This window comes from Cricetulus griseus, chromosome 7 (assembly GCF_003668045.3).
Source record: "Cricetulus griseus strain 17A/GY chromosome 7, alternate assembly CriGri-PICRH-1.0, whole genome shotgun sequence".
Taxonomy (NCBI): Eukaryota; Metazoa; Chordata; class Mammalia; order Rodentia; family Cricetidae; genus Cricetulus; species Cricetulus griseus.
The window spans coordinates 40,891,199-40,963,287 of record NC_048600.1 but is presented as its reverse complement, the minus strand read 5'-3'; positions in this window follow the sequence as shown (position 1 = coordinate 40,963,287).

Genomic DNA, 72,089 nt, shown 5'->3' with positions numbered 1-72,089 from the left:
GTGAGGGAGGCTCATTCACTGGCTCCTGACTGGTGACAGCCATGCTCAGGGTAGTGACTGTTTCCCTCAACAGCACCTGTACCAGTCCTGCAGGCGGTAAGGAAGCCAGCCAGCCATGCTTCTCATCACCCAGTTAATTTCTTCCCCAGCTCCCCTTGTGTGCTGCTGGTCAGTTTTCAGAAGCTTCTGAAAATGAGGTGTTTTGTTGTTGTTGTTTTCTTTTTATGGGGTGAGATATGAAATCTTTCCCCGAAAAGTGTCCAGCAGTGTCCTGAATCACTGTGGCATGACTCCATCACAGCCCCAGCTGACGCAGCAGCCCTGTCTGTCTACCTCGCTCTCTTGCCTCACAAGGGTTTAAATGGATCAGACAGTTAAACAAGCCAGTCTGGATCCAGCCCAGGCCTTGACAGCAATTTCTTAATCAAGGTAGCCTTGATCTCCAGCTCAGATGATGTTGTTCTCTTCCTGACTGACACCTTTCCCAAACACTGGTCCAAATGCTAAAGGTGGGGCCTCAGCATTTGTGAGATCACCTTCCCCTCGGGGGCTAACAAGGACCCTGGCTGGTATTACCTTCAAGAGTTTGCCTTCTTCCTCTCTTGCTCCTGATACATGCCTCCCACAGATGCTCCTATTTGGAGCATCCCTGTTGGAGCATTTCATCCCAACTCCTCTCCCTGAGGACCAAACTCATCCCTCAGAGTGGACAGTGGCTCCTTGTTGCAGCCTGTGTCCCTTTTTTCTTCCTCTGACTGAGAGATAGATTGGAAGGTACCCTGGATACCAGAGCCCAGGACACAGCCAACATGGGTACCTTCCGCCACACTCAGAGTGAGGGGATTATCAATTAGTACCCTGCACCTTGCTGCCAGACAGGGCCCTCTACTCTGGCAGCCAGACCTCTCTATGTTCAATGTACACTGGTGATAGTGGTGGAGTGAGGGGAGACAGTATAATCAGATGGTAAGAATGTGTTTTCTGGAGTATTCCCAAGGTGGAGAGTCCCCTCCCCTTGTTATATGGGAGACCTCAAGCAAATCACTTACCCTTCTGAACCCAGATTTTTCACCTTTAAATTGAGGCCCTGACACTTTGTTTTTAATATTAAATTGTGATGCTTTAGCAGGAAACATCGGATCCCCCAGAGCAATGCAGAGTGACACTCAGAGTAAACAGAGAAAAGAATAGTGTCTACCAATGGTCAGTTCTGTTCCCATTTGGAACAGGAGGTAGATGGACATTGGAGAACTCTCATCATGTCTGAAGTTGCTTTCCTGGGATCTGAGACACCCTCATATGACTAATGTCCATATCTTGATGTACTGAGGGCTAAGCATCCCCTGTGTGACTGTCATGTCACTGCTGTCCTAACAAGAGACACCACTACCTATCATTTCTCCCTAGCTACTGTCTTCTTTTGAGTGTAGTTTTAATTGCCAGAACAAATTGCCTAGGACCTGGTGATTTACAAAGAAATTGTAAACATATTTATTTCCCTGCCTTTCTGAAGGTTAGAAAGTTGATGATCAAGGCAGCAATAGATTTGGTAGCACACACCTGTAATCCTAGCACCTTCTCAGGAGGTGGAAGCTGGAGGATCAAAAATTCAAAGTTATCTGCCTGCACTGCTAGTTTGGAGCCAGCCTGGGCTACAATGAGACCCTATCTCAAACAGAATGACTAAGACAGATTTCTTGGTGTCATGGAGACAGGAGGAGGAGCTTCAGGAGTCTGCCTTAGATTTGCCTGACCACCATATCCTTATGGGATGTGGGGCCCTTGGAGGAATCCTCTGTGATGCTTATGAGGATGGGGAGAGCCTGCTTCCCTAGGCCTCCCTGAGTGTGCTGTTCCCATAGGCATGGAGATAATCTGTTTCCTGTCTTGACATGGGGACAAGTGGCAGACAGTATCTCAGAGTCTAGGTCAAAAGCCATGTGGTGTGTCCATTTGTCATGGTACATTCCCACATTCAATCATACCCCCTCAGTGCAAGGGGCTGCAGGGTGACCTCAGGCTGGCCAGCAGATTGCCGGGGTGATTGACATATGCAATTTCTCTCCTCCAGTCTGGCTGAGGTGTAGAGGGAAAATTGGATGTTGTTGAATAATTGAAAATGAAAATCCCTCCGAATTGATTCCTATGAAAACAAAATTGAGTTCCACAATTAGGCACCAGCCTTCCCAGGGCATCTGAGGCTTCTCTGTCTTGCCAGGCTCTGGGCTCAGACATTGTTTTCTGCTTGAGACTATTACACTTTGAATCTGGTGGCTTTGGAGGTCTTAGAAAGACTGTATAGTGGGTAGCATACAGACCTGATGATGTTCAGAAGGACCTTTGGTTCCTCAGGGGCTCTGAGGGTGGATCATTTCAGGTGCTTCTCCAGGGGAGGCTAGTGATGGAGGTCTCTCTGTTTCCTTACTGAAGGTTAAACCCCTGCACTAACAAAAAGGTAAGAGATCCCAGTTATAGGATGGTGTCTCCCTCAGCTTCCTATCATGGCTATAAAGTCTATTCGAGAAGGAGTGAGAGACTTTCTGTTGTGGTAGAGTGTGGGCTCAGTTTCCCAAATTCAAGTCCAGCCTTCCACACAGGCTGTGAGATACTTCCAGTACCCCTGGAGCTAATGGGCACCCTCATACAATATGAAGATGAAAGCCATCAGTGGGCAGGAATGAGTGAAACCAAGGTTCCCACTTTTTGTGTACCAGAGGTGCTGCAGGGCACCTCCCTTCCACGCTACCCTGCTTCACATGTTTCCTGGGTAGTCATAACATGTTTCAGAGCAGGGTTTGAAGTCAGCGTCATGGGCTTGAAAGAAACATCTAGACTATTCTAGATCACCTGGTGGGGTCTTTACTCGAGTACATGTACAAAGACTGGGGGTCCATGAACATGGTTGGTAAAACATACATCACCATCTCTGGTCGGAGAATGCAATTTTTTTCATGGTTTAGAAAAATAACTTGTTAGAACTGAAGAGATGCTCAGCAGATAAGAGCACTGGCTACTCTTTTAGAGGACCAGATTTGATTCCCTGTGCCCACATAGACACTAACAACCATCTAGAACTCCAATTCCAGGGGAATGTGATGCCATCTTCTGGCCTCCATGGGCATTGCATGCAAGTAGTGCACAGACACATATGTAGATACATCATACATCAATAAAATAAAATTTCAAACAAAGCCAAAAAGCAAACATCAAAATGTGAGATTCACTAGATGAACTGATTTCATGGTCAATGTGGTCAGTTAGGCACTGAGCACCTCCACAGAATTGCATAACCATTGTCACTCTAGTTCTGGAACTTTTCATCATCCCAAATGGAAACTCTGCCCTGTGTACTACCACTCCTCATTATCCCCCTTCTCTCTGAAATTTGACTCAACTGATATTTGAAATTTTCTGTATCCCTGGGGTATGAACTAAGACACAGAGCACAACAGGATTAGTAAAACCTGTGGCTTTGTCACTGTTAGATATCTGGGTGCCTCAGACTGCACCGAGGGATAACAGATGGTTTGAAGTGGTCTTTTTTATTGTATGTGTGTGATCCTGTGTATGTACATGTTTGTGTGAGAAGGATGTATGTGCATGTGTATGCATGTTATGTGGAATCCAGAGGCCAACATCAGTTATCATTCCTTAAGTACCAACCACCTTGGTTTTTGATATGAGGTCTCATGTGAGGTAAGGATTCTCTGAGAGACCCTGCCACTATGGCTATGTAAAGTTCTCGGGGGCAGGTGTCTAGGTCCATTGCCCATTCAAGGGCAGGAAACTCTTCAATGGTGAGCACACCATGAAGTGGGGACCGTTCTAAGGGGGCTGCCTGCCACACAACACATTTAGGGGCACACTGAAGAACACAAGACAAGGACATCCCCTGTACAGAATATAGGCCACAACTGGTCCAGCACCCAGAATGACCCCAAAAGCTGTTAAAATGTGCCACAGAAGGAGCCATGGGACCAGCTATGTGTTTTGAAAAGATCATCTTGATTGGACATGAGAAGAAGGGACTGAAAGGAACAATGAGAAGTGAAACTTCAGAGGCAGCTGAAGCATCTGGGGAAGGGGTAAGGATACTTGGATGGAGCAGCAAGTGGAACTGGGGAGAGGAGTGGGGTCTTATTTTGGGAGAAGTGCTTGAAGCATGTGCCAGTGGAGTGCATATAAGGACCTGGGTATCTGTCTGCTCCCATCCATCACTCTACCTCTTCCTCCCTTCAACAGCCTTCCTCTGCCCCATCTCCACAGGCTCCTGGGGGATGTTCAGATCCACCGTCCACAAGCCAGGCATCAATGCCAGAGAACAAAGGCATCGCTAATGCTGTAAATCCTGGATCCAATTTATTTGTGATTTCCACGCATTTGAAATGCACCTGTTACCCCTAAGGCCTCTGAACACCATCGACAGCAGCTCTGAATCAAAGGGAAATTGGAACCTTTTGGAAAACCTCTCAGTTGTTCAAGGTGGGGTGTGGGGAGCAGAATAAAAGACTTTTGCCCCTTAGATGACTTGTTGGCCTAGATTGCAAGGCTCTTGCAAGACTCCAGAGCAGAACTTGTTTACAGATTCCCCATCATCCTCCTCCTCTTCCTCCACCCCACTTCCTCTTCCTAGTTGTCTATCCTCATTGCCCCCCTCCTCCTCTGTCTCTTCCTCCTTCTGTTCTTTATCTTCCTTTCCTGCCTGTTCTTCCCCTCCTGCCTCCTCCTCTTCCTCTCCCCCTTTTCTTTTGTTCTTCTTTTATTTTGGTTTTTGTTTGTTTTGTTGCTGTTGTTTGGTTTTGAGACAGGTTTTCATTCTGTAAGCCAGACTGGCCTGGGACTCATGGCAATCCTCCTGTTTGGCTTCTCCAGCACTGGGATGGAGGTTGACACTATTATACTGGGTTCACTTCCTTTGTTGGCTCAACATATTCAAATAATCCTCCCTTCACTGTGACTTTGCAAGTATCAAGGTGGCCTTTACCTTGGGCTGGGACTGTCTAGCCCCTCTGTCATCAGTCAGGTTGTTTCAGGACTTGCCCCTAGCATGGTTGAGTCTGCCATCATTGGTTCCATGGAGCACTGGGCTAATTTACTCGGCACCTTATGGGGTCCATGAAGCCCTCACTGTCTGCACTGTGGAGCCATGCTGTGTACTGTGACAATGTTGGAGGCATTATGCTCCTGGAGCCCCCAAGGACGTGTAACAGGCTCCTGAAGACACTGAAAATGCACTGAATTGCTAACCATCAGCTCATTGAGGCTTTCTATTTCTCTTTAAATCTAAAAATGAATATGACTTAATGTAAGCTCTGTGCCCATGAGACCAGCAGCTGAAGAAAAGTGTTTAGGGTCCTTCACTGTGGGATCTAGGGGTGACATTGGGAGGATGGAGACTTGTCCCAGCCATCGTGATAATGTGCAGTGCTCTTGGCTTGGCGTCAGGAGCTGTCCATCTGCTCTGGGAGGTGAGATGGGGTGAGATTCCTGCAGAGATGAGGCCGCTGGGATGGATGGTCATGAGCCTGGTCAGAGTCAGTGATGCTCTTCTGCACACCTGCACTGCAGTGTGAAAGATGTCCTCATCCACTCTGTGACCATATGCTCACTCTGCCTCTCTTCTCCTATAGTTCATGCTGGTTCAAGTCCCTTGCAATCTCCCAGCCCACTCCAACAGCACTGGCCTCCCTGCCTCCCTCCCTCCCTCCCTTTCTCCTTCCTTCATTAAGTTGTTTCTTGTCGGGTATTTTGTCACAGCAATGGGGAATGTAAATAATAAAGAACACCCATGGCTTCCTTGCTGTGGTATCATGGAATTAGTAGTGAGAACAAAGCTGGCATTGATGATATATAACTAGAGAGAGGAAGAATGAGAGACGATCCCAGTCTTCCCACATCTTTAGCTCTCTGGGAGGCTGGTCCACAGCAAGAAAGGATGTGCCACTGTGGGATAAGTGAAGCCAGGTCACATTGGCCAGCCCTCTGCGGCAAAAACTCCTGCCTAGGGTGTTCTCCAGCAGTAAGTCAGTCCCTTCTGGGACTCAATTAAGTGAAAGATGGTGGAAACACCCCCATAGGTACTCAGGCTACATTCTTACATTCGGTCTTGGTACGTTCATGCACCTCTAGGTGTTAAGTAGAGGACACTGGGGCCCTTGTGAGAAACCCAGTCTAGGTTTTTTTTTTTTTTTTTTTCAGGGCTTAATATGACATCTGGTAACTGAATAGCTCAAGGATAGGATCTCTGTTACTAAAGAATTTGGACAAGGTTGTCAGTGAAGAAGTCAGTGAGCTTGCATGGTTGCCCAAGTTGATTCAATGCTGTCTGCTAAGCCATTCTCGGGGGACTCCATTTACTGGAAGGCAAGGATGGTTGGTGACTGGTTAAGCCCAGTGTAGGTGTCAGTTCCCGGCATGTCTCACCCTGGAGTATCTGCTTGAAGGGAATTGATCTGACTCCTTGTGTTGCTCAGCTGTCAGCCCTTTCTTTCACCCATGCTCCATCCAGATCATTACCATTTTGGAAAGATGAGGGGGTGTCTCTTAGATGTTCCGTATTATGAAGAGAATTCTTAAAGACGTGTGTGGTGGGACATGACATGTAATCCCAGCACTGGACAGGCAGAGGCAGGAGGATCTCTATATGTTCAAGAACATGATGTATACAGTGTGCTCTAAGATAGGCAGCTATATAGCAACATGCTGTCTGAGCTAAAGATGGGATTGGGGGATTTTCAAGGATCCAAGAGACTGAGAGTTTTTTTCTAAGGGATAGGAGTAGAGTCCATCCTGTCTCTGATGGCCTTTCTCTGTTTTGGGGCTGCACCAAGCAACTGATTCTCTCTCTCTCCCTCTCTCTCTCTCTCTCTCTCTCTCTCTCTGTGTGTATGTGTGTGTGTGTGTGTGTGTGTGTGTGTGTGTGTGTGTGTGTGTTGGGGGATGGCAAGGATTGGATGAATGGCCTTGCACATGCCCAGGAAACACTGTCTCTGAGCTGCATCTGCACCCACAGCTGCGCATTTGGAGATGTATTTGCTACCTAGGGCCTTCTGGGATGTTGAAGAAGGGCTTTCTATGGGATGTACTTGTGTCCTTAGATGTGACAATGGGCAGGATTGTGGGCTGTAGGAACACAGAGGTCTCTGGTTCAGACTTGGGTTGGGAGTGGTAGTCAAGGCATTTTAGGAGTGAGGATGTAGAACTGAACACAAAGGAGTGAGTGCCTGACAGCAATAACAGCGAGTAAGGATGCTCGGATAGCAGTCAGGGTAGCAAGTGCCCAGTGTGGAGGTAAGAGTCAGTTTGAGCAACACATAGCTCAAACTTTGGAACCTATGTGTATATAGTCTGCTTTTTTGTAGACAGTGTATGTGTGTGTATCTTCATGTGCATGTGTGTGATTGAGGAGGTGCATGTGTGCACATTTCTATGGGGGCTAGAGATCATTGTTGAGTATTTTTCTCTAATTTCCTTTCTGTTGCTATGGTAAAACACTCTGGCCAACATCAGCTTAGGAGAAGGAGGAATTTATTTTTCTCATACTTTCAAGTCACAATCCATCACTGAGGGAAGTCAGGGCAGAAACTCAATCAACAACTTGAGGCAGAAACCATGAAGGAATTCTGCTTGTTGGCTTCTCATGGAGGGACTCATAATTAACAAACTTTCTTATTCAGCTTGGGACCAACCTAGGTGTGGTGCTATCCAAAATGGGCTGGGCCCTCCTACATCAATTAATCATTGAGACAGTCCCTCACAGATATGCTCACAGGGCCAGTGCTGCATTGAGAAAGCCCTCAGTTGAGAATTCATTTCTCAGGTGACTCTAGTCTAGGTCAGGTTGGCAGCAAAGGTAACTAGGATAGTCACTGTCCACTGTAGTTTTTGAGACAGGGTCTCTCACTGACCCTACAGCTCACTGATTCAGCTAGGCTGGCTAGCCAGAGAGCTCCAGGGATCTTCCCATTCTTGTCTCCCCAACACTGGGATTGGGGAGACAAGACAACCTAGCTTTTTTTTCTGGGGTTCTAGGGATATCATACTCAAGTCCTCAGACTTGTATGGCAGGTACTTTACCCACTAAGCCATGTCCTAACCCCCGTGTTCCAGGCTTTTGTATGCTGAAGTGGGAAGCAGATTTGAGTGTTACGCCTGCTGTTAGCAGATTATGGGCATCACACACCTGGCCAACTGGATTTAAAAGGTCCTGATGCAGGATCTGCAGACAGACATGTCACATTCAGAGGGAATGTTCAAGAATCTGCAGCTCCAACAAACAACCCAGCATTCCTGCAGGATTCTGAGACCTGTGGACCCTGCTTTGAGAAATACCAGGCCCCTCTTTTTTGAGGTTGTTTGAGGAAAGTGGCCGCCTCTCCCACCCTCGTGGAAACTTGTTTCCTGTCTCACCCGTTTTAGCTCTTGATTAAACCCAATTTGGCATGCCTTGCCATCTGATTACTTATTCATATCCTCCCCTAGTCTTTTTGTGGGGACAATTGATTACAAGTTCATCCAGGAACTTACCAAGAGGCTTCTTGTTCTGGCAAGGCAGAGTCCTCATCACCGTCCCTGATCCAGCCTCTCTCCTTGTCCCAGGAGTGTTGTGGGGACAGTGACTTCTGTGGAAGACTAAAGGACATCAGGAAGCTGCGGCTGTTTTGGGGAAGGTCTGGCCCTCAAGTTGAGAAATCAGTTCGATTCCTGCCAGAAGTCAGAGTGTGAGGCAATTTAGTGAATTGTGGCTTGCAGCAGATGTTTAATTAGCACAGAGGCTGAGCAGCTCCCGGTTGCAGAGGGAGGGGAGGGCAGCTTCTCTGTCCCTGCCACCATCACCAAGGGAACTCTGACTCCAGGGAAGCTTGTCTGGTCCACAGGGAATCTAAGGACTGGGGCTTCTGGGCACAGAAAGCCCAGGAGGACCACTGGGCCCACAGAGATTCTGTGCACAGGACCAGGAAACTGCTGACAGCTGGGAGTGAGGTCTGGGAGCCTGGCTTTCAACAAGTCCCACTCGAGATTGCTTGTCCCCACCTCTGCACTGTGGAACCCTGTCCAGTAGGCATGAAGAGAATGCTGCCATCCTGAAGCCATGAAAGCTATAATTACACAGGACACCCTCTCAAGACTGGCTCTCTGAGGAGATGGGAAGGTTCAGGAGGCTGAGCAAGAGAGGCCCTCCCATCCCTGAGACTTTGTAAGCTCTTAACAATTGCTGGGGTGTGAGCGCTTTCCTTTAATGGTATAGTTATTTGTAAGTGATATCCCTGTGATAGCCCCTCACCCATACTCTTGTAGGCAGCCCCTTGTCCATAATTCCATGAGTAGCTCCTGCCCATATTCCATAGGCAGCCTCTTGCTCATGATTCTATGGACCCCCTCACCAGCACTCCCATAGGTGGCCCCTCACCCATCAAGACCCTCCCCCTCCCTCACTGGGACAGAGTCATGATGGAGGGAGTCATGGGAGTAGCCACAACCAAATTCTCTGGTTCATCAAGCTGCACTGGGGTGGAATATTTTCTTTGGTCATCAGTTTAATAACTGGGGTTAAAAGATGTTTGCTTGCATTTCCTGGGAAAAAGTCTCACAACACATTGTCTGTCTGTCTGGGTATCCAGAGCTGTGACATCCCTGTCTTCCTTAGGAGATACCCAGGTTCTTCTTATTCTTCCTCCTTTTGTGTCCAGTTTATCACCTAGACCTGCTGACTCCATAAAGATGCTTCTCAAACCATCACCTCCCCTTCCACATCCTGACTCAGGATTCCCTTGTTCTTCAGTATGTACATCTGGGGGCTACGCCATGCAGTGTTGTCAGGGAACCACCAGGCCTTATAGGCTATCAGCAAAACCTTGGTCTCAGCCCAGTTTGTGCCAGTAACATCTTCACTCTCAAGTGGTAACAACTGCAAGTATCTCCTGACGGCTGTGCACAGTGTCCCTGAAGGTGAAACAGCCAGGCTGTAAATTTAGCTCCACACCAGCCAGTCACCTTCTCCCAGCAGGGAGAGCTTCCCCCTCATCACTGATCGTGGGTCAAACAGATGGGTGAGAAAGTCACTCAAGGGACTGAGGGCATGAGTTCCATGGGAAGAGGAAGGAAGGTAAGAAGAAGTGATGAGGAAAGTGACCTTCCAGGGGTGTCTTCTTTTCTCTACACATGGTTTCTCTGTCACCTCCTCCATCCTAGCCAGAGCCATGCTCGCAGAGGAAACATGTGTTGCTTTTCACCAGAGGTCTCCATCTGGCCCTGGTTCCTGCAGAAGGGTCCCCATTCTTCCTTTGTAAGAACTGTGCTCTTTCCTCTGGCCTTCTCTGCCACCCCTGGCTCTGTCTCCAGCTCTGAGCCAAGCCTGAGTCAAAGTATTCATCCTCTCTACTTCCGGACTCCCCCTTCCCTTGTGGGCAAACTCTATGTGTTCCAGAACACAGAGACTTCCCTAAGTCCCTTGGCTGCACCTGCTGTTCCTTTTGCCTGGACCACACTCACTGGGGGGTAGCCCAGAAGGTCACAGATGATATAGAGAAAGTATCGCCCAGCTGGAAGAATCTTAAGGGCCCCATTATTTCATCTGATGCCTCAGCCCGTGACTCAGAGAGGGACTTACTCAGAGCTGGCACAAGCTCCATGTCCTAGTGACTCCAGGCCACCTCCACTTCCTGTTTCCAAGCTCTCCAGTTGCCACCCACTCTTGTGATGAAGGAAGAGGGAGACACCTCTTCAGGGTGATGCCAGCCATTGGCTTTACCCTGAGAGGCTTTTGGTTTCTTTGTGTGGGTGAAGGTTTGCTGAGTTGGAGTTTCCTGACTCAACTTCCAGTCCTGCCTCTGATTCCAGACATTGCCCTGATGGAAGGACTAGAGCAACACTTGAAGCAAGAAGCTCTTCCTAACAAGACCTCATTTAAAAATAAATAAAAACTAAACAACAACAACCAAATCAACAACAAAACAAGTACATTGTTAAAGTTGGATTGATGTATACCTACCCATGATCCTAGCAATTTTAAGGCTGAGGTTGGGGAATCAAGGTCATGTCCAGCCTGGTCTACACAGTGAGACTTTGTCTCAAATACAAACATGTATGTAGCCAAATACATTAACTGTCTCAATTAAAGGTTTCACCAGGGGTGGTAGTACATGTTTGGAACTCCAGTACTCAGGAGTTTTAGGCTGGAGGACCAGAAGGTCAAGGCCTGTAGCACGATAAATAAAAGACACAGAGACTGATATTGGGGTTCAAGCCTCAAGCTGAAGATCAGAGAACAAAGCAGCCAAGCCTGTAGATCTTACCTCTACCCAGCTCAAATGGCAATCCTGTCTCCATGACTCCTCAGAGGCTAAAGCTCTCAGTCTCTGTCTCCTCCTGCCTTTTATTCCTTTCTCCACCCAGCCATATCACTCCTGTCTCCACCTCCCTAATGCTGGGATTAAAGGTGTGTGATCCCAGGTGCTGACATCACCTTTATGTGAGCTGCTTTTTTTTTAAGGACTGGATCAATTTCGTGTAGTCAGTGTGTCCTTGAACTAACAGAGATCTGTCTACCTCTTAATCCTGGGATTAAAGGTGTGTGCCACTGCCTCCTAGCTCTATGGCTGCTGGGATTAAAGGTGTGTATCACCACTGCCTGACCTCTATATCATGTGGCTGACTTTCTGAATCCTCAGGCAAGCCTTAATAAATCATAAATAATATATCACCACAAACCCTGTCTTATGTAAACAAGACATGACAGCAAAAGCAGTGACCATGGTGATCGGCCATAGTGATTGCCCATGATGATCAGCCATGATGATTGGCCATGGTGATCTTGTTTCCCAAACTCTTTAACTCTTTATGTGCTATGTCTCTATAAGCTCTAATATTGGTCTTGAGAACTAATATTCTCTCTCTGTGTCTCTGTCTCTGTCTCTCTCTCTCTCTCTCTCTCTCTCTCTCTCTCATACCTAGGAGAGTCTCACATGTGCTAGGCAGGTGTTCTGCTACTGAACCATTTCCTGTCCTATAAGGTGCTCTGTTTGATGTGAGGTGATGAGCTGGGTGGCAGAGTGGTGTCTCTCTCCCTCCCCCTCTCTCTCTCTCTCTCTCTCTCTCTCTCTCTGTGTGTGTGTGTGTGTGTGTGTGTGTGTGTGTGTTGTACTGTCCTACTCAGAGTCACCCCCAGTGGTATATTTCAGCACCCAGGGGACACAAATCCATCTCTGGAGGCAGTGTTGGTTTCACAGCTTGGAGGGTATATTTGTGGCATGTCCAGGGGAGAAGCCAGGGATCTCAGTAAACATCGTGTAGTGAGGAGGGCTCTGAAAGCCAGGATTTACCCTTGAATTCTGCCTCCACATGCAGGATACTGGGATCAGGAAGCTTTGACTCGGTGCTACAAGTGTATTAAACTTGGCCAACAGCAGCTAGTTCTCAGATAACGATGCACATCCCACCCTCAGCTCAGTTCTGACTTGGGAGGAAAAGTCACTGAATGGGCTGAGGAGATGTTCAGTGGGTATAATAATGTATTATATATATAGGATGTATTATTTGTTGTGCCAGCATAAGGATTTGAGGTTGAATGCCCAGTACCCAATAAAAAGCTGGGTGTGCCATCACACATCTTTACCCCAGGACTTATAGGCTGAGACAGGAGGATTTGGGGGCCTTGCCAGTTAGCCAGTCTTGCTGAGATGGGGGTCTTCAAGTCCACTGAGAGACCTTGTTTCAAAAAATAAGGCAGAGAGCAATTGAGGAAGATGTACAATGCCAACTTCTGGTTTCTGTGCCCGTGTGTGTGCATGCATGTGCACACACACTCCCTTTATCCCCCCCCCCCACACACACATACTAAGCTTGTGTTCTCTTGGTCTCTAGCTGGGGAGGAATTAAAAGTTTCAGTGGGGACCAGTTCCTGCTCAAGCCATTTTCTCAGCATGAGACCCTGACTTATTCAGCCCTTTTCCCAGCTATTAACTATCCTGTTGACATTATGCATAGCCTATGTTTACAAGATCTGCTCTTTCAGTCCAACTAAGGAACTCTTTATCCAGGTTTGCTTCATCTTGAAGCACTTCACATTACAAATAAACCCAGTCCACAGAGGCCTACCAGGAAGACACTGAGTATCTCAGCCAATGATAAGGCTAGTGGTAGCTGATCCAAGCTATGTGTAGTGACATCGAAGATCCATTCTACCCCAAACAAGTTTTCTTCACCACTCTTTTTAAAATATTTTTATTATTTTTTTACATTCCAATACCAGGTCCCCTTCCCTCCTCTCTTCCCACTCCTGCCACCTCCCCCCACCTCCCATCTGTTCCTCAGAGAAAGTTAGGTGTCCCCTAGGAAGTCTACTAAGTCTGTCCTATCATCTCGCTGAGACGGGACCAAGGCTTCTCTCCACTCCCCACACCCTTGTGTCTAGGCTGAGCAAGGTACCTCTCCATGTAGAATGGGCTCCACTAAGTCAGTTTGTGCATTAGTGAGTTAGATCTTGGACCCACTTCCAGTGGCCTCATATATTGTCCCAATTACACCATTGTCACCTATATTAAGGGAGTCTTAATGGGGGGAAGTGCTTCTGTGCATGTGTTTGTCTTACTGGATGATAAATAAAGTACTTTTTGGCCAATGAGGCAGCAAGTTAGGCGGGACTAAGAGTCAAGGAAGATTTTGGGAAATGTAGTAAAGAAGTGGTGATCTGCGCAGGAAGTGACATAGCAGGGAGACTCATAAACAAGGGCAAGAAGGAAGTGGGCCCCTCCTCTCTTCTTCCAGAGTCACCATGTGATCCCGGGATGAGGACACCAATGGAAGGCATCCTAAATAAGATCAGTCTTATAAAATATATAGATTTATGATAATTAAGACTGAGCTAACAGATGAGAAGTCCTAGTCTTTGGCCAAGCAGCATTTGTACCTAATATAAGTCTCTGTGTATTATTTGGGGCCCTAACTCGGCGGGCTTGGGTGGCTTTTGGAGGAAAGATTTATTGTAATAGAGTCTAGTTTGGTATTATGCAGGTTCCCCACTTGTCAGACCTGAGTCAGTGATCTCTCACTAGCTGATTCTGTGGGTTTCCCAATCATGGTCTTGACTCCTTTGTTCATATTATCACTCCTCCTTCACTTCACTTTTACTCCAGGAGCTTGGCCCAATGGTTGGTTATTGATTTCTGCATCTGCTTCCTTCTGTTTCTGGAGGAGGATTCTAACTGGGGTTGTTGATTGTAGGCCATGTATGTTTTGCTTTATGTCTAGTATCTACTTATGAATGAGTACATACTATATTTGTCTTTCTGGTTTATGGTTACCCCACTCAGGATGGTTTTTTCTAGTTCTGTCCATTTGCCTTCAAATTTTAGGATGTCATTGATTCTTACTGCTAAGTAGTACTCCATTGTGTAAACATACCACATTTTCTTTATCCATTCTTCAGTTGAGGGGCATCTAGCTATTATGAATAATTTTGCTATGAACATAGTTGTGCAAATGTCCTTATGGTGTGAATGTGCCCAACAGTGGTATTGCAGGGTCTTGAGATAAGTTGATCCCTAACTTTCTGAGAAATCTCCATACTGATTTCCACAGCAGCTGTACAAGTTTGCACTCCTACCAGCAATGGGGGAGTGTTCCCCTTCCTCCCATCATTTCCAGCATAAGTGGTCATTGGTGTTTTGGGTTTTAGCCATTCTGATCAGTGTAAGATGGAATCTCAGAGTGGTTTTGACTTGTATTTCCCTGATGACTAAGGATGTTGAATATTTTCTTAAGTGTCTTTCTGCCATTTGATATTGTTCTGTTGAGAATTCTCTGTTTAGATCTTTACTCCATTTATTAATTGGATTATTTGGTAGTTTGATGTCTAGTTTCTTGAGTTCTTTGTATATTTTGGAGATCAACCCTCTGTCAGATATGGGCCTGGTAAAAATCTTTTCCCATTTTGTAGGGAGCCATTTTGTCTTGTTGACTGTGCTCTTTTCTTTACAGAAGCTTCTCAGTTTCAGGAGGTCCCATTTATTAATTGTTGCTCTCAGTGTCTGTGCTACTGGTATTTTATTTAGGAAGTGGTCTCCTGTACCTGTGCATTTAAATATATTTCCCACTTTCTCTTCTATGAGGTGCAGTATGGATGGATTTATATTGAGGTCTTTGATCCATTTGGACTTGAATTTTGTACATGGCGATGAATATGGATCTATTTGCATTCTTCCACATGTTGACAGCCAGTTATACCAGCACTATTTGTTGAATATGTTTTCTTTTTTTTTCATTTTATAGTTTTAGCTTCTTCGTAAAAAAGATGAGATGAGATGAGATGTTCACAGGAGTGCAATTTGATATCGGGGTCTTCGATTAGATTTCATTGGTCCTCTTGCCTGTTTTTATGCAATACCAAGCTGTTTTCATTACTATAGCTCTATAGTAGAGATTGAAGTTGGGGATGGTGATGCCCCCAGATGATCCTTTATTGTACAGGATTGTTTTTGCTATCCTGGATATTTTGGTTTTCCATATGAAGTTGAGTATTGTTCTTTCAAGGTCTGTGAATAATTGTGCTGGGATTTTGATGGAGATTGCACTGAATCTGTAGATTACTTTTGGTAGGATTGCCATTTTTACTGTGTTGATCCTACTCAACCAAGAGCATGGGAGATCTTTCTATTTTCTGATATCTTCTTTAATTTCTTTCATTAAAGAGTTGAATTTCTTCTCATACTGGTCTTTCACTTGTTTGGTTGGAGTTTTCCCAAGATACTTTATGTTGTTTGTGGCTATTGTAAAGGGTGATGTTTCTCTGATTTCCTTGTCAGCCTGTTTGTTATCTGTAAATAGGAGGACTGCTGTAAGATCATCTATTTCCTGTGTTCTTGTGGGCATAGGTAATTTCCTTGGGTTGGCATTTTCCTTCTAGTACTTTCTGTAGGGCTGGGTTTATGGATAGGTATTGCTTAAATTTGGTTTTTATCATGGAATATCTTGTTTGCTCCATCTATGGTTATTGAAAGCTTTGGTGAGTAAAGTAGTCTGGTCCATCTGTGGTCTCTTAGTGTCTGCATAACATCTGACCAGGACCTTCTGGCTTTCATTATTTCCGTTGAGATGTCAGGTGTAATTCTGATAGGTCTGACTTTATATGTTACCTGGCCTTTCTCATTTTTAGCTCTTAATATTCTTTCTTTATACTGTATGTTTATTGTTTTGATTATTTTATCCCGATGGAGGGGGGCTTTTATTGGTCCAGTCTGTTTGGTGTTCTGTAAGCCTCTTGTATTTTCATAGGCATGTCCTTCTTTAGGTTGGGAATGTTTTCTTCTATGATTTTGTTGAATATATTTTCTCTGCATTTGAGTTGGACTTCTTCTTCTCCTGTCCCTATTAATCTTAGCTTCAGTCTTTTCATGATGTCCCAGATTTCCTGAACATTTTGTGTTAAGGATTTGTTGGATTTAAAATTTTCTTTTACTGATGAATCTATTTCCTCTTCAGTGCCTGAAATTCTCTCTTCCCTCTCTTGTATTCTGTATGCTTGCCTTTGTGGTTCCTGATCATTTACTCAGATTTTCAATTTCCAGAATTCCTTAGTTTTCTGTTTTCTTTATTGCCTCTATTTCAGATTTCATGTCTTGAATCATTTCTTTCACTTGTTTGATTGCATTTTCTTGGTTTTCTTTAAGAGATTTGTTGATATCTTCTAATTTTTTGTTTGTCTTTTCCTCCATTTCTTTAAAGGAATTTTTCATTTTCTCTTTGAAGGCCTCAATCATCCACATAAAGTTATTTTTTTAGGTCGCTTTCTTCTACTTCCTCTGTGTTGGGATGTTCAGGTCTTGCTGTTGTAGCACCACTTTTTTTTAGTGGTGCCATATTACTCTTTATATTGTTGAGTGTGTTCTTACCTTGTTGTCTACACATCTCTTCCTGTAATCAGTATAGGTGAAGCTTGTGCTTCAGGGGGTCTTTCTTTCTTCAATTGGCATAGTTGGGGACTGTGGCTCCTTTGACTTCTCCTTCAGGCACAAGTAGAACAGAGCTTCTGTTGAACGATCTTCCTGGTGGAAGTGGGCTCAATGCTCAGTTGGTCACTCCTGGAGGTGCAGGTGGGGGGCTACAGCTCTAGTGGACGTTCCTCCCATTGGAGGTGTAGGTGGGGCTGAGGGTTCAGTGGTCAATGTAGTAGGGGGATATCTCCAACTGAGAAATGGCAGTAGATGCTGACTGGGACACAGGTGCTTTTTCCCAGAGGAACTTTTTGTGATAGTTTTTAGAAGCTACTTCTAGAAACCACTGCTGTTGTTTTATCTGGTAATCACTCTTTGCTCCTGGGCCTGAGGCTAGGACCTCCCTCTGACACTGCTTCCAGGTCTGGGGCTCATGGTTCCCTTGATGCTGCTCCAGGCCTGAAGGTTAGGCCTCCCTCTGACTCTGCTTCTGAGATGGGATTCACTTCACCACTGTTGATGGCATCATTTTCACCCGTTTATTTGCGGTCTTGTGATGGCAAGATGGCTGCCACAGCTCTAGGCATTGCAACCACCTATTGGATCTCAAAGCAAGAATTGGGTGCATTGAACATTTTTCTTCATGGAGTTTTTATAACTGGATAATTGCTTTCTGGGAAGGTGCCTTTATGAATTGTACCCTTCTTGTGGTTCATTGACTAGGGTTTGTTTCATTGACTAGGATAGTGAAGATAGAGATCATAAAGCAGAGAATGGTTGGGAGTGGGTATCAGATAAACATCTGATAATGTTGACAAGTTCCTTCTGTGTGCAGGAGACAGTGCTCAACCCTGGGAACAGGGACAGAGATAACAACCCTGTTACGATAAATCTTTTGCCCAAAGCCGCCTGAGCCCCACCGCCACACATGAGCTTTATGCCAGCCGCCCGCCTGAGTTCCAAATGAATACACAGAAACTTGTATTAGGTTCAAAGCTGCTTGGCCAATGACTAGGACTTCTCATCTGCTAGCTCAGTCTTAATTATCATAAATCTATATATGTTATAAGACTTATCTTATTGGATGCCTTATTGGCATCCCTCCTTGCCGGTGGCTCACATCCTGCTGCTGGAGGAGGTAAATGGGAAAAGGGCCACTTCCTGTTTCCTCACTTAGATATGAGTCTCCTTGCTATGCCACTTCCTGCCTGGAACACCACTTCTCTACTACATTTCCCAGAATCCTCTTTGACTCCTAGTCCTGTCTAACTTGCTGTCTCATTGGCAAAACAGTATTTTATTCAACAATCAATAAGATAAACATACACAGAATTACTTCCCCCATCACAACCCAGGCCATTTAATACTTAACATCATTCTTCTTGCAGTGTGTCTCCACATTAGCACTTAGTAAGAGTTGCTACCTGTCTGCTGTGTTCAAAAACCTGATCTTGGGGCTGGGAAATTGATTCAGTTGGTAGAGTGCTTGCTTCTTCTGCATAAAGCCTTGGGTTCCATCTCCAGTGTGGAAAACACTAAGAGTTGTGGTTCATTCTTGTGACCAAAGAAATTGGGAGACAGTGGCAGGAGGATCAGAAGTCCAAAGTCATCCTCACTATAGTGTCTGAGGCTAGCCAGCCTGCACTATGAAAGACCCAGTCTCCCCAAAAGAAAACAACAAACAAATAACTTCTCTGGACGGCTCTACAGGCCAGGAAACAGATGTAGGACACTTCTGAGGTATTGCAAGGCCCAGCCTAGCCTGCTCCCCCATGTCTACCCCAGGATTCTGTCCTTGCCTGAACCAGCCCATCTGCACAGCAGTGAGTCAGGCAGGCTTTGGAGTCTGGAGAACAAAGCCAATCCCCAAGCTGATCCCCAGCTCAGATGCTAACGCTTTGTGGAGGCTACAGCCCTGAGAGCACTGTGCTCTGCTGGGGAGAAACCTAGCTTGTGGGTCTCATATTCAAGGGACCTGAGGGTGACCCACCCCATGGTCTGTGCCTTCATGATGCCCAAAGTGCAGCTCCTTTGGTGTCATTAGGATGAACACACATATATTGAATTCTGGAAGGCTTGGTTAGAAGGAGGAGCTGCGGGGCATTAGTGGCTATGGAATGGTGGCCACAGGCCAGGACTCTGTGTGGCTTTGGTCAATACCCCCCAAGGAGAAGGTGGGCTCTCTTCTTCAAGGACAGACTGATGCACCTAGAAGGGGCTTTGGGACTGCTGAGGGTGCATTGACTCACAGGAGATTTTGAGCCCTCTGAGGCCTCCTGTGGATAAGGTGGATGCTTGCTTGTCCTGGCCTCTCCTAGGCCCTCAGTTACTATGGGACAGCCACTTCTGCCATGAGGTGGGCTCTGCATGCAGGACACCTGTTCTGCAGGCTCACACTGAGAGTACTTACTAGCTGGTGGGTATCTGTCTGAACAAGGTAGACTATGCAGCTTAAACCACCATCCTGCTGTTGTAATGGTCTGAGAGGCTAGGAGGCCAAGGTCAATACCTGGTGTGTGGTGAGCAAAGCTTCTAAGCTGATATATAGTTCTGCCTCACTGTCTTCATGCAGGAGAAGGCTGAGCACCCCCAACTTATCCCTAGTGGGCTGAGCATCCCACACATTCCCAGTGGAATGAGTCTTCCCACATATTACCAGTGGGCTGAGCACAACCCCTCCACATATCCCCAGCCTCCCTTTTATAAGGATCCCACATTAGTCATTTTTGTTGTTGCTTCGATAAAATGACTGACAAAAACAATGTGAGGAAAGAAGGGTTTATTGTGGCCTACATTTTGGGAGGACAGGCCATCATGATGAGGGAGCATGAGAGACAGTCACACTGAATCTACAGCCAGGAACCATGGAGAGATGGATGCTGGTGCTCAGCCCGCTTTCTCCTTTTCAGTCAGTCTGGGATGGTGCTCCCGACTCCTAGTCGGGATGCAGAAGCTAGATGTGGGAGCAGAAGCTAGAGTGGTGTGCTATGAAGAGGGAGGCAGGAGTCCTGACTCAAGGAGGGAAGACTCTGGAAAGGAAGTGAAAGACTTTTCCAAGACTCAAAGCTCCTTGACAGTAGCCTCTGACAAATGGGTCTCTGACCTGTGATGTGATACACTGGGAAGCTGGAAGCCAATGGGTTTGTGGTGATCCCTTTCAGCAGTAACAGGAGTGAAGCCTGTGAAAGGGGAGTGACTATGTTAATGTGTTAATGTGTTAGTAGGGCAAATGCTTAAGTGTTTTTGAGCCTTTGAGTTCTGCCAACTATCCCACTCTGCCATGGGCTGGGCAGTGTGTGTGTGTGTGTGTGTGTGTGTGTGTGTGTGTGCTGGGGCTGGCACACCTATGACAGCTATGACTGAGTCCTAGCTTAGAGCTCGGGCGTCTTCCTTCCCCTTGCTGCTTGCAGAATCTCAGGCCAATCCCAGAGAAGACCTGGAATGAGTCACAGAGGGGTATCATCTGTTGTGTGGGTTCCCAGCACTGCGTCCAGCACTTCACAAGGCTCTACTCATCAATGTCAAATACTCCCTGGGGTAGGTACTTCTGTCTCCACCTGCCAGCCTAGTCACGAAGACATGAAGACACAACAAGCTGTGTCAAAGCTCAAAGTTGAGAAGCAGTAGAGCTGGGATTTGAACTCACAATGGTCGATCTGGGGTAGTCCTAACTGCATAGGTATGCTCTGCTCCAGGGACCTCAGAAGCAATGGTGAGGGGACAGTACTTGACAAAGTGCTGCCATGCAACCTTAAGGATCTGAGTTCTGTCCACAGAGCCCACATAAAAAGCCAGGCATAGTGCTGCATGTTTGTAATCACAACCTTGGGTCACTGGGGACAGAAGGAGTCTTAGGACATTTTGGATAGACAACCTAGCCCACTTGTCAAGCACAGGCCAATGAGAGATGCTACCTCAAAACAAACAAAACAAAACCAAACCAAAACAAAACACACCACTGTTGATGGCATCATTTTCACCTGTTTATTTGCGGTCTTGTGATGGCAAGATGGCCACACACACACACACACACACACACACACACACACACACACACACACACACACACGCACACACACACGCAACACACTGTACAATTGTACAGTTCATACAACATTCACATGTTAGTGAATGCCATGAGAATTATCTACCTCCCACAGCTGGAGTCCAGTGACCTGCCTCCCAGCCCACCAAGTGGACAGGTGCAACCAAGCCCAGTTATCACAATGGCTGCTGGAAGTCATTTTTATCCAGTCTGCTTCAAAGCACACACCTGCTTTGTCCTGGATGCCTCAGTCGAAAGACAAGAACCATGAGTCTGATTTGGAATCAGACACTAACAGGATTTTTTTCTTAGTGTGGACTTGGAGAGCCCTCTGCACCCACAGTCACCAGGAAACTGCAGATATGCCACTTGCCTCTTGCTTAGGTTCATGGAGCCACCACTCCAGAGTGACCAGGCATCGGAGCCTCCAGAGTCAAGTTCAGTCTTGTTAGAGGAAATCCTATCTGAGGCACTGGGAACATGTCTGGTGCAGCTGTTCTCAGAAGTGAGAGAATGGTGATGATTTTCCTGGTGAGACTCAGGGCTTCATCATAGGAGCAGCAGTTAAGAGCTAATTTAATGTGGTGGTTGTAGCAGGAGCCGATGTGAGCTGCTTCTGCCAGAAGGGATGAGCATGGTTTGTTCTCTCTGTGGGAAGTCACAGTCTTGACATTTGTTTTCCATTCAAGTCCCTGGATGGTTGTGGTAGGGATTCATCCTTTCACTAACTCATTCATTCATTCATTCATTCATTCATTCATTCATAAGCAAACTGTGTGTGTGTGTCTGTGTCTGTGTGTGTCTCACAGGCCTGGGATTTGATGAGTAGGCTATGCTGGCTAACAGGTGTACACCTGTCCACACACAGGAATCCCAAATTGATATTATAAGCACACAGCATCACACTTGTATTTTCTTCTGTAGGCTGATCCAACTCAGGTCCTCATGCATACATGGTAAGCACCTCATCGACTAAGCCATCTATCTCCCCAGCCTGATAAACATTTATCAATTATGTGGTATATGCCTAGCATGTCCATTTAATTTTAGACACTAAGTTCTTGTATTTTCTATCTCTCTGTCCATCTATCCATCCTCTGGTCATTTCCTGATTCCATAAATGCTTGTGATTCTCTGCTTATTAAGGGATTATTCAAATTTAAGAGGCCAGGTTTTCCCCACAAAGAATGAATTTCCAGTCAGGGAAATAGGCTCCTGGGAAAACCACTGAAACATAGTGTGGTAGTCCTATGACACAGACCATATTGGAATCATTTATTGAATTCCTACTGCATGCCAGTCTGCTTCCTATATTATTGCTATTTGAACCTGTAGCTCTCATGCCATTGCTTCAAGCATGGGCACTGTGGAAATCCTTGCTTTGTAGAGGACAAGACAGAAGTTCTGAGAGATAACTTGGCAAAAGTCTGTCCTCCCCTGGCCCACACCTATCCTCCCCTCAAGCTTGCACACTGCCCATTATTCCTCCTGAGGGTCTAGGATCTATAAGATGAGATGCATAGCAGAAAAAAGAATTAGCATCAGGATTGAGAAGGGTATCAGCCTTGACCTCTGCAGGCTGATAAGAGTTCTGCTGTCACAGAGGTGAGTGAAGCTATTATCAAGATGAGAGGTAGTGCCTTGAAAGAAGGAGATATTTGGACTCCGTGGGGCAGGGAGGCATGCCTGAAGCTCTGAAGAAGGAACACATGTCATCCCAACTCTGGAGCTGCCAGAATGGTCTGCTGAAGTGAGGGGAGGGAACTGAGTGGCTCTTTTCATACTGAGGGTCATAGTTTTCAATGCCATAGGCCTTGGGACAACAAACCTTACAAGTTTAGAAAGGACAGCTGTTTGTCCCCAGTGTGATTTTTTTTCTCATCCTATCTGACTTACAATCTCAATTTGGCAATCCAGTCCGTGTATCAGAGCAGAGTTCCCAGGCCTGCATTTCAGGATCTGACTGGCACGGTGGATTACAGAGACTGCCCAGAAAAGCTGCAGAGTCAAGTTCCCCATCCTGCCCTGCAGTGCTGAAAGACTGCCCTCCAAGTAATTGGCATTCCACTGTTGATAAAGGTGCTGGATACACAAAGTGGTATCCATCTTTGCCTGCCTGCCTTCCAGTAACAGCAGGTGTGCCTGCCTGCCTTCACCTTGGGCAGGCTTGCAACTCAGTGGCCAAACGCCCTCCCTAACCAGAGTCTTCAAATTGTGTAGCATCTGAGGGACAAAGGAAGAGGGTAATGGGCTGTGTGTAGGCTTCTGAATGTTTGTCTTGAATTAGGGGATAGAGGTTGTCTTTTCTCAGCCATCTTAGAAACCTGATTAGTCATTGTTAAACATTTTGAAGTGGAATGAAAAGAAAAAGGCAGATGACTCCAAAGGCGCAAAGCGACTTTGATCTTGACAGAGCCGCCATTGTCAGGAGCCTGCACACAGGCAGTTTGCTGTCTGTGCCTAGATCCTGGTAATTAGGGCCTTCTAATGACCCGTTCCAGAAAGAAAGTTATTTGCTGTTAAGAACACTAAGCGTTTATTTGCTGGGAATTGGGCTTAATTCAATTAGCAGGAATTGGGAGGCACTCACAACACAAGGTATATTAGCCCAGAACTTGTTTTGTAATGAGACCCAGAAAGTATTTAGAGGGAAAAAGCTAATTACCCAAAATTCTTTTTTTCTTTTTTCAATAACACAGAGGGTTTAGCACACATTTCTGAAGCCTGTATCCCAAATCCCTTAAGCTTTAATTAATGATTACCAGAGCAGCGGAAGATGGAGAAAGAGCCTTGGCCAAGGGCGGTTCTTAATAAGTCCCGCCCTCCAACTGCACTTCACAGTTTGCAAAGCATTTTGAATATTCATGGCCTCCTCTTTCTGGACTTGTCCCTAGCCTTAGTGTGATGATTTCTCCCCAGCTTGCCTAACTGTCCCATGACACAGGCTGGCTGAATTGAAGGAAGAAACAAAGCAGGTGTGTCAACTGTCACAGACACCTATGGTCCAAATTCATGACCATGGCATGAGGCTAAAGTCTTATTTGCTATCCTGTTTTGATGTTGTCCAATCTTCTCACATGTAGTTACTCAGTATAAATGAATTAAAATTAAATAATATTTAAGATTAATTCTTCACTTATGCTGACACAGTCCAGAGGGACACAGTGACCCTAGAGGATGGTACAGATATAGCTTGTTTCTATTGTTCTGGGAAGTTTCAAAGAACAGTGCCCGCTTGGCTTGTCCATCTTTTGAAGATAATATGGTAAGAACTGATGATGGAGAGAGAGCAAGGCTCCAGTGAAGTTCAGTAATAGTATCATCTGTCATGGGGGTGGGCAGGGGAACCCATCCTCAGCTCCTCAATTAACCCACTCTTGACATACTGGGGAGGAATGATGGAGGAAAGGGCAATAGCAAGAATGAGACCCAGCAGAGTGTGTTTTCTGGGCTCTGTTATACAATTAAGCAGCTAGAGAGACTCTGCTCATTGTCTCAGTAATCCTCATACCCAACCAGTTGGGCAGATGTCCCTTCCTTGTGGTAGTTGGAATGATGGGGGGTTAGGCAGATGAAGTTACAAATAGCTTGCAGGGCATGGAGCCAGGACAGTTGCTTGTCCCATGGACATCAGGCCCAGTAGTTTGTTCTCATTAGTTCAATGTCTGGGTGCTACAGTTTCATGAAGAGAAGATCACACTTGGTAGCTCTTGTAGTTGCAAGGGTCCCCAGAAGGCTCCCAAAGCCCCTCTACTGCTGGCTAGATTGAGGCTGAAGATTTCCTGATAGAAAATCAAGGCAAAGAATAACCATAGCAATGTGCCAGCCAGGCACAAACACAGTACCATGAGCTGATATAACAGGAAAGGCCATGGATCTGAGGTTCATTGGGTTATGTTCAAGCCCTCAGTGAGATCCTAGGAAGATGAGAAAAACAGCATCCTTCAAGAGAACACTAGCCTCTGGATGCTTCTTTAAAGAAGGAGACAGGAGAGCCCACATGGCCCCGAGGACCAGGATGTTCTCTAAAGGTCGTCTGGGGACTGATATTGAGTATGATGATGACTTGGGGACCACACTTCTCCGAGAAGCATGTAGCTCTTGAGTAGAGAGCACATAGCATCTTTCTGAGGCCAACACTGCCAGCGGGAGTCACAGGAGGGAACTTGGGCAACTCTTCTTACTTTTTGTCTGAAGAGGGAAGACTTCTTTACCTCATCTGAAAGCAGAGTCTGTTTGCCTCATATGGTGGCTCTAATGCAGGACCAGATGTCCTAGGGCAGACAGCTGCCTTGAGATTATGGGAACACCAATGCTGTTGGTATAAAGAAAACTGAGGTGGAGGTAGTGCGGCTGGGGATGTGACTCAGTGGGTAGACTGCTTGCCTAGCATGTCAACCCAGAGCATGTTTATTTTTGTGCTCAAAGCTCACCTGGGAAAGCTTTGGTGCCACACTAGGATCTGGAACACCCAGTGTAGTCTCCGGTGGCTAATAAGGATTTTCTATTGGCTTATATTTGTGTCTGAGCAGTCTTCTATGGCAGATACCCCACAGCATTTCCTCCAGTTTATTCTGTGGACATGACAGCCTCTTCTGGCTGTCCCAGAGGTTAATGACTCAGTGCATAGCACAAACTACCTAAGTCATTGTTATCATCAATACATTATGCAGCAGGGGATGGAAGATGAAGTAAATAGGATGCTGGCTTGCCCTGGAAGGCCACAGTCCAGAGCAATAGTTTGACATTTTCTGGGATCAGAAAACATTCCTAGACATCCTGGGGAGGTAGCTCGGCCCCTAAAGTGCTGCTGTGCAAACATGATCACATGAATTCAGCTCTCTGGTCCCTATATAAGGAAAAGCTGGGTGTCATAATGCATACCTATAATATCAGTGCTGGGAGATGGAGACAGATGAGTGAGTTGGCGTGGGCTTATTGGCCAGCTAGTCTAGCTGTATTGGTGAACTCAAGATTTAGTGATAGGCCCTGTCTCAAAAAATAGAATGAAGAGTGACAGTGGAAGACTCCCATTGTCCACCTCTGGCCTCCATATGCATATTCACAGCCAGTGGGAGAATCTCTAGTGTTAACAGGCAAACACTGATTGTGTGTGGGCTGTGAAGAGGTAGGGCAGGCTCTTTAGAGTAAATGTAAGGTGGGAATGGGGAGAAAACTCCAGGGTGAAGGTAGGATGGGAGCTTCAGACAGCTCACACGTTGTAATACTGAAAGGATTTGTGTGTGTGTGTGTGTGTGTGTGTGTGTGTGTGTATGTGTGTGTGAGAGAGAGAGAGAGAGAGAGAGAGAGAGAGAGAGAGAGAGAGAGAGAGAGAGAGAGAACAAGAAAGAGAGTGAGAGAGAACATATGAGTGTGTTTTTCTGTGGATGCATGTGAGTCTGTGTGTGAGTGTGTGCACGTGGAAGCCAGAGGACAATCTCAGATGCCATTCCTTAGGTACCATCCACTGTTTTTTGTTTGCTTGTTTTGGAACAGGCTCTCTTATTGGTCTACATTCACATAATAGGCTAGGTTGATTTATCAGCAAGTTCTAGTGAGTCACCTATCTTTGAATCCCCAGTTCTGGGATGTCAGATGCATTCTACAATGTGTGGCTGTTTGCATTGGTTCCAAGGATTGAACTCATGCCTTCATGCTTGCATGGCAAACACTTGCCAACTATGCTATCCTCACCATCTTCCCAGACCACATCCCTCCCTTTGTCCTTATAACACCTACTTCAATTCTGGGTCTCCAACTTGACAGTCAATTGCTATCACTTCCCCAAACCTACCTCAACGTCATATCAGATTAACTTTTCACCTACCCCACTCACAGGGAGATTTCTTTTTTATTGCTTTTTATGTTTATATTCATTATCTGTCTACCTTCTACCTATCTATCATCTATTATGTGTTTCATGGCATGTGGGCAGAGGTCAGAGGAGAAACTGACAGAATCAGTTCTCTTCTTCCACTGTGTGGGGTGGAGTTCATGTCTTTTGCCTTGATGACAAGCACATGCACCTTCTGATCCATCCCATTCCATCTTCAGGGGTTTCATTTCAACTTGTGTCTCCTTGGTTAACACTCTGCTCTCTGTCCAAGCTTTACCTTTAAGGCAATGAGAAATGCAACAAGGAAGACTTAAGTCATTGGCTGACTGTCAAATAGAGGGGACAGGGTCCATTGGGATCTCCTTGGGGTCAGAGATAAAATTACATTTAACAAATTTCTGATTTCCGTTCACTGTGTGGAAGAGGTCCTTGACTTTAGGAACAATTCATTGTCCTGATTTCAGAGCTTATGTCATTGAGAAATGATGGTAGCAAAGGCCACCCAGCCGTTAATCTAATAAGAGATTTGAGGCCACCAGTCAGTGAGGATTAAATTCATGGAGGGGTAAATGTGGGTGCAAGGTTCTTTACCAAGTCCCTGACCTCTTTTCACTTTCAATCCTAAATGCCTCTCTCTGCCACCTTAGATTCAATCCCTGGAAGTGTATCCCAAGACAAGGATTTGGAATCCAGTGGCTTACAGGAGCAGGAGGTCCCTGAAAGTATGGGATGAAGAGGGAGGAGTTAAGGGTGGCATGTTAAAAAACATATCTGTAAGCTGTATGTGATTATTCATACTTGCAATCCTAGCACTCTAGATGCTGAGACAGGAGGATTATAAATTTTAGACTAGCCTGGGCTACCTAGCAAGATCCTGTCTCAGAAAAAGAAACCAGACATATTTATAGACTTGTAGGTATCACACCCCAGAGCTGTCCCACTCAGGGAAGAACATGCCTTTACCAGAGGAGGGGTGATTCCTAGGCTCACTAGCTAGGTTGTGTTGGTTGGCTAGTGAGCCCCAGGAATTCTCCTATCTTTGTCTCCCAGTACTGGGATTATAAGCACATGCCACTATGCCTGGTTTTAGGTCACAACAGGTACTTTACCAACTGAGCTTCCTTCCACTGCAGGTAGTATAGTCAAAGAACACCCCTGGGGAACTCATAAGGAAGTGTTGAGAGGACCGGGGTAGGAACAGAGAGGGTATTTCGTGGGCAGATACACTTACTGCAGGAATTTAAAAATTTCTAATTTCCATGTTCAACATCTACTAGTGTTTGAAGACTACAATTTCAGGCCCCATATCCCCTTCCCTGACTTCCATCTAATGCAGTGTCATGGCCTGGCTGTCTGGGTTAAGAGTCTGCAGTCACTGTCACCGGCTTTCCTGGCCAAAGCAATTTCCTCCTGCCTCTGGCCCCTTTATTTTGAAGCATCCTTCCTGCTTTTTTTTTTCCTGGTAATTATTTATTAGTGTCTCCTGGATTCAAAGCCTCCCTATAGTGTGTATAAGATTTCAGAGGGAGCCCTGTCTCTGCTGTCTTTGGAACTCTGTGTCGAGTTGTCATTTGTCCCTGAGAAGTAAACACAGGCTTTCTGTTCCCCTCAGCAGCTTTGGAGCGCCTGCTGGTGCAGCTCAGCAGGCTCCCATTCCTGACTCCAGTGGAATGTGATGTTGGGTTGTTTTCCTTTGTGGACCCTCTGCTCGCAGATGTTTGTCCTTTGCCTTGTTTCTTTTTCTAATTAATTTTTGATTAAGTTTTGAAACACCTTCTGTCTCCACTGCTGCCAGCCACCCCAGGCAATCCTATTTACTGAGGGCCAGGACTGGAAGTCCCTGGCTGGTGATGGCTCTGCAAGCCCAGTGCTGAGACAGGGCTTTTAAATAGTTAAATGGTCTTATCCTACTGGGTCAGACAACACAAAAATTATTCTTCAATGAGCACAGGAAATGGAGAGAAATGAGTGAATTGGAGCTGTCTCTTGGAATTGACTCATGGAGTGTGGGAAAGGGGAGACACAAAGGTGGGACATCACATCAGAAAGAAAATGGAGGAAGTACAGTGGAGCTTGCTAAGATGTGTATGAGCCCAGCATGGTAGTTCACCCTGTATCCCCGCACTGAAACAGGAAGATTGCAAGTTTGTTGCCTGTCTGGGATGCATAGTAAGATTCTATCTCAGAAGAGAAAGAAGGAAGAAAGGAAGGAAGGAAGGAAGGAAGGAAGGAAGGAAGGAAGGAAGGAAGGACAAGAGAGCAGAGAGATTGGCCATGTTTTCTTTTCTTTCTTAATTTGGTGTGTGTGTGTGTGTGTGTGTGTGTGTGTGTGTGTGTGTGTGTGTGTGTGTGCACGCGCGCGCGTGCGAGGGCGTGCATGTGTCCATGCACGAATGTGCATATGCATCTGTGTATGTGTGTTTGAGGTTACATATGCCCTTGTCTGAGCACAGAGGCTAGAATGGGACATCTGATGATGTGATCTTCCTGTCTCTGTCCCCAGCAGTGCTGGGATTATTAGTAAGCACTTGGTAATGCCTGGATTTTTACATGGGTTCTGAGGATCTGAACTCAGGGCCTCATACTTATTCTGCAAATGTTTTTACTCAATGAGCTGTCTTCCAGACCTCCCAATTTGTTTTCTCTATGTTAGAGCTATCCTGCCTATGGTGAGATCTACTTTCAAAGTAAAATTTGTATTTCCTTTATGGCTAGTGATGTCAAACACTTTCAGAAATATTTATTGGATATTTGTGTTACTTCTAAGATCTGTCTGTCTGGTTCATTATCTTGTGTTTTGACTGGGAGATTTGTTCTTATTTTTTCTTTTTGGAGAGAGTTAAAAGAGTTCTTGATGGGTTAAGGAGAAAATGGAACACGTGTGCTATAAGCAGAAGGGGCCACAGGATGGAGAAAGCGGCCAGAAGGGAGGGAGGAAAGAGCAGCAACAATAAAACTGTCTGAAAATGCCCCGGAGAAGCCCACAGTTCTGTATGCTAATTAGAAAACAAGTATGGAGGGCCAGCAGGATTGCTCGGTAAAGTGTTTGCCACATGGGTCTGGAGACCCGAGTTCAATCCCAGAACCCAGGTAAAGAGGGACCCAGTTCCACAGAGTTGTCCTCTGATCTCTATACCCATGCCATGGCATGCATGCCCACACACATATGAGGCGCACACACACAATAATAATACATTTAAATAAACAGATGAAGAACAAATAAAACAAAGAGGTCAGAGGAGAGGGTTGTGCTTCAGTTAGGAAAGTGCTTGCCCTGTCAGTGTACAGACCTGAGCTTGATTCACAGAACACAGTAAATGAAGCTGAGCCCATACTTGTGATCCCAGTGCTGGGGAGGTGGTGATAGGGATCCCTGAGACTTGCTGCCTAACCAGCCTCACTTACTTGGCAGGCTCCAAGCAGGTGAGAAACCCTGCCTTAAAAAGCCAGGTGAACAGCTCCCAAGGAGCAACAGCCAAGATTAACCTCTGGCCTCCATACACATGTGCATATCTACACACATGGATATACACACACATGTGAAATGGGAGTTCTTTATTGGTCTAAGAAACAAGAACCCAGAGTCAGATATAGAGGAAAATGCTGAGAGATTAGAGAGAAGGAGGAAACAAGCCACAGCCAAACTTTCCCTTCTCAGCATCTCAGCAGACCAGAGAGCAAGTTCCTCTTTCTGCCCGCTTATATCCTCTCTCTGCCCAGCTGTCTTACTTCCTGTTTCCACCTAGCCATCTCACTTCCTGTCTGTCAGTATATACCGCCAGATCTCCATGGTTAGCTAGTGGCAAGCTCCATTCTCTGACCCTCATACAGGCTTTATTTGTGCCAGCAAGATAGCAACACACACACACACACACACACACACACAAATGAAAAGAGAAAAAACCGCATATATGTGTGCATACACATCATTTGAATCCATCATTCTAGTAGGAATTATGGAAAGAAGAAATGAAGTAACTATCAACTGCTGATATCTTTTTTTGTTCCTTTTCATGTACAGGTGCATTTGGGTCTGTGAATTTACGTGTGTATGGGTACATGTGTGTATATGGCAGTTCAAGATAGAGGTCTTGCTCTTCCTTCATCTCAGTCATAGTGGCAGGGTCTCTCAAGCAAACCCAGTTCTTGCCAATATGGCGGGCCTCGCTGGCTAGCTTGCTTTGAGGATTCTGTCTCTGCCTTCCCAGGCTAGAATCATCAGCAGGCCACCATGTCCACCAAGCATTTACCTAAGTTCTGGAGATCCAAATGCTGTTTCTCTTGCTTGCACAGCCAGCACTTTAACTGCTGAGCCTCTGACCCCAGCTCCAGCAGCTGACATCCTGCCTCCAGTGCATTGTTATACTCTTTACCAAGCCAGTGGCAGCAACAGTATTAATGAAAGTTGCAGTACAAAGAGTGTAAATGCAGGATTTGAATGTCTATTCAAGTTCTTATATGAGTTATCGTGTTTACCAACCAAACAACCTTACACAACTTCCACCTAACAGATGAGGGGCACAGGCACTGAGAGGTTAAGTGACTCACCTTACATGGCATGAATGGTAATTGGCAGAGAGGAGATTAAATTCCAGGCCAACTCCCAAGCCTGCTCTGTCACCTCCTTGACCTGTACCTCAGTAGGGCCTCAGAGCAGGTGAGAGAAGCTCAATCTTAACTACAGGGCAGGGAGGCAATGAAAGGACCTTTTCAAAGGCTGGGATGGCAGGTGTATGACTAGGCTGGAGAGGACACTGGGTGACTAAGTTTTGTCACCAGAGGCACTGTGTCCTCTGACCTGAGCTGTGGTCACCTGGAACACACTCATGTAGACATGACTTTCTGTGAGGTGACCCACATACCTTTGCTCTTCTCCCAGGTGAGATTCTTCCTCCTTTATGTGGTGTGTGTGTGTGTGTGTGTGTGTGTATGCATGTTCAGGTGTATTGACGTGTGTGTGTGTGTGTGTGTGTGTGTGTGTGTGTGTGTGTGTATACATGTTCAGGTGTATTGACGTATGTGTGTGTGTGTGTATACATGTTTCAGGTGTATTGACGTGTGTGTGTGTGTGTGTGTGTGTGTGTGTGTGTGTGTGTGTGTGTGTGACTGTGTGTGTATGTGTCAGTCATAGGTCGATTTTCAGTATCTTCCTTGGTCACTCTCCATCTTATTTTTGGATTCGGCATTACAACTTGGATCTCATGGTTTTGTCAACACTGGCTGGCCAGTAAGCCCCCAGGATTCCTCTTGTCAGGCTTGTAGTACCAGTGCTGGGCTTGCAGGACAGCTCTGCCACACCTAGCTTTATGTGGGTGCTGAGGATTGCACACAGTATTCACATTTGCACAGCAGGAGCTTTACCACCAAGTCATCTCCCCAGGCCCTCTTCCTTTTGCATTGCTCATGCTTCCACTTAGCTTGTGGGCTCATTTCTCCCAGAATCAGTGCGACAGCCCAGGACTGTTACGCTCATTGTCGTATGACAACAACTGTCCTGCTGGTTGTCTTGATTGTAAATTGTTCCACTTAAGTCAAAGGAGGCATGTCTCCACTCAGATGGTGCTATGGTTCACTGGAAGAAATTGCTACATCATAGGGGCATGCTAACTGGATGCAAGCCGGTGCCCCTAATTCCCAGTGGGTGCTTTCTGTCCACATTTCAAAACCACCAGGGGATGATTGACACATTTTCCTAAAATGGCCTTTCTTTGGACCCCCTGCTTCTCCTCTGTGCCTCCTGAAGCATTCTCCACACCAACACAGATATCCTAAGATTTGCTATGCCTGCCAAAGAAGATGAAATACTCAGAGGTCACTAGGTAGGACGAGGTAATAAGAAAAGCAAACGGTCAACAGTAGGCCTGGCCCAGCTAAAGCAATTACCAAGTTCCTGCTCAATTCCCAGGCTGTCTTTGGAAGAGCAGAGATGTGGAGAGGAACATAAATTATGCCATCCCTGTGCTGTCCAAGGTCCCCAGCATCCCTTCCTGCTGTCCTTTTCATTGCAGCTTCGTAAATACTGTGTCATTTTAAAAAAGAGTCATTGTTCATGTCTGTTCAGAGGTGACAGGGAAGTCACAAGTCACTAGTGGTCTGAGAAGGTGTTTCAAAGGATCTGCCCTTGGCTGGGGAAGTCATTGACTAATGACAGGAAAATGCCTTGCCCAGGCACACAGGACTCTGCCTAGGACATTGTGACTGGAGATCAGACGACACTGGTGGGATCAGACACACATGAGTTCAAGTCACCTCTCTAACGAATGGCTTTTTAAAATTGGAGGTAGTAAGTAAATGGACAGCCTGAGGTGGTGGTGAGGATTAAACAAATGGTATATAAAAACTAGCGAGAATTGGAGCTGGGGAGACAGCTCAGCTTTTGGGGTGTCTCAGTTTATTTTCCTGTTGCTGTGATAAAATACCTAGACAAAAGCAACTTATGGGAGAAGGGGTTTATTTTAGCTCACAGTTCCAGGTACATCCTGATAGAGGCCAAGGCTGCAAGAGCCTGAGAAAGTTGGTCATATAGTCACACAGTCAAAAGCCGAGTGCAATGAGTGCTGTAGCTACTTATCCCCCTCTCCACATACCCAGTCCTTATCTGAGTCTTGGCATTACTCAGCATGCAGACTTTTTCACTTCAGTTAGGATAACTAGAATATGCCCTCAGAGAAGTGGTTCTCAACCTGTGGGTTCCGATCTCCCCATAGGGGTCCTATATCAAATATTTGACATATCAAATATTTACATTACAATTCATAACAGTAGCAAACTTACAGTTAAATAAAGTAGCAATGAAAATAATTTTATGATTGGAGTTACCACAACATGAGAGCATTAAGAGGGTTGAAAACCACTGACTTAGGGGCATACACAGAGGCAGATGAAACTGGATGGAATGGAGTTATTCCAGGTGAGTGGCACTGATCTAGATATTGTTTTCCCCATTTTGGTTACTGTTACTGTTTTTTTTTTTTTTTTTTTTTTAGACAACCTGGAACTAAGAGGTGTGTGATGTACCCAGCTGTGTTCTGTCCACTAGTGCATTAGCATTTAGAATCTTGTAGTTCTTTATTAATCTTTTGATGACTCTCTGTCTCTGGGACTTTGGTGGGGATTATATTGTGTCTGTAGGTCACCCTGGATAGCATGAACATTTTTACCACCCTTGCTCTTCCAGTCGGTGAACACAAATGCTTTTCTTACTAATTTATGAATAATAAAATTATTCCAAATTTCTTTTATCAAAACCCACTAAGTTCAGTATATAAGTCTTATCTACTTTGTATTAAATTTAGTCCTAAGAAGTTTACCTCTTAGTTGTTGGCATATAGATGACTGATATTATTTTTGCTTTGTATTTTAAAATTTGTGTGTACATATATTTAGTAGAATGTCTCTTATTTATTCTTTGGCAGCTTCATAGTTGTAGACAATGTATATTGGGCTATCCAACTCCCCATTCTCCCTAGGTACCCTCAACACACACACATACACACACACACATACACACACACACACACACACACTTTCATATATGCATATGTACATATATGGCTTATTTTTAAATTGTTTTATTTATGTGCATGTGTCTGTGTCTGTGTCCGTGTGTGTGTGTCTGTGTCTGTGTCTGTGTCCGTGTGTGTGTGTGTGTGTGTGTGTGTGTGTGTGTGTGTGTGTGTGTGTGTGTGTGTGTGTGTGTGTGTGTGTGTGTGTGTGTGTGTGTGTGTGTGTGTGTGTGTGTGTGTCTGTGTGTCTGTGTGTGTGTATGTGTGTGTGATATGCATGAGGTTGCCTTCAGAATCCAGAAGAAGATATCAGATTCCCTGAGCAGGAGTTACAGGTGGTTGTAGGCTACTCAATGTGGGTTCAGGGTATTGTAATTTTAAAAAGTGGCTTGAAAGAAAGACTTGGGTAGAGGGTTTTTTATTGGGGGGAAGGGAATAGGAAAGGAGGGAAGGGGAGAAGGGAGACCAGCCTCTGAAGACCGGAGTGGCAGAAGAGAACAGAGAGGCAGAGAGGCGGCGGGGGGTGGGGTGGACAGGGCCCGTTTAAAAGGGAAGGTATTGAATGTGCATAGATGGTGCTCTTAGTGGCTTCAGCTGAGGGCATATCCTGTCAGAACTCCAAAGGCAGGCCAGTGCAGATGCCTGAATACTAACGCAGGGAAACGAACTTAGGTCCCAGGGAAAAACAGCTTGCCACCCTCCAGCCCCTTCCCTTTTTTGTGTTTTTGAATGAATTCCCATAAGAGCTCTTCATGCATCCTTAGTTTTGGCTAACCCACTCCCAACCCTTCTCTGCCATGTTCCCATAACCCCATATCTGCTTACCCTTTAACTCATTTTCCTATATTTATCCTCTTACCTCTTAGTACCTCTTCCCTTCCAACGTTCACAGGCCCTTTCCAGCTTCCTGACCTCTACAGACAAAATGGCCTTACTAAAATGAACGTTTTAATTTACTTTTAATTTATAGAATTTTAAACTTGTTGGTTCTTGATATATATATATATATATATATATATATATTACTATTACATTCTGGTTACAACATCCCTTCCTTCCAAATCATCCTCCTACTTTTGTGTCCATTTGTTGTTGCTTTGTGACTTAATGTGTTTTAAACCATGCCATTTATGTGTGAATGGGTGTGGGGCTCTTCACCAGAGCACGTGTTCTTGATTCCTTTGTGGCTGTTTTATTGCATGGAGAAATGCAATTGACTCTGGATGTTGCTTCTGCATTTTGAAATTTTACTTATTGTGTTTATTTGTTCTAATAATTGTTTGTGCTACCTCTGAGTTTTTCTATGTATGTGATCATGTCATCTGGAAGAAGGTGTCATTTTACTTCTTCTTTTCTAGTTTCTTTTTATTTATTTTCCTTGTTTATTTGCTTTGGCTAGTATTTCTAAAGCTGCATAGAACAAAGGGTTTCAGTCTCTTGCTATCCTGTTAGTTATGAAGTTATTCTCTTACTTTTGACTATTACTATAATATTGTTTTGTTGATGTTAATTGTGGCTTTTATTGGGTTGGGGTAGTTCTTTGTATAACTCTAAAAGTTTGGTATTTTGACTATGGTAGATGTTTAGCTTTGTTGAGTCCTTTTGTATCTATTGAGATTATCATGTGGGATTTTTTCCATCTTGTTTTATGGGATTGGTAGATTTACATCTGTTGAACTATGCTTGAATCCTCGGAGTAAACTCCATGAGGACATGTGGTATAATTTCTGTAGTATGCTGTTGGATGCAGTTCACGAATATGTTGGGAAGGATGTTTATGCATATGGTCAGTGAGTCTGTAGAGTTTTTTGTGGTATCCCATTTATGATTTGGGGTATCAGGGTGATGGTAAAATCATAAAATACACTGAAGTATCTCCTCTTTTACTGTTGTCATTTTTTAAACATAGTAAAGTTTAATTGTTTTTTTCTCTATCAGATGTCCACTGTGGCTGACTGCTTCTTGTGATCCACAAAGAGATTCAGATATCAGGTTTCCTCTATTTTGCAACCTTCTCCTCCCCCCATTCTCAAACCTAAGTGGGAATCTCACAGCCTCTTAAGGTGTTTTGCCTGAAAGGGACTCATCTCATGATTGGCCACATAACATAGGAACTGGTGTCATGACACCATCTAGACCCAGGGACATCAAGAAAATATGGTTCCTGTCTGGGTAGCTACCAAATCTGTATGGTGGAGAGAAGTACAATTCTATAGTGGAAGTTAGTCCCTTCTGCCAGCCATTAGCTGGAGGCTCCAGAATTTCCTTTTTGGATCGGTGTATGTGTGTGTGTGTGTGTGTGTGTGTGTGTGTGTGTGTAGTCATGTGTGTGCAGGTGCATGTGTGAATGCAGTATGTATATATGTATGTTTTAAAAGTATGTGGAGGTCAGAGGATACCCTTGGATGTTAGGGTCAGTCCACTTTTGTTTTCCAGCTGGATTTCTCACTGGGACCTGATGTCTGCTAGTTCGGCTAGACTGGCTACCTAGCAAGTCCCAAATGGCCTCTCATCTCTGCTTCCTTTCTGTAGGGATTTCAAATGCATGCAATTTTAAAGGGTGCTAAAGGTTTAACTTAGGTTCTCTTGCTTTCAAGGCAATCACTTCACCCCTGAGCCCTCCCCAGCCATGCTCTTATCATTTCTGGACACTCCCCTGCCTCTCCATGCGTGGCCTTCTCATGCAGCCTTTGAGTCACTGTTTCTACTGTCTATGTTTTGCAGTTCCTCTGTTCAGTAAAAGGGAATCAGACAGGTTGCATCTCTGGCACCTGAAGGATCATAGGAGAATCAGTCAGGAAATGGCAAAGACAGGGCTGCAATTCTGGGGAGCAGATACAATCTTAGCAAAGCTGGTCTAGATGCAAACACATTACAATGGGATAAATAACCCCCAGCCATGTACAGCTCCCCCGCACCAGATCACCAATTCAAGACCATCTGTCTGCAGGTCTGTTTGCTTCCCAGCCTTACCTGCTGACTTTCAGGCCGTTCTTACATGCAGTTCCCGGCCTACACTGATGCCGTTAGAATGCTCAGTATGTACCCGGTAGCAGCCAGCTGCAGCTCCCTGTGTGGTTCTGAAGTGCAGTGGGCATTCATATGAGTCTGAGGGCTGAAGAGATGCTTAGAGCATAAGAGTGATTGCTGCTCCTGCAGAGGACCTGAGTTTGGTTCCCAGAACTCACAATAGGCAACCCACATAACTTCAGACCCAGGGGATGGGGATCAGAACCCTTCTTCCGGCCTCTGTGGACAACTGCAACCACATGCACGTGCTGCCCCTCCATAATTAAATATTAAAAGTAAACCTTGAAAAAATTGGTGGGTTTACTCCTTTTATGACCCAAAGGTGTGGCAAGCCATTTCACACACCTCCTCACTGAGATCCTATAACACATGGGAGGGGTGGCTTCTTAGAAAGGAGATGGAGATGCCTTTAGGAGAGAGGATGTGACACTGGGTCACTAGAAAGGAAAATGTTGCCTCTGCTCAGTTAGAGCCTTGGGTTGTAACTGGTGCTCAGCATCTTTCACCTTGACATCACACTTCTCAGGCCAGGTGTTCACTCCAACCCCACTCACTCCTGCCCACATGTGAAACCCTACACCTCTCCCAGATTAACATCACTTCTGGGGTGGACAAGGCATTTCTACTGGAGAGAAAACCTCCCAGATTATGGGATCCTAGACACAGTAACCAGAAGGAAGACTGTGGGGACTGCAGCAGGGATTCCAGAGCAATTCAGATCATGCCAGGAGAACTGGGCAGGGAGGAGATGGGTATGGAGAAGGCAGCATCTCCCACTTTTGTCCATCCCTGACTGATGGCAAAGAAGAAAAGATCAAGGTTAGGGTGCAGAACATTATGTACTGTGCTCTCTGGGAAAGTTCCCTAGCCTGAATTTCTATGGCAGTGAGGACATTGTGAGGAAAAGTCCCACATGGTGGGCTCTAAGGACTTGGTAAATAAAGCCCTCAGCACAGTGGCTGACACATGGAATGTGGAAGACCACATTACCCTTTTCATCCCTTGCTTTGTGTTGGTTGGAGTCACACAGCCTGGTTTTGCTGTGAGGTCACCAGTTACTGAGGCAGAGGACATTAGGACAGTGGGTAGATGATCTGAAAGGAGCAGCAGGAGCTAGACACTGTCTAGACAATTGCATCCTGTAAGTGCTTACTATAGAAAATCTCTCTCTCTCTCTCTCTCTCTCTCTCTCTCTCTCTGTGTGTGTGTGTGTGTGTGTGTGTGTGTGTGTGTGTGTGTGCTTGTGCATACATGTACGTGTGTCCATGTATGCCTGTGTGTGCACATAGGGAATCCAGAGGTTAACCTTGGGTATCTTTTGCTATTGCTCTCCACCTTATGTTTTGACACAGTTTCTCATTGAAGCTGTTTTGATAGGATTTCTCACTGAACCTGGACCTCACCATTTCTTCCAGAGAGGCAGCCAGAAGACCTCTAGGATCTGCCTGTTTCTGCCTCCATAGAGCTGGGCATACAGATGCACCCCACTGTACCTGGATTTTATGTTGGTGTTTGGGATCAAATTCAGGTGCTCATGCTTGAACAGGAAGCTCTCTCCCCACCAACCCAGCTCCCCAGCACCTCTGATCCTCCTATTTTAACATAGTGAGATTGTTTATATTCAGCTGTTCTCTGAGTAGCAGCCTTGTTCAGGTTGCTGCAGACTCTGCCTGGTGATCACTTTAGATGTTCATGAGACAGGAATGGACCAGGATACTGAGCCAATCCCCTATTAGTGGACACCTTGCTTACTTCTTATTTACTTTTTCCATCACATATGCACATATTTACATGTGTGTATACATGCTAAAAGATACTGTTTTTGTCCCATAAGGCTTTAGCTGCAATTGATATATATATATATATATATATATATATATATATATATATATGATATATATGGCTTATTATGATATATATGTATATATATCATAATAAGGAGGATTCAAAAGCAAGTTTATTTCTATTTCTAAATTGCCAGATGTTATAGTTTGATATGAAGTGTCACCCATAAAAGGCTCATGTGCTAAGGGCTTGATCTTTAGCTTGACCAAGAGAATGGATGATTGAGAGATAACTGTATTATGAGGATGCAAACTTCACCAATGGATTAATTCACTAAAAATTCCATAGGTGAATAGCCTGTTAGGATGTGGCGCCAAGTGGAGAGATCAGGGTGGATGCTAGCTTCATTCTTTAGTTAACCCATAGATGAGTTGATTGGCAAATGACTTATTAAGAGATGGAATGATCTACAGTGGAGATAGGACATGGGGGGGGGGCATCCCTTTGAAAGGTATATTGTTCCCAGACCTTTTCTCTATTTTTGTCTATTTCCTAGTTGACATGATGTGAGCAACTTTTTAATTATGCTCTTTTCCCATAATGCTCTGTCTCACCACAGGTGGTGCTAGAGGCAATGGACCCCATTGGCCATAGGCTGGATCTCTATCAGTCCAAATACATCTCATCCCTTCTTTCCTCAAGTGTTTTGTCAGAGTGACAAAATGTACCTCATACACTAAGCTAAATTGTCAAACAGAACCTTCTTAGGAGCCTTTTAAAACCTTGCATCCTGGTGGTGAGATGGCTCAGCAGGGAAAACACTTCCATGTAAACCTGCTGGCCTTGGTTCAATTCCAGAACCCACGAAAAGATGGAAGGAGAGAACTAAGTCCACAGAGTTGTCTTTTGACCTCCACACACACCTCCTCCACCACACACATAAACAGCACACTCAACATCAAATAATAAAGAAATAAATACCCTTGCATCCTACTCTCAACAAAGGGGTCCTTAGGACAAAAAAATCAACCCTGTTTGCTACTTTCTTCAGTGATGGTGGGGCACCACTGGAAGGGACTTTGGGAGCATTTGCATCCTCTTCTCTTACAAGCCCAGCCCCCTGTCTTACATGTAATTAAACATCAGGTAATGTTTCCAGACCCCCCCCAGTCTCTTCCTGAATGTGTCTGAGTGACTGATGGGCACATGGCAGCTCAGCCACAGATACCCATCAGCCCAGTGCTGTGACTACTCTAACCTCCCAATAAACCAGTTCCAAGGGCAAGCCAAGGGCAGGGATTTGCAAGGCTTTCCCAATCAGTAAAAGTGTCTTGCTTTTACTCTCTCAGCCTATGACATCCTGAACTCTCACAATCATCTATGAGCTAGATTCAAAGCATGCTTCAGCATCATAAGCTAACTGTTCTTAGGTTGCAGGCTGCCAAGATTCTGAAGTAACTGCAAGTAAATATTTCACTCCTGACAAGTGAGGGTTATCAAGAAAGATGCTGTGCATTTTTCAAGGGGGAATTTTAAGAGATACGTATTCATTGGACTTGCCTGGTGACTACAGACTTTGGCTAGGGGTGGGGTTGGAGGTGAGGAGATAAATCTCATCCATGAACAGGTTCTTTTTGTTTTTTAACACTTTTAAAATCTGGTATGAGTTTTAGTAACACAGTAGTTAGAACCAACCCTGGGTAAAAATGGAAGAAAGAGGATCTGGGGACATGACTTGGTGGATATAAAGCACTTGCCCTACAATCTTCAAGATAGGAATTTGAATTCTCAGGACCCACTTGAATATTGGGTGGGGGAGGCATGGCCAGAGAATCCCTGGAGAAAACTGGCTAGCTGGATTAATGAGCTCTGAGTTCAACTGAAAGCCTGCTTCAAAGAATAAGGTAAAGAGCGTTCAAATAATCTCTCCAGGGAAACTTCTGGCCTCCACATACATGTGTTGGCCTCCATACACATGTTCATGCATACCTACACAGGCACTCACACATATGTAAACATGTATGCAGGCACACAATTTGTGCATACACGTAATGAAAATATAGAGGAGTGGGGTTCGAGGCTTTAAAAAAGTATCCTTTGCATGATCTGAAATGCAGTGGGATTGGTACTCTGGGTGCCCAGGTGGGGAGCTCATAAAAATGACTGCACAAATCTATCCAAGTCAGATCTGGGCACTCTATCTTCATTCTAGGCCTCCTGTTCTCCTCACACCTATTCAGAAAAGCAAGATGGGATTTGGTGTCCATTTCCAAATGAGGGGAAACAGAGAGAGGGGCAACACCTCTCCTGCAGGGCGCTCAGCACTCTGGCTGTGGCTTTTTATAAAGATGAGTATTTTTAACTGCAGAGCAGTCCATAGCACTCTACCAGTTGGACACCGGATCCAGTGCTCCAAAGACCACGAGTAACAGAGTGACACTAAACAAAAGTGATTGGGATTGCATGTGGTCATACCCAGAGGGCACAGGAACTCTCTGGCTCACAGAACCTGCTGCTCACCATGGACCAGGGACTGTACCAAGCACTTTGGATGTATTATTTTGCTTAATCCTCACAACAATCTTGTGAAATGTTATAATTTCCATTTTCCAAGTCTAAAATTATAGGCTTAGCAACACTAAGTACCTTTTGTATGTTTGTCTATTGTTGTATAATAAAGTGCTTCCAAACCCACTAACTATCGATTACATTCAAGATTTTGTAGGCCATGAGACTGGGTTAGGCTTGCTGGGCTCAAGTTCTTATGGAGTATCTTGGTAGCATTCACTTGAAAGATGTGTGTTCCAGGGCATCTGATCTACCTGAGACATCAGAAGGAAAGTTCAGACTTAGTTGAGAATGGTTTCAAATTTCCTAGATATGGCTTCTCCAGGATGGTTGTGTTGTGACCATTAATTAGCCTTACATTCAGAGAGTGCTCCAGGTGACACCTGGAAGACATGGCCAGTCTTCAAGCTAGCAGTATCTCTTCCACTAGAATCTGTTGGTTATGTTCATCTTAGAGTCTGACTGGATACAAGAGTCAGGGACATGGATCTCAGAACTCAGTGCACCATAGAATGAGAGGCTGCTTCAAGTCCCTGCACTGGCCAAGGTAATAGCACAACCAAATTGACACAATTAAGCTGTGAATTTGGCCTTGGCTTCGGAGCCATCCTCAGAGTTCTAGGTGTCCAGGTGGATTCGTCACTTTTCTTGTTGCTGTGACAAAATCTCCTCCAAAGGCAATTTTAGGGAGGAAAACTGTTTGTTTTTTTCTTTTCTTTTTTTTTTCTGCTCACAGTTTGAGGGTACAGTTCCCCAGAAAACAAAAATAGTAGTGGGAGGGGATTAAGATGACTGGTCACACTGTATCACAGTTGGGAAGCAGAGAGAGATGGACACTGCCGCTAAGCTTTTGTTTCCTTTTCATTCGGTTCGGGATTGTGGATGGTGCTGCCTGTGTTTAGTGAACGTTTGCTTTCTTCAGTTTATCCTTTTTAAACGCACCTTCACAGACCTGTTCTAAGGTTCTCTAGAAAATTCTAAATATGTCAGGTTGACAAGTAATGTGCCCACTGCAGGTGGGAGCTGAACCACAGATAAAGTTGTGCCATAAATGGATGCTGGACAAGGTGCCTGCTATGGAAGCTGGATAGGGGCTGCTGCTTAGCTTATTAACAATACTCCCATGGAAAGGCTTCCCAAGGCAAGGCTCACAGAGGACTCTTCAAAGTCACCCAGCTTCTGACTGGCAGGAACTCTGCTTGTCTTTTTACTCAAACTAAGTCTATTTTAAGCTTCACCACTTTTTGATGACAGAGCACCAAGAAGTGATGTTTAAACCAATGACAAACACCCAGAGATTCAACCAGTTCAAGCACAGTTGAGTCAAGTTCATGAAGAAAGCCCATTCTGGTGCCTGGTTCCTTTATTCACAGTGACTTTGCTCTGAGACAGGAAGCCAAACATTTCCTATTATCTCGAAATGAATCAAGAGGATGTCCTACTCTCCTGGTGACAAGGGCTGGTGATGTAACTCAGGGACTCTTGACACCAAGGTCACATTAGCTCAAAGCTGGTCTCCTTAAGTACACTAGGTGCATAGCTCAAACCCAACTCCTCTATGGCTTCTTTTGAACCTTCTAGAAACTTACAGGTCCTTACTGGGAATGAAGGAAAAGAGAATAATATCTCCCAGTTAATCCCACTGGTGAAGCTTGGCCCAGCATGGTGGGGTGGAAAAGACAAGCTTTGCAGTGTTTATGAGGTTTGAGTTCTACCCTGAGCTAGATGGGAGAGGGCTGGAGACTTGGGTCTGAGAGTGACTACAGGCTTCTGAGTCCACCAGAGATATCCTTTCAGAACAAAAAGGCAAAGAAGCCAGGCAAGCAGGAAACCCCCATGCTTGTAGGATCAGGCATATGCTAGTGTTAGACATCTCATAAGCTGCAGATGGCCTGGCAGCCTAGCAGAGATTACCAGCAGACCCCAGGACGTGGTAACTTAACATTTTCATTTGGATGATTATCAACAGAAGAGATCACTTCCATGCTGTCCCAGCAATCATGTCCTCCTGGGCCCTTACCTGGAAGGTCTGCTAAAGTGACATGCTGACTTCACAGGCAAAGGGTTACCTGTTCAGCACAGTGGTGACATTTACTGATGGAGAGAGAGATCTGAAGCCCCAGCAGGTCAGGGCTTAAGAAGGGATGTGATAATTCTGTCTTCGTGTCTGGCAGGCCACATGCAGTAGCATTTGCCGGGTCATAAGGACCCAGAAGTAAATGCTGGAGCATGGGAGGGGGAGACATAACAGAGCCTCCATATCCATCAACAAGATGGGGATGGGATAATGTCCTATTGAGGAAGGGGAGATGGATGCATGGGTCTGGATTCTGGTTTGGAGAATTGCCAAGCTGTGCAGAGAGCAGCATCTCCCATTGTGGAGAGCTGGGGCTCAGCTCACAGTTCCTCCACTTGCCAGAGAAGTAATTAAGCCTCTTTGATCTTATCTGGACTATTTACAGTGAGCTCCATCCAGTGTGTGAACACATTCTTCCCTGCACTTAAATCCTTTCAAGTTTCTGTCCTATGGGACTAAGAGACCTGTGTACCACAAGTGCACAGGCTACAGACAGGTGCCATAGGCTATCAACATAGAGGGTCCAGGTGACAGAGAGACTAGATAGGGCCCCAGGCAGTGTTTAGAAACATGTGGAGTAAGACAGGGTGACTGGCTGAACCTTGGCTTCCTCAATAGCAGTGGATTCAACCCTGGTGTCTATGGATCTTTGGAGCCAAAATGTCTGTCTGTCCTGAAGTCTCTTTTAAAGCCAGAGCCAGGTTCCATTCCAGCCTCTGACACTTCTGGTATCATGTGAGGTAAAGGCTTCAGGTCCCCAGTCTTGGTTTCCCTGTCTGTGGATGGGACATGGCAGTGCGTTTTGGAGGTGAGAGTTGAAATGGAATCATGAACAACAAGTTCTTAGCACAAAGGAAGAGAGGTGCCTTCATGTTGGGATTTCAAAGGAGAGTCGGAAACTGGAGGGGAGCAAGGGAAATGATTAAAGGGATAAAGAAACGTGGGAACAAAGCATTCCCTCATACCCTGCTGGGAGTTTCCCATGTCCCTTTTGTGCCCTGTGCTGGTCTGCAGAATGGCCCGCCAGCAGCAGGCCTCTAATCAGATCAGCCCCCCACTGCACATTCTCTGATGGCTGCTGCCTTGGACAAGATCAAAGTCAAGTGCTGCAGCCTTCCATCCTTTAAAGAGCTCTCATCCTTCGGGTCTCTGTGGGCCATTCTAGTGTGTCCAGTATGCACTCAGCCATCACAGGGTACAGACAGGCCATAGGTCCATGGGTGTGCTTTTCTGAGTAAGCCCTGAGCTATGATCATTGAAAATGAATACCCAGGTCTATCACATTTTGCCATTTGTTTCTCAATATGTTTATCCAAAGTGTAATCATAAGTCATAAATAAAGTCTGGCTTCTTTCCATTTGGCCACAAGCCCCACTGCTCTGTATTGCTTTACTGTTGTGTTATTATGTGCGCAGGTGCCCATGCATGTGGAGGCCAGAGGACAATCTCAGCTCATGTTCTTCTGATGTCGTTCACCTTGCTTGTTAAGATAGAGTCTTTAATTTCTCTAGAATTCTCCAAGTAGGCTGGACAAGATGGTCAGGAAGTCCCAGGAAGCCATCTGTCTCCACTTCTCCTGTCTGGAGATTGTTAGTATGTGACAGCACACCTAACATTTTTATGTGGGTTCCAGGGCCTCATAGCTGCAAGCAATCCTTCCATTGGCTGAGCCGTCTCCCTAACTTTGTGCCTTACAGTGTGCGGCTATATAGGATCAGGTGAGAGAGTCATCTTCATTCATCTCCTCCGAGATTAAAAAAAGAAACCCAAAGAAACCTCATGGTTTCTAAAAGGCCTTTTGCTAATAGCATTAGGCTGTATTTTCTTTTTTGCTTTTAATTTGTGTTTCACTTTATAAACAAAGACATTCTCTGTTGGAAAGTTTCAAACAACTGGGAGAAAGGAAAATTCCCAGTCACTTTACAGAAAGCACCGATTCCCAGTAATGTCCTTCAGAGATGAACCTTTTGTCAGCTTGGTGTGTATCCTACAGACTCCTTTCAGACAGCAATCTGTGCTTGTATGGGGAAGTATAAATAATGTATATAGACATTAGCTATATTAATATTTGTTCCTGTCTTATTCTTGCATTGTGTAGTGCACCTTTCTTTCCGTGTGTGTGTGTGTGTGTGTGTGTGTGTGTGTGTGTGTGTGTGTGTATGTTGCACAAGTGTGTCCATGTAGGTGTGTGCAGGTGCACTTGTGGAGACATTGCCTCATATTTTAACATACAGATGTATCACTGTTTATTGGGCTTGCAAGCATGTCTACCCTTTTGCAATTTGACTTTATCCTCTAACAAAGTTTACACTTGAGAACCAGGCAATAGCCTTGTGAAAAGAATAGACTTTAGACCAAGATAAGACTTTAGAATGTTGAAGTTTACAGTGTGTCAAGTCATATTCACAGCTGTCCTGGGCCACATGCTCCCCATGGTGGCAGGTTGGAAGCACACTGGATCATAAACTTGATGTTCAACAGCCACTTCTAGGGTACTTAGGCTTTATTTGTCTGGAGCCACATGCTGCCCGTTAAAAGCTGCTGTAAAAGGCTTTAGTTGGGGTAAGAAATCTCTAGTTCCACATAAGCTTGGCTGCTTTGATCATCTTGTCCCCTTACAGGTATCTGAGTGTGTAACCTATATCTTAGCCTCTATAGTGTTTTGATCATGCTAGTTATCATGCTAGCCTTTGTTACAGGAGCTGTGTGCATGCTTCTTCATATTAGTGTATGTTTTCTGTAATTGTGAAGAGTGGGGTTGCCTATTTGAGGGGTGTGATCCAAGGACTTTGCAACAGGAAATGCACATAGGAAACACACTCAGATAATGAAGTACAGAAAACTAGAGGGGTCGGCTGAGGACTGCACTGCCCATGCTTGTGAGGGGTCGGCTGAGGACTGTGCTGCCCTTATTTGTGTGTGGAAAGAGGATCTGAGGCTGCCTGAAATCTGCAGCTGTTGAATGTCAGATTTATCTCTCATTACTCCTCTTGGGGGACCACAGAGAAAAATGTACACACACACACACACACACACACACACACACACACACACACACACACACACACACGACTATGCAGCTGAGGGATCTCTTTGTCCTTAAGGGATGTGGCCATGGTTACAGCATCCCACACTCTTCCAGAGCTGTGTAGAGATGGAGGTATGACATAACTCTGGCCTGTGATCACCATTACTCTTTATGGTGCTTTCCCCAGATCACAGCCTATCCAGTGTTTGGCTATGGCTCACAGACTCTGTTGGGTGAGATCAGCCTAGAGGCTAGACTCTGGTTTGGGAAGCTAATGAGACAGGGGCTGTGTCTTCTTCCCTCCCCAGCTGAGGTAGATGGCTCTGGGGAGGGCTGATGCCTTCTTGGTGAGTGTGGGTGAGACAGTGCTACAGCAGGCTGAGATAGAGTAAGCTGCAGTGGGGACTGGTCCACTAAGTCAGAGACCATATCTTCCTAAGTCCTTTTGCTGGATTCACAGCTGTGAGCTGGTTCCAGTCAATGTCCAAGGCAACTGCTATGGAAACACACACACAAGTAGCTTTCACAGCAGCAGGGGAGGCTTGTGGGTCTGTAGGCTGCAAGTTCAAGGTTAGTGATCTTACAAGAGCTGTTGGGGTTACCGGTGACTGACTGCCTTTTCACTGTGTCCCTGTATGACTTTTCTCTGTCTGTTTCTCTGTCTCTCTGTCTCTGTCTCTGTCTCTGTCTCTCTGTCTCTGTCTCTGTCTCTGTCTCTCTCTCTCTCTCTCTCTCTCTCTCTCTCTCTCTCTCTCTCTCTCTCTGTGTGTGTGTGTGTAGACAGAAAGCAAAGACTCTGGTGTGTTATTATATGGGCACCAATGCCACCAGAGACTTTACCCTTACAATATCATCTCAGTGGACAATGTGGTAATTTCCTAAGGTCTCATTTCCATTCATGTTCACACAAGGTTTAGGACATCAATGTGTGATTTTGGAGAATTTAATGCAGTTATAATTCCTTGTATACTCAACTCCTTAGCACTTTTCATTTTAGGCATTGTGTTGAAGATTAAATTCGGGCCTCACCTGTACCAATCGTGTGCTCTACCATTGAGATATATCCCACTCTTTATATTTTATTCTGAGGGTTGGTCTTACAAAGTTGCCAGACTTCCCTTGAACTCCCTTTGTAGCCCATGAAGGCCATACCCTTCTGATTCTCCCACCTCAGATTTCTGATAAGTTGGGATAATAGACACACAGCACTGGAGCAGCTGGTAGTCTGATTTCCTGATAGAAAAATGACATTGAAGTTGTCCAAATCAGTCTCAAATCTCCAGGAAAATTGCAGGCAGAAAGTTTGTACAAGTGATTTGGAAAAGTCAAATCCCTGGGGATGGCAAAGTGGTTCTGTCAGTAAACTGCTTGCTCTGAGAGCATGAAGACCTGCATTTGATGTCTAAAACTCATCTTTAAAAAGCTGTGTATGGTGGCATGTGCTTATAAATCAAGCTCTGAGGAGGGAGCGACACATGGATCCCTGGGCCTTTTTGTCTATCTGATCCAGTTTGGTTGACAAGTCTCAGGTCCCAGTGAGAGACCCTGTCTCCAAAACTGAGATGAGTGGTGTCTGAGGAACAACATCCAAGAAAGTGTGGTTTTTACTTACATACACATATATTCACATATGTGCTCACACATGCATGACACACACATACATACTCATACAAACCCAACAACATAAATATTGACCTGGAGAAGTGGCTCAGTGGTTAGGAGCACTTGCTGCTCTTCCAGAAGACCCAGGTTCAATTCCCAGCACCCACATGGCAGCTCACACCTGCCTGTAACTCCAGCTCCAGGGGATCCAATGTCCGATTCTGACATCCACAGGCACCTGCACATATGCACACATACACACACATGTGCACACACATGCACACACACATGCACGCACATGCCCACACATGCATGCACACACACACACACACACACACACACACACACACACACACACACACTCACAATGAATCATAAGAAATCCTACTAGGCCCTGGAAAGACAATACTTTCACTAAGGCTAATGTGAGCTCAGTGGCCAGTGTCTCTATCTGAACTTCCTGTGTATTGTTGGCTTCTGGGTATGTGCTTGAGATGCCTTTATCTTGGGGAAAGTTAAGTTACCTAAGTTCTCTAAGCCCTGGTTTTCTCATCTATGAAGAGGGGATAATAAAAGTTGTTCTGGGGGTTTAATGAGAAAAATATGAAGAATTTGGCACACAGCCTGCCAGGACTCTTTATTTCACAATACTTGAAACATTTTACTAAAATGGAGGCTGCAGTTGTTGCTGGTACTGTAACTCTCATAGGGCTGGCTCAGAACTTAAGAAACAAAATGCCCTCAAAAATGTCATTAATGAAAAAGAAATCCCATCAGTGCCTTTGGCTCCTTGGTGTTCATTTAATCCTCACCGTGTGGCTTTGCAGATGGCCTTCCCCCTTTTGCTTCCTGGCAAGCTTGGTATAATGTGTTGAAAATACTAATTGTCCTCATCACCTTTCCACAGGACTTCAAAAATGAATCTGTTGTTCTGTGCTTGGTGGAAGTGTGTGTGTGTGTGTGTGTGTGTGTGTGTGTGTGTGTGTGTGTGTGTGTGTATCTGTATGTGTGTTTGTGTGTGCCTGTGTAAATGTCTGTGTCTCTGTGAGTATATTTATATGCCTTTGTGTCTCTCTAAGTAAGTGTGTATATGTGTGTGCAACTCTAGGTCTGGGTATGTGTTTGTGCCAATGTGCATGTGTGTGTGTGAGTGTGTGTCTGCATATACTTTTGTGGGTTGTTCCCTAGTCCCCTCTGGCTATAACAAATTATTGATGCCAGTTCCTTTAGAAAGACAATTAATGCAATTACCTTCTTGTTGAATCGATACTAATGTCTTTTTTCTTTCATGTGCAGGTTTTGGCGAGTCCTGTTGCTGGCCAAGCTGAGGTAGGAAACATGGCTTTGCTGTCTTTGGGGGACATTTTTAAGTGGGTTCCTTCTTTGCAGTGAACTGACCTTCTTGACTATGCTTCTTGCCCCTGATACTTAGTGTTTAGGTTTGCTGTCTGTGGCATGTTTTCTATGGTGCTGGGTTGGGCTAACACTCTGCTTATACAGCATGTTCTGAGCAGCTTAGAATGGTGGTGGTGATATCAAAACTGGTCTTCTGCTTGTCTTGGAAAGTCCTTCCTTTTCTTCCCCATTCAGCCTCCAGGGCCTGATGGAATTTTGGCAGATGCTGAGAGCTTAGGAGAAGAATATGCTAGCAGACGTTGGTCATGGGTCTCCAGAAAAGTGTCCACTGGCTGGAAATTTCCCATAGTGTCATGGTTATCCCAAGAGGGCATCCATAGAGCCTCTATTCTTTTATTCTCAAGTCACAGCCTGAAGAGGGTGAAATCTGGTGACCTGGATCTTGGGGGCCCATCTGTTCATCATTTTTACCACCCCAAGGAAAAGTGTGTCTCCTCTGCTTTGCCCCATAGTTGTTATGGAAGGAAGCTCATAGAGACGGATCTGGCAGAGGGGCCACTTAGGAGTGGATCTGCCAATGTCTCCACTGATGTGTAGGACGGTTCTCTGTTGTTTCACAGGGTGTGTGGTACATGAGTCATGAAGGTTGGGACTGAACATGAGTAAGGCACAGAGATCAACAGGAAAGGTCAGGAGCTGCAGAGACGGTATGGAGGCCAGAAGCCCCAGTCTTACCTGGTTCCTAAGAACTCACACCTATTTCCCAATAACCCTGCAACAATCACTTGAACAAGTTATGTTTATAAACATTACTTCCTCATTTTCAGAATAAAATATACAATGCACACCTCACAGAAACTCAAACAATATGTGTTGTAGAGGTCAGAGGAGATTCTGTGGGAGTCACTTCTCTCCTCCCACCATGTATGTAGGCCTAGGGATAGAATGCAGATTGTTAAGCAAGTGCCTTTACCATCCAAGCCATCTTGCTCACACCTCCACCCATGAGGGTTCTGAGAACACGAAGAGGATAGTGGCGGAGGATGGTGGTGGTCACTACCCAGGTAGTTTATAGGGAGCACAACACAGAGTTCATTGTTAAGCATCTGCCATATCTTCAGCTTTACAGGAATGCTTTCATTGTTGTGCCATAAAATACTTAGAAAAATCCTGGGCTATAGCCACTGTCCCAGTGTCCATTTTACAGACAGGTAACCTGAAGCTAAGGACACTCAGACTTTCCAAGACTCATTCAATGAATAAACAAAACCGAGTCATGTTTGTCAGGGTGCAGTGTTGAACTCTGATTGCCACCATGTGTCAACCACTCAGATCTTGCTACTCATTAAGGGTCAGTTCTAAATACCAGACCACAAGATTGCTTCCTGTGATCAGAACCATGGACAGCTGCCTGCTTCTTAGGCTTTTTTTTTATTTTTTATTTTTTATTTTTTTTTATTTTTTTTTAAAGCTCATTCCCCTCCCCAAGGCATTCTCTCAGGATTTTGCCACACCGGACAACTTAAAATATCCAGCCAATAGAAAACAAACAAACAAACAATATTAAAACTTGTGTGTTTCCTGTTCCTCCCTTTCTATTTTCTAGCAGCCTTCTGTGTCAAGACATTTATCACATTTATCACGATAGCCTTGATTAAAAAGTATTGGTTGGGAAGGCAGAAGTACTTTGTGTTCTGATTGAAATGATGTTTGAGGGCTCATTCGACAATCCTCCTTCTTCAGGCAGAGCTACGGGAAATGCATGCTGCTGTCCACCAGCAGACACAGGCAGGAACGTTTTTGGAGGTTTTATTCTCATAGCTCCATACTGGAATGACTCATGCCCATTAGCCAGTTCACAAGCAAATCAAGGTGCAGGATGCAATGGGATGTGAGGCCACAATCCAGATCCAGACATGGATATGGCCTTAGGAACCACAGAGATGGACTTCGGAGTGAGGAACCTCCTGGGTTGATTGGAGGAATGTGCCCTGTAATCTTTTATTTGCATACAGGAGAAAACAGGCGTCTCAAGTGATAAACTGAGGGGGTCTCTGGGAGGGGTCTTTCTGGGTGGCAGCAATGCTTTACAGCTTCTTTGGGGTTTGGTCACATGGCTCAATTCCATGGGCAAAATGGGTGAGTTTTGTGTTTAAGGTGGGTGTGCTTTGGGTATGTAATTTGCAAAACTGGAGGAAATGAGTCTATTGGGGAAAATAGAAAGAAGGTCAGGAGGACTGGGAAGAGGAGGAGAAAGCAGAAGGAAGGCAGAATGGAGGGGGTAGGAAGGAGAGTGAGGAAAAAGAGGAGGGAGGGGAGGAGAGAAAAGGGGTGTGAAGGAAGGTTGTAATAGTCTTTCATGGCTGTAGACAAAATACTAGAAATGAGGGAAGAGAGATTTGCTTTGGCTTACAGTTTCAGAGCATTCATTCTGAGGCCATTTGTTCTCGTGTTTTGGGCAGGACACCATATGCAGGAAGGTGTGGTAGTAAAACAGCTGCTCATGCTGTGGCCTACAGGAAGTAGAGGCTGGCATCAGAAAAGAGGAGAGGGATGGAGAGAATTAAGGGTGTGAGTACCCTGAACACAGGTGAAGCCTCAGAGCAAACACAGTTCATTCACTCATCTGCTGATTCGTTCATTTATCTGCTGAATTTCCCTCCCCCAGGTAGAGCACATATTTTAAACAGTCTCCTGTTTTCCTAACTGTTGTCTTGAAGTCTAAGTTGTCATTGTTGCAGCCAAAACCTATTTATTTTTCATGACTGTAGGGAGGTAACCTTTTATTAATTGAATTTCTAATGGCAATTCATCAAAGCAGGTGGTCACTATTATTTAATGTGAGATCTAAATTCATGAACAAACAGCATGTTCTTGTGTTCTTGTAGACGAGTAACAATGGGTTAGGTAATGGTATTGGCAAGGCCCTTTTCTGTTTCCAATCACCTTTTTGCTTTTATTTATTTTTTTATTTTTTGCCTAAATACAGACAAACAGTTGTAATTTAAGTAGAACAGACTCTACCTGTGGCAGAGACGTGGGTTAAAGGGAAACAAAAAGAATTACAAGCCTGCAGAATGAGTGTGTGAATGGCTTCGCCAGCTCTCTTTTCTCTTTGCAGATTGACAGCGAATATGTGAATAACGTTTGCTAAATCCGGACTCAGGAAACATGACAGCAAGCTGTCTGTGCCAATAACTCCTCACGGCATATGCCACCCCTCCCTCACCACACACAGTTTTAATAAGACACCACACAGGCTATGGAGAGACATTAAAACCCTGCCGATGGAAAAGCTTTAACTTCCAACCAAATTCTGTGCCTTGCAACGTTGACGACAGCTGAAGAATTTATCTTAAATTCCCTCTGCTAGCTGCAGAGCACATGGCCTCTTTGTCCCCAAGCAGCCTGTAAGAACCAAACTAAGATGTCACATACATAATATAACAGATAAATGGCCCAATTTCCACACGCACATGACGGATGGAGTGCAGGCTCAGCACATACATATTTGCACGTTAATTGGCCCTGCGTGGATCTGTTTTGAACCTAAGTTGCAACTGCATGGCTCCCAGGTTCCTTCCCCTCGGGAATCATTAAGCCTGCTTTATCACACAAATGCATACACATTTCCCCCTATTTATCGTCACGCAGCTTGCCCTGCTGAGAGAGAAACCAGGTTACCTGGGCTCAGCCATTTCATTGCAAGTGTTTCTGTTGGCCTCTCTCAAACACAGACTGCATGGAAACACAAAGATCTGAGACCCAGCCCACGTTGGCTCTGCTGACAGCCAGACAAAGGACTCTGCTGGCCAGGATGTTTGGGAAAAAAGAAAAATTATTTCCATTCAGTTAACAGTTGTTTTTTATTTTGCTTCGCCTTAGTGATCGCCTGTTGATAGTTTAATGGTACTATAGACCCAGTGGAGGGCCTCCATTTTGATAAATGGGACAGCTTCTGTTTGAGGGCAGAGCAGTCGAACTGGATTGATTGATATTACTGTTTTGTTAGCCCAAATAATTGCAGTGGCAAACGACACAGGTGGTGATCACAGTGGCTCTGGGAGAAGTAGGTAGAATGTCCCTCCTACCGATTTTCTTCTCTTCCTTTCAAAAGGAAACTCTGTTCCAAGCCAAGGACTCGTTTATTTTTCCTGTCTCAAGTCTGTGCCTTAAGGAAGCTAATCAGGAGCTGTGAGCCAATTAGAAGCAGTCTGGTCTGCTTGGGAGAGGCCACTACATTCGAGAAGGGGCTGAGCTGCCTTTGCTGTGAGCAGACCAGCTCTGGCCATTAGATTCATTGGAGTGCCCAGCACTTGTCACAAAGAACACATGAGCTGTTGCATTAGGTGGGGTGGGGATGGAGTCTGTGTCTCATAGAGGCATTCCTAGTTCACAGCTAACTCCTTATGGAGTAGAAGTCAATTGCTCAGCTAGTCTTCTATCTGAAAAGTGTGGTGGTGATTCTCACACAGAATGGTGCAATAGCCTTTCCTCACTAAGAAAAAGCAGCAGACATCATTAAGGGAGAAAGGATGTGTGTCAGCTTGTGGTTCCAGAGGGTGCAGTCCATGGTTCCTGGTTCTGTTGATCCTGGTCCACCAGGAGGACAAGCACCGTGGTGGAGAAAGCATATGGCAGATAAGGGGTGGAAAGTGATGGAGACAGACAGAGGAAGTCTCTGGGGGAGAATAGTGTCTCCAAGGATGCACCTACAGTGGCCAACATTTTCCAGCTAGGCTCTACCTCCTATAGTTTTCAGAAACACCGAAAATGACATCACCACCTGGGGACCAAATCTTTAGAAAATTATCCTTTTGAGAGAATGCTTAGTATCTGGTGTGAACTGTAAAGAGGGCAACCAGTTTGTGATGACTATGAGAGCCTGGCACCAAGCATAAGGGTTCCCCCCCCTCTGTGTGTGTGTGTGTGTGTGTGGGGTCGTGGCAAGAGCTGTTACTCCCCAGAAATGATAACCCGCCGTCGTGGAGACTATGTGCCGGTGAACCTCAAGGATCTTTTGATGTCTGCCTCCCAAGTGCTTGAATATTGAATGTGCACCACACACCCAACTTTTAAAATGATGGATTCTGGTGCTCGAATTCAGGTTCCTGTGTTGGAAAGGTGTACCCTCCACAAACTGAGGCCCTGTTAATACTTAATAATTCTATCTACAAACCTTTTCCTCTATATTTTGTCCAAAGAACAATAGCAAGATCCCCAATGAGTAATCATTTAAGAGCCATGTAATGGGAACACAATTTTATAATCTCTTAGCATCACCAAGCAGGAATGTCCTTTCATGGTTTATTTCTCATTGGATTTTATGACCTCTTCTGTCATTCAGGGACAAGGTCCACTTGAAGATCAATGCCACTTCACAGTAGTGTTCTTGGTGCCCTCTTAGTTTGCCAAATCATATGTTGATCATATCCCATGATCTTAAAACTAGTGCAAATGTACATTTCAAGAGCTCTGAAAGGTCCAGATTTCTCATTTGGACATATGACTAGTGCTTTTTATGGTGGACTTCATGGGACAGCCCACTATATTCCAGGCAGAGCACTACAATGCATGCACAATATCCAACACGCAGTCACATTCTCAGAGAATGGTACCCTATGTGAAGAATTGGTAAGAAGGGTTATGGTGTCAGACAGTTCATAAGGAGCAAGATTCTCACAAGAACATAGCACTTTCCATATAACTTTGGATCTGAGTTCAAATGCAAGTCTAGACAGATGCATTATGTTTACAGAGGATCCTCAGGCTATCATCAAACAAAGAAAATTTGAGAGCACTAGAAAAGGCACAGGAGAGAAAGGGCTCCATGTGTGGGGGGAATTGCTTTCCACACTTTTAAGAAGTGGGAAAGGTAAATGTTTGGAATGAACATTAAAAAAAGGCAGACCCAAATATCCTCCTGGAAGCCATGGAACAAGAGGGTTAGAAGAATGAAGTGCCTATATTGGGTAACTTAGTGGAGGTTAGGGAAATGAGGATCAGGGTGGTAGTTCTATGTTCAGTCAATGCATAATCTCAAGTATTCCAGGGAAGCCTTTCCATTGTAGGTGGAAGCAGAAGCCAGGTGGGTATGGCTTCAGAAGCAAACAGGAAGATACATAAGCCACTTGACAGATCAGCCGTTCAAGAACATGTACTTGAGCCAGGAGAATGATGGGTCCTTGGCTTGGAGGCAAGGTAAGATTCTGGGAGCAACTTTTAAGTGGTATTCTGTTGGAGGAGGGGCCAAAGAAGATGTGTGGGTAGATTGAGAGAATCCACAAGTACACTGGGAACAGGGGAGACCAAAACACTCTCAGGGGCACTGTATCTTGCTTTTTATTGTATCTCCTCAGTATGGATCCTTCCATTGAGTGGAGGACAATTATCCTGGAGATAATATCCTGGAGACAATGCCCTCCTTAACATGGAGAGATGAAATGATGGAGCGTTTAAGTGGATAAGAGAGAGAGAGAGAGAGAGAGAGAGAGAGAGAGAGAGAGAGAGAGAGAGAGAATGAAAACCTGGCACTCTTTTTTCCTCAGTAAAGAGCAGAAGGAAGTGTGTGCCCAAGGAAAAAAGGAGATTGGAGACAGAATAGAGAGTTAGTGATGAGAATTAAGCAAAAAACAGAAAGAGTGCCTGAAGGGCCTCTGGGACAGGCTGACCAACCAGTGAGACCTAGAGTGAAGAGAGAGGTGTAGGAAGAGCCTTCCCTTCCAGCAGCAGCAGCATTGATTGGCATGGCTTTAAGTCACTGTCTGTGTATGGATCCCAGACACTGAGTTATGTGACCATTCTCAAAGTGAGTATGGATGTCTACATGGCACACATGAGGAAACTCAAGGATGCTGCTGTTCTTGTTGCTTTTCTAACTGATGACAAACAGTTAGAAAAGACAAGAAACGGCTTATAGGAGAAGAGGTTTTTTGGCTCATAGTTTGAGAGGCTACATTTCAACATGATGAAGAAGATATGATGGATGAGCATGTACCTTGGGGCCAAGAATAGTGACTAGGATTCCTCTCATCTCCATGGACCAACAAGAAGAGACAGATTAGAGTCAAAGGCCTCCACCACACTGAGCTCATCTTCTAGAGTTCACAGCCTACCCAACAGCAACACCACTGGCAACTAAGGGTTCAGCATTGGTGTTTGTGGGTGCCATTTCACATTTAAGCCATAATAGGCCTCCAAAAAAATAGAGCCTAGTAGGTAATGAAACTTGATGACTTTCGTCCTTCCCTTGTGAGAGTAAAGACCAAACCTTACAACTCTTTGTGACAGCGGAAGACATTCACCTGCTGCATACACAGCCCTGCAATACACCACTCATTGTGACATTTGTTGGTGTGTTTATAACTCCTTCTGAGTGCTTCAAGAAACAAAAGTGTCAATGAGGACAAACTCAGAGACTAAACCATTAGGAAGCATTAGGCCTTGAGTCCCCAGAAGTCCCTTAGTCCATGAACTTTCTTTAAAAGGATGCTGGGAAACAGACAGTGAAAGTTGTGGGATTTATCTTCATATTTGTAGATGAAAATGGACTCTCAGTGCTGTAGAGTCAGCAGTTAAAAGTGCTGGCTGCCCTTCCAGAGGACCTGAGTTAAACTCCCAGCACACACATCAAGAGGCTCATAACCACCTATAATTCTAGATCCAGGGGACCCAACACCCTCTTTTAGCCTCTGTGAGTCCCTTCACTTAAGTGTAATACACATACAAAGACATGTACACATAAAAATAAATAAGAGAACCAAAACAAAAAGTGGGCTGTTACTGGCAGGTCTTGAGGACATGCCATTGGCATAATTGCACTGGGACATTGTGGTCTGAATGTGAAGTGTCCCCACAGGCTCAAGTGTTTGAACATTTGGCCCTCAGCTGGTGGCACTGTTTATGGAACCTTCAGTAGGTGGAGCATTGATGGAGGAAATAGATCACTGGGGTAGGCCTTGAGGTTTTCTAGGCCTACCCCATCTGCTATCTGCTGTCTGCCACCTGAATTCACATGCAATGTGTCCAGCTTCCTCACACCCCTTCCTCATACTGTCCCATCATAGTGGTTGTATCCCCTCAAGCTATAAGCCAAACTAGAACCTTCCACTGTCAAGTGCTTCTTGTCATGTATTTAGTCACCAACATGAAAACTAACACAGGAAGAGCGGTGTGGAAGAAGAAGAAGAAGAAGAAGAGAAGAAGAAGAAGAAGAAGAAGAAGAAGAAGGAGGAGGAGGAGGAGGAGGAGGAGGAGGAGGAGGAGGAGGAGGAGGGGAAGGAGAAGAAGAAGAAGGAGAAGAAGAAGAAGAAGGAGAAGAAGAAGAAGGAGAAGAAGAAGAGCAATAGCCACAGCTGACTTTTACTAGCATGTGAGCATACGTCAGATACTGCACAAGTCCTTCTGTATACTTCATCTTATTTCATTTTATCCTTCCAGGAATCCTCTGAAGCAAGGATTGCCATCTTCCCTATTTTACAGACGAACAAACCATAGCTCAGCACAGTTCATTCAGAGTGCTAATAGGAGCGATGTCAGGGTCATGTCAATGACTGTCAGGCACCAGCAGGGTGCCCGGAAAGCAAGGTCAGGAGTCACCCAATTGCTTCAGGAGCCAAGGCTCCTTCTTGGGACACTGACAGAAAGCCTAGTCGCTCCTCTTCCAAACTCTCTCTTCTGAGGTCAGCCATTCTAAAGCCCAGTCATCCTGGCTGACTCTGTGATAAGACTTCCCGAGTGTGCTATGATCACAAAACCCACTCCTGTTCCATCAATTATGTCCTATGGTTTTGACACCATTTATTTCCTTAGCATTATTCATTCCAACTTCCTGACTGTTTATGATCAAAACATGTGCTCCTGGGCATATATCACTGCAGCTCACAGAGTCTATACACCAAATGAGGCCCAGCAGTGGAAGCTCTGGCCTGTCATCCTTCATAACAGTGCATAATTCCAAGGATTCAGCATGCTTTATCAATGGCAAAGGGAGATGTGGGCCCACTCACATAGCATGGCTTTCATGGGGAAGAAGCAAGAAGGCTGGGGAAGTGATGGTTGATGGAGGGTTCTGGAATGTTTGAAATTGTCTAAGAGGTGGGGAGGTAAATGTCCTTACTCTGAAAACCTACTTGTAAAAACAGATTTGCAAGTGAGAATGAAGAAAATCCATTTAGGGATTTGGAACACCTAGAATAGAGATCCTAGCCCTAGCCAGGGGCAAGTAAGAAGGGCTGTAAGTGGAATCCAGGTGGAATGGGGTTTCTCAGAGTGGCAGAATACATCATATATTTGCTAATGGATGAACCTCTTGGGGGGACAGTGGTTCAACAAACTTAAAGGGTATGTTGTTGCTGTTCCTTAAGACACTAGTGACAATGTGAATCAGATACATTTTTTCTGGCTCTTGAGAAGCCCATGATATAGGAGACTCACAGAGGGACAAACAGGTGCTTTCAGGTAAGATGCAACAGAGGTGGACACATGGATGTGAAAGGCTGATCACCCAGAAGTCATTTAAGTTCCTTAGGAAGCCTGGAGAGGCTTTGGATTCCATGGGCCTTCCTTTCCTCCACTCATCCATGTGACATGTTCAAAAACAACAACAACAAAAGTTCTTGAGCCACATAAAATACTCTGTGGCATACTTTCACAGCTAGAAGTATCCTTCATATTGTTGGTTCTGCTTATTTATAGAAACATGGTCTATGTACCACAGGAGTGTCTTGAACTCTTTATATAGCCTAGGAAACCCTAATGGTCTTCCTGCCTCAGCCTTCCCAGTGCTGGCATCTCAGGCATGTGCTATCGTGCCTGCCTTTGAAGACATTTTTTATAAGGAACAGAGAGATTTCTTTGGATAGATGTGTATGTGGGTGGATGGTGGAGCAGCAGAGAGATGAAGGTCTAAATGGGCTTGGGGGTGAAGGACATTGAAGGTTAGTCTTCTTGATGTTGGCATCTTCTCAATGGTGGCAGCAATGGTGACAACAGACAACATCTTTCAACTGTCCAGACTTCCATGCTAAGCATTTTATATGGATTACCTCTTTTATTTTTTCCAACAGACTTGGGAGAGTATTGCTATAACCTTCATTTAATGGATGATAAAGCTGAGGCTCAGAAGAGTTTATGGATCTATCCAAGGCCATACGGCTGTGGGCAAAGTTAGTATTTGATTCCACGCACTTTGCTTCCTGAACAAGCTAAGATAGGAGGAGTGGGCTTGCAAGGCCCTGTGGGTGGTAGTCTGCATTGCTCAGCACAAACCCCTCATGATGAACGATGCTAACATGCTTGGGGGAAACTGGAGACTGTGGCTGATGCTCTGCAGTAATGTTCCTTGACTTGAGGCTGACATTCCTCTTCTCTCACCAGAATGACAATTAGGGGTGAGGGGAAGAAAGAGTTATTGCTATACTGGCTTCCTCTATTGAGCTATGAATAAATGATGATGGCTGTGAAATAGTGTGATGTTTGGATCATTTCTGGTAAATTAAAAAAAAACTAGAAATTGAATAAAGTGGTAATCCATGCAGACATTTAAATAAGAGGACTGAAACAGAATTTGAAAACTCTTTTAGTTCCTCCTGGGCTCGTCATTCTAATGTAATTAGTTTGCAAAAAATATTAATTAATACTCAAATATCTGACATGTTTTACATGTTGATTTGAAACATGTTAATTACATCTTATACTTTGTCCCTGGGTCGTTTACAGCAGTTGCCCACGTTGGAATTCTTAGAGATGGGCAGCCAGCAGTGGGTAAAGAGTGAGCTGCTTATGTATGGAGTCTGCATTTGGATCCTGGCACCCACATAAAAGCAAGATGTGGCAGGGCAAGTGCATAATCCCAGTGTTGTGGGGAGCAGATAGGAGGATCCTGGATGATGTGCAGCCAGATGGTCTGACAGAAATGGTGAGGATCAGTTAGAGCCCCGACTCAAAAGGAGTTAGGGAAGCAATTGAGGAAGACATTCAGTGTTAACCACTGGCCTCCACATGTGCCAGTATGAACAAGTGCACCCCAATATATACGCTATTGTGAATACCACTCAGAAACTGGTTCATGTCAATAGGAAGTCTTTATTAGCCAGCTGGCTGCTACATTGGTTGTTCTGGATCTGAGTGCAGTCCCAAGCCTCTCTCAGGGTGAACTTTTAAGCACGAACACCACATCTTAGTTTGGCACACCTCAGTTAGCAAGAACAGTTAACCAGAGCAGAGCTACAGAAGCCAGAAAGCAAGGTTAGTATATATAAGGACTTTCCCAGAACTATGGACTTTGATGGATCAGGTCTTTATTCTCTTTTGGCAGGTTGTACTGCATGTGTATTGGGTTCTGAAACCTGAATTGTTCTGAAAACTTCCATTGTGGCATCAGTTGTGCTAAGGTCTGGGGCCCATTACAATGCAAGCATACAAAGATGGGCAGCCAATGGGAAGCCCCCTAGAAGTCTCAGAGCCTCTTGCATCTCTGGAGAGCAAACAGCATGTTTGTGGCTCGGCTAACATGGGCTATGACTGAAAATGCAGGCCTTCTTCTGATTCAGTGAGCCAAGCTGGGTTTTCTGAGTCTGTAGAGACTGGGCTGAGGTCAGGCTTTTTCTTCTGTATCTCACTCAGCCTTTGGACATGGCAGGTAGGTGGCAGGCATCTGATGACCTCCAAGTGTGTCTTATGGGAGATCTAGAGATCTGGCTATTGCATTCTGAAGGGGGTTGTTGGTTTCTGTGTTTCATTATTCAACTAATTTTTTTTGTGACACTGCTCATTGAGAGATGTGAACACATGTCTATTCACTCCATAAGACACCAGTGAAAGACCAAAATTATACTGCTGAAGTCCAACTTGGTGAACCAATGAGTTCATTGGTATTGCTTATAGGAGTAGCTGCATCACCAAAAACCCATCCCAGTATGGGTGATGGTTCACAAAACCTTCAACCTGGAACTCACTTGCAGGCACCTCAGCATCTCAGATAGCCTCTTTCAACATCCTTTATTTTTAAATAACCTTGAGGAGGCATGGAATTTGTTCATCTGGTCAGTCTTAGGGACTTTCTGAGACTTTGGAGTTGTTTACTTCCTGACCATTAAGGAAATTCTCTTTAGAATCTCTTTCTTTAAAATCTTCCCTTTAAAACTCCTTGAGTCTTACAGAGGTTTCTTCTACACTGAAGTGTTTTATCTTGCTATAATAATATTATATTTATATTTAAATTGCTATAATAATATTAAGAGAACCTAAGCAGGCTCATGCCTTTAATCCCAGCACCTAGGAGGCAGAGCAGGCAGATCTTTGAGTTTGAGGACAGCCTAGTCTACAGAGTAAGTTCTAGGACAGCCACAGCTACACAGAGAAATACTGTCTTTAAAAAACAGGAGACAAGGAGGGAGAGAGAGGGGGAAGAAGGGGGGAGGCAGAGAGTTCCAGAGAGAGACAAAGAGTGACAGAGAGACAGAGAAGACAAAGAGAATGGGGATTCTCTATTGAAATTCCATAAGCTCTACACAGAGGGATGCCACTCCCTTCTAGACCTCACAAATCGGAATGTATCACCTAAGTCAGGGCATCTAAGAAGGTGAGGGGCATGTAAATATTCTGTGGGAATGGACCACCTGGCACTGCCTGGGAAAGAGAGCTGTAACAATGATGATGGTGGTCATTCCTGCTCTCAGCCTTATGCTTCTCCAAGCCCTATACCGAGTTTGCTTGCCAGGGTTCTTATTGGCAATTTAAATGATGTACCTTGCCCCACCTTACTTCTTTCCTTTCTAAAGATAATGAATCAGTGGCTCAAGTAGGTGAAGCTATTTTTCTAATGCATCATAGTTAGTAAGGGACACAGTTGGGATTCCCTTCTGAATCTGTATTGAGTGCCTTCACAGATCTTTGTTTCTCAAGACTCTTGCTGACCTCCCTCTTGTAGCATTCTGGAAGGAATGATGGGTAAGAATGCTTTTTGGCTTACTCATGAAGATTCAGAGGAAGAGAATTTTATAGACTCAGAAGGAAGACAGGGTGGCTCCTCCACAGTTTTGTAGAATCTGTTCTTTTCAGATAGCAGATCCACGTGATTCTTATTAGAATCATAATGACCCTACAGAGATCTTAGGAAGAATAACATTAAATTGCCTTCATAGATGCAATATCAGTAATAGCAGGAAGCTTAAAAAGAGAGGAAGAAAGCAACCACTGTAGAACACTCTAGCAACCACCAACAAACTTTCACACTCTAAACTGAGTCTCTTTGTATATGGGATTGAGGTTCCTCAAGACCCCATGTGACCAGGCTTGTTAACCTCTTATGATGCCATTGGACACCTGGGAGACGTATGCCTCTCACTCCAGCATCAATTTTTTTTTTAAGTTGAACATCTTACGGTGGAAGAAAACACATCAAAGAATAAGTGGGCAGCATGAATTGGTCTTGCTGGGTTGAACAAAAGGGAAGAGGAGGATGAAGTAGACACAAAGTTAGGTGAGTGTGGAAGGGTGTAGGAACAGTTGGGGGAAGGGGTGAATGTGACCAAGCACTTTTGTGAATCTAGTAAAACTAGTAAAAATAACTAGTAAAAATAAATAACAAATTAAAATCAAAACAAAACAACAGTGAAAACCTGTAACACAATGCTGGTGAGATGGTAATGGTTCAGAGGGTAAAAGCACTTGCCACACAAGCCTGAGGATGTGAGAACCCATAGAATGCAGGCACAGTAACACTTTCCTGCAATCATGGAACTCCTGTGGTGAGATGGGAGGTGGAGACAGTAGATCTCTGCAAGCTCTTGGGCCAGCAAGCCTGGAGGACTCAGAGAAGTGGAAATGAGAGAACCCGCCAAGACAAGATGGAAGGAAAGGGCCAGTTCCTGAAACTTATTCTCTGACCTTCACAAGTGTTTTGTAGCACATTTGCTCTCCTACATGCTACTAATAAAAACAATTTTAAGAGACGTGTACAAAATACTAAGGATCACCAAGGAAACCAGACTGAAATGTGTTTAGTATAAGAGAAAAAAAATTCAGTCAAATCTTTATTTCCTTTATTAACACATTAAACAAGCAGGTCTAGTAATTACCATGATTTGGAAGTAGCAATAAGCATTATGATATTTGGAGATATCTTTGATAATTATAATGTAATGTGACTTAAAAATAATCTGTGATTTCTGTTGTTGACAAAGCCACAGGTGGCAATAATGTGCCTGCAATTCTGTTGCGCCCATGTATAATTGAAGGTAAAGCTATTATTTTATTTTATTCTAGTTCATGAATCTAATGAATTTTACTTGGTAGCTCACTGGGGGCTGGGGTCTTTGGTTGCCAGCGTAAAACCTTGGCTCTAGACTAGTTCTCTATTCTTCTTAAATCAAAGTCTAGAACTGAGTCCAAGGTCAAATGATAGGAAAGGTAAAGTCTGGCTTTATTGTGTTCATCCATTTGGTCTTAGTGCCTTAGCAATATCCTCTATGACCATTTTAATGGATAAGAGTTGATCTGGGGTGATGGCTCAGTCTATGAAATGCCGACATGAAGAACTGAGTTTGAGTTACAAGTGCACATTAAAACAAAACAATCAAAACTTAGGTGTGGTAGTGTGTACTTATAATCCCAATGCTGAGTAGCTGGAGACAGGCAGATGATGGAGACTGACTGGATGCCCAGTTGAATAATCAGTGAGTCAGTGAGCTCTAGGCCAGTGAGATGCCCTTTCTAAAAAACCAAGAGAGAGGGCATCTGAGTGAGGTTGCACTTGGCTTACACACACACACACACACACACACACACACACACACACACACACACACTTACTTAAAGTGTAACAGGCCCCCAGACATTAGCACAACTGATGCCATGTTTGAGGCACTATTCTGACTGTAGCACCTAGCATGTAGGCCCCAACACCTGCCAAAACGGGAGCAAAGCCTAATCTACTGAACCTAGTCCATGGTTCCAGGATCTAGGCAAGTCCCTAACTGTACTAACCTTGCTTTTTGGCTTCTTTAGTTTCACTTCTCACTAACTGTCCTTGCTAAATGAAGTGTGTCAACCAGAATGTGTTTATTTTTTTGTGTGTGTGCATAAAAGACAAAAAACAATAAAGCTCAGTACTGCATGACTTGGGCAAGTTCCAGGTACAGTTGCAGCCATTAATACAGATATACTTGCCTTTAAGAGTGTCCATGTGCTCTGGGTAGAGTTAGCTTACCTCAGTTTTTTCAAATACTGAGGTTAGTCTTTACACAAATTATTTCACCAGTACTTATGGGATTTGTTGATAAATATATTTAGTAAAAGTGGTTATGATAGTTAGCATTTATGGACACTGATTCTGACCTGGACAGTCCATAAAGTACATTTTAGATGGCAAAATTTTTTTCGTGCATTTTTTATTTGAATTAGAAACAAGATTGTTTTACATGTCAATCTCAGTTCCCACTCCCTCCTCTGTTCCCCCACCCCCCAACTAAAACCCTACCTATCACATTAGATGGCAAAATTATCACCATAATAGCATCGGTAGTGATAGCAGTGGTGCCTTGCTTAGGCTTCCCCATCTCCAAGTGTTCTAGGTCTCATACATGATGCCTGTTTCTCCTATCAGTATATTCCTCTCCATTGTTTCCACTGCATGGATAGGTAATTTGTGCAGAAAGATGGAGCAGCAGGGTATGAGAATGGTCCATCCATGGGAAAGGTGTGTAGGTGATGCATGGAAAGATCCTATATCACTCTGCCTGCCTTCCTTTGGCCAGAACCCTGCCATGTGACCTTGCAAACTCCAGGGGAGACTGGGAAGGGAAATGTAGTCTAGCTGTGTCCTCACAGGAGGACAAAGGGTGGTTTTGGTGAATCATAAACATCTTTAAGACACACTTCCCATGTAAGAGCTTGAGAATGGGGAGGAGTTTTCTGACATACTGTCTTTGGGATATGACATGGATGTTGTACTCAAGAACTCACAGCAGCCATGGTTACCTGCCTAAATTCAAACTGGCCAATAATTCCAACTTGAATGAGGGAGGGGCTCATGAGGCTCCACTTCTAAACTGAAGAGCCCTTGGCAACTGAGGGCTGCTGGGGCAAGTTTTCTTCCAAAGAGTGTTTGTTGAGAAGATGCTTGTACTCCTGCAATAGGCACTGATTGAATTCAGTTGGCTATTTAAAAAAAAACAATAAAAGGAGACATGAAGGTGGGGGGCATATGTTGGGGTGGTGACCCAAGGGGAGTAAGAGGGCAGAGTTGGGGGTACAAAGATCAGGACTGTATACATATGAAAATTTTAAGGAATAAAAAGAGTTTTAAAAGACAGGTTTCATGATCAAGTCAATCTTCAGCCATTTAGGAGGCCTTCACTCTCCTGCACCCCTACAGCATCCCAGGCCCCAGCCCAGCATGATGCTAACTTAGACTTCAGTCTCCCTCCTCAGAGGCACAAATTGCCAATGCTTTCCTCTGGGGAGGCCTTAGACTGGATTTGACACAAATACATTACTGCAAATTAGAGAATGTGAAAAATCACACGCTGTGGGGATTTGGACTCTGGGTCTATTTTTATAAGCCACAGAGAGGCTGCAAATGAAATATTGTCAAACAGAAAACAGATTAAAATATATAATGGCTTATTACTATATGTTTAAATGAATATTTAAAGTGTAGCCCTAGATTTTTTTGTTTTTAAGGAAATTGGAAAATGGTTATCGGCTTTCCCTCTCTCTGTTTGATTTGGCCAGCGCTTACATTAGGATCTTCTGCATAAAGCTTCAGAGTGGTCACTGCATTGTCATAAAATTAGGTCCATAGGGCAAGAGAAGGAGATCCTTGAATTATCTGCTATATGGCACCACCAGCTATAAATCTTTCTGTTCTTGGATGCAGTGAGCTTACTATGAATCTTGGCCTGTCTCTAATGTTCAGGGTGTGTGGGGGTGGGAGTGGGGTATAAAAGCCACTCAGCACTAAGTCCTCACTCTGACTTAAAAATGCGCTGGTATTTCTGATCTGTTTTTAAAATATGTGCACATGGAAAAGAGTCACTCTTGTAGGAAAGAGAAAATAAACCAATATACAAGAAGACAGTACCACAAATATCACGCAGTCTGTCTTAGTTACTTTTCCTGTTGTAGAGATAAAAATACTCTAACAAAAGCCACCCAATGGAGAAGGGTTTATTTCAGCTCACAGTTTCTGGGCTCAGTCTGTCATGGTGAGAAATCAAGGCTACAGGGTCTCAAAGCAGCTGCACACCCATAATCAGGAAGCAGAGGCTGCATGCATGCTAGTGTTCACCTCACTGTCCTCATTTTATATAGTCCGGGTTCCCCTACTCAAGGAATAGTCCCAACCACAATTAAAAGAGGGCATTTAACATCAATTAACATAATCAATATAGTCCCCCAGAGGTATATACTAGGGACCCGTTTTCCAGGTGAATATAGAGTCTGTCGAGTTGACACTTAGCACTGATCACACTGTCTCTGATACTTCTTTTCCTCAACTTCTCCCAGTGTTAATGAGGCTCTTGGGGAAGATGATAATCTGTGTCTCTGCATCCCATCCAAACATGTTGGTATGTAAACTGCTCCTGTAATGTGAAATCCCTGCTGTAAATGATAAGCACCCGTGATCCTGATGTTGGGATCCTCTGATGGCTGGGAATGAGGAATGTAATCACGGGGCCTCTATGCTTAAGGAGCCTGCAGGAGTTTCTGTCTGCTGGAGGTTGCACTGTGCCTAATACATGGGGTTTCTGTTGCTATGTCCCTGTTTTCTTTCCTTCTTTCTTGCTCTACATACAGTATCAGTTGTCTGTAAGTTAGGTAAGAAAATCCATTGACTAGTGCCATTTCTGTTTATTTTCATAGCTCACATTCTGAATTTCTTATGACATGTTTTTCTTTGCCATGAGCTAATACTATGGTTTAAATAATGTGACTAGGAAGTGGGAACCTTGATGTTTCATCCCCTGAGGGACACTACATAATCTGACTGATGAGTCAAGATGAAGAGAGATGTGTTACACATGCAAGCTCTGAGATGATGGCATCCTGGGTGGTTCAGGGTCCTCTAGTGACTTCCTGTACCAGCTTGTAACACCACAGTCTCTTATGTACAGTATGGGGTGACCATGCCATGATATAATCCTCTTAGAACAGGGGATGAATGAAAGAAGGCAGTCACAGCATTGGTCACATTGGCTGGCACATACCAGTTGTTGGTGAGCAGGACCTGAAAACATAAGCAGCATTTTGGGCAATGCCCTACAGATCACTTTCCCCTCTCTGTCTTCTTCACAAGGGGTGCAGATGAAGAGATACAGCATAAAAATGAGCAGACAAGTGTGGATGACAATGAGTTTGGGAGTCCAGCTTCCCAGACTAATTTGATCCTTCCAGATCTTTGCTTAATGTCCAGTAGTAGAGACAGCTGTGAATTCCCCAAAACTCATTTCTTTCATCCCCCTTAGGTACACAGCTAGAATACATTTCCCAGCTTCTTTTTGCAATTGTGGGATCATGTGACTGAGCTCTGTCTTACAGAGTGTTTACAGAAGCCACAGAAGACTCTTTTAATTTTACTTAAAACTGTTTCCCACAGAGTAATCAACTGTAGCTCTCCTGAACCATCTTTGGCTTGCATGAAGTAGATTCAATGGCTCATCCCATTTTAAATGTCCATTTTTAATATAATGCTTTTCTTTTTGTTACTTTTGTTTTCTGACAATTTCATACACGTGCATAATGTATTCTGGCTAGTCACCCCCTGCACACACCTTCTCTTATTCCCTCATCTCTCTCAACCTCTCTCTTCCCTGCTAGTCCTTTTCCCAGATCAGGGATTTACACTTTAAGATGTGTGTATGCTCATACACACATATACATGTATTGCAATTTTTCATCATTCTTTTTGCCCCTATTGTCTTCTTCCCACTCCTGTTGAGAACATTCTTTGTAGCTAGTCTCTGATTTCTCTTTTGTTTTCATATCAGCTATTGATGTTCTTTTTTTATGGCCCAAAGATTTTCTTACAGAAGTATGGGTAAGGCAACCCATGAGCTCAGCACTGAAGAAAATGTCACTCCTCCCCCCAGGAACATCAACTTGTCCATAAATTCTCAGGGAGGAATAGGGCCTCATGGGGTCCTACCCCCACTTACTGCCTGTGCATCTTCAGAGAGGGATGAGGCCTCATGGCCCCTCCCTTTTCCATGATAGGATGTTGATAGGCTCAGTCTTGTGCTGAGGGTTCATGTGTGCAGTGGCCACATGCCTGGGGGATGTGTTCTGTGAAACTCTACCCCTTCCTCTGGCTTCTGTATTCTGTCTGATCCTCTTCATGGTCTTTCTGGAGAAAGCTGCTCTTGCTGTACTCTTCCCTCCATTGCCTGGTAAATTTGTGACTTAATGGGTAGAGGAAGGAAAAATAGTTGAACAGTTCCTTACAAGAGGCTGTGTTGGGGGCACATAGTCCCCTGCAGCAGTTTATCTCTGGATTAGGAAGAAAATCCTTTCTTATTGTGCTAGGCTATCATATTCCCAGAGTCTCAGTAGCCTCACCCACAAAGCAGTAGGGATGGGGTGTGAGAAGACATTTATTTCAAGAGGTAAGGTAACTTGGAATGCGTGCCTCCAGAGCCTGCATGCTAGGGTTCAGTTACTCTTGGTCTTGCACAGACTGCTTGCTGAGGCAGTTGCTATCTGGGTCCCTCATGGATGAGCATTCTCCAAACAGAGAAGCTCCCAGACCCTTCCATCTCTCTCACTTCTGAGGGGAGGATAGCAGCCACAGTGTACTGGGCTGCATCAGGTTTCCTGCAGAGTTGCTCTCTGCCCACTCAGAGGTATGCCACTGTAGAGAGACTTCATACATCATTAGAGAGATGTCACATGCATCGACATAATACCTTGTTCTTACCCAGAATGTCACAGTAGACTCCTACAGGCTTTAAAAAAAATCAGATTCAAATACGACCACATCCCCCCCCAAGTCATCCATTCTGTCATCAGATGCCCCCAAAGGGAAGTTGCTAGTGAAATAACAACTCAGAAGGTTAAGAAAAGCATTGGAAAAATGTTAGCTTAAAATGTGAACTTTTGCAACCTGTACCAAGGGAACAGAATCAGAGGGGGTGCAGAAAGAGGCATCATACCTGGAATTTTAAAAGATTTCTTTTCTGCCCTCAAAGTGATGCTCGGAGGGTTTGGGACGCAGCTGAGGGCCCCAGAAGAAACCTGTCTTATTTTGTGTTTTCAACTCTGTGCTAATGTTTCCCAGGGAAACTCTTTCTGAAAGCTCAAAAGAGGCAGTACATTGTATTTACCAGTCAAGGCTGGAGACTGGCGGTGATTTTCTTTCTTATGTATTCATCAGTAAGCATTCACTCATGGGGTATCTCCTGGGTGCCAGCACTCTAGTGGGTCCTGGAGTTCCTTCTCTGAACTCTTGTTGGGTTGCATTGGATAAGTTAACTTGTATCTCTCTGTCCCTATTTCCTGGTCTGTACCATAGCCCTGGTAGATGGACATGACTAAATACGAGTACTCATTTGAATTACCTAGCACAGGGAACAGGCAGGCCTTACTATATTATTATCATAGAAGTTCTGGGAGAGCTGGAAATAACCTTTGGTTGACATGTGCTTCTGGAATTGTGGGGTGAATCCTCTCTTCATGGGCTATTAGGGTTCACAGTGGCTGTTTTCATTAGTGTGCAACTGGCATCTGGTCAACTTGTATGTAACTGGAGGATGACTGATTATCCACACATCAGTATTAAGATGTTTCCCTGGCTTTTTCCCACCAAATACACAAAGTACCCAACCTTCCCAAGCTAGGGCATTAAAACCTGATTTTGGGAAACTGTCAAGTGTCAGCTGGGGGAGGGTAAGCCGGTCCCAGCTTCACAGACATTGAATATCCTAAGAAGCCTCCAGAGATCACATCATTCAAGATCTTTTGTTTTGCAGAGTAATCCCCCTCTCCCCACAGAAGGAAGCACAGTCTGATCACAGCTATCTCATTTGAGAGTTCAAGCTTGTCACCAAACACTGCCACATGGGATCATTAAAAGATATAGAGAACTGAGTTGGTGGAACATCTGTAATCCCAGTGAATAGAAAGATTGAAGCAGGAGCATCACAAGTTCAAGGCCTGCCTGGGCTACTGATGGAGTTCAAGTCTAGACTGGGTAACTTGGTGAGACTGTCTCTAAAGAAAAAGTGAAACAGATCAAGGCTACGGAATGGTGTGTGTTTGGGATGAAGCTCGGTTGCTAGCATGCTTGCCTAACATGCACAAAGCCTTGGGCTCAATCCCCAGCACTGCATAAACCAGGTGTGCTAGTGTGTACTTTCAGTCCCAGCATTGGAGAGATGTAGGCAAGAGGATCTATAGTTCAAGGTCACCATGGTCATACATACTGAGTATGGGACCAACCTGGACTTCATTTGGAGATATTACTTTAGGCTGAAATACTTGCCTGGCATGCAGCAGACTTAAAAACAAAGGCATGGTGGGATGTCTCTGGAGTGATCCATTTTACAGCATTTGCCACTCACTCAAAAATCTAGTATGACACCAGAGGTACGGATTCCAATCTCATGTCCATCCCGTACAGAAATGTGTGACTCCTTCAGTTGCTTTGCTTGTCTGGGTCTTGATTTCTCCATCTGTGAAATGTGAATTAGCCCAGATTCTGTTACATCCAGTAGTAACATCCAGTGAGAGAATGCATTCAAGTCTCTCAGAGCAATGCCAGCACAACACACATCAACAATATATCACTATTATTGGGAATCAAGCTGGCTATACATCAAGATTGGCTCTGTTACCTCTCCACCTTCTGCAGACCCCCCTCTTTGGCCTTCAGGCAAGCAAAGCCCCTTAATTTGCTCACATGTGTGATGGACAGATATCCCTGATATGAGGCAGGGACAGAAGCCAAGAATACTTGAAGGAGCATAGGTAGGGATGCCCCTCCCATGACTGCAGTGTGCTTTGGGGCAGAGGGATGCCTCTAGCTTGAAGTTCTTTGTGTTATTTCCCCCAAACAAGTGCCTTTCTTGCCAAGCCATCATTCCTGTGCAACACTTTAATTTACATCTTTTAATAACTTCGGTTGCCATGGAAGCACTGGAATTCAGTTTTAAAATAGACAAACTAATTGTTTCAGTCAGTTTGGGTATTTGCTGTCAAGGAAACAGCCAACATTTCCCCATCACCATGAGCCCACTTAATTGGATGCATGAGGAGGTAAAACAGTAGAGGGGGCCCTGCCTACCTTACTGCCAGGTGGGGAGCAACAGAGGACATGGGTTATGAGTGGGG